Source organism: Barbus barbus (genome assembly GCF_936440315.1).
Source record: "Barbus barbus genome assembly, chromosome: 42".
Lineage (NCBI taxonomy): Eukaryota > Metazoa > Chordata > Actinopteri > Cypriniformes > Cyprinidae > Barbus > Barbus barbus.
In genome coordinates this window covers 22,433,923-22,506,011 of record NC_136720.1, presented here as the reverse complement: position 1 = coordinate 22,506,011, position 72,089 = coordinate 22,433,923, and positions in this window count along the sequence as shown.

Below are 72,089 nucleotides of genomic sequence, written 5' to 3'. Positions count from 1 at the left end.
TACAAAAAAGAAAGGCCTTGCAGCAACAGATTTGTTTTTGTGTAATTAGCAATAAAAATCCACTTGAATCAGTTAATTAGCCTTCGAGTGTTTATTGCTACAAGCCCGCTGTACTTCATAATGATTGGCTAAATTAATTAAACAGTTCTAATAAAATCAATGTTGCATTGCAGGTCATTAAATTGCACAATGCCGAATGATTCAACCAAAAGATGTAAAAGCTTATGAGAGGAAAGGGAGTGAACGAATGACTAGTTCATCTCTTTTACACATTAACTTACTGCTAAAACCGCAGGCAGAACAACCACATTTTCAACCCTAACGAAAGTTGATTTACCATATTATTGTTTCTACAGACCACACATAAGTGAAGATGTCAACATTCGACCACATACCACTTCACTGAGGGGCCGGTGCAAGCTATCTGATTCAATTTAGCACAGACGTATGTCTCGGCATGCGCTATGATCAATAAAAAGGGAAATGGCATAGATGGAAAATAAAACGATGGAATATAAGTCTGGTATGGCCGATGACAATGTAATAAAAACATGTTGTGGATCCATTATTGCTCAAACAAGACTTCCTATGAAACTTTAGCAAGTTTGCTAGCGCTCCATTATTAGCTTATTCACCGATTCTACAATGTTTCAGCATCATCTCACAATCAGGAGCGCATCTAAGAGGTATTTGATTCAACGTCCTTTATTCACCTCTTCCATCTAAAAAATCACAGGCCCGGGCCCACGGTCTCTAGCCAATCAGATGTGATTTTGAATAGATGGATAAACAATGCTGATGTCACAAAGCATTATTAGCTCAATTGCTCTGATTGCTTTCTCTCGCTGCTGAACACTGGCAGCGCTACGAGACACGGCAGCTATCGAGCGCTCAGTTACAGTCTGATAAAGTAAACATGCTCGCTTACACACTCCGTTTGCACCGTTCGGGGAGTTACTGCAAGGTGCTACTTACTGAACTACATTTTTTAAGTAGCGTGAAAGTAGCTCAGCTGACAAATTAGTAGACAAATTATGGTGTAGTAAACAAGCAGCAGTGTAGCATGAATATGTAGTGTAAATATAATTCATTTCAGCTAATTAGTTCATTTTGTTAATTCATTTCAATTAACTAGTTAAAAATAATACATTGATTCACTTGACATTTTACAAGAAATAAAAGTGAATAAAGTAAATTAATATAAAAATGCTTTACTATATATAAAATGTATATATACTGCATATATTATTTGTTTAGTATTTAATAGATAAACACAATATTTTATATATATTTGATAATAATTAAAAAAGCTAAAGCTAAAAAAAATGTACAATGTCAAGCATGTTTAAAAAAAAAATTGAGCATTACTTTATTGTTATTATTAAAATTATTTTGTTAAGTGTTTTCAATTCACCATATAATCATAATAATAAATTATTACGATTATAGAATTTATAATAGAATTTAATAATAGAATAATAATAACAATAATAATTTATTATTGTTGTTGTAATTATTAATATTAATAATCTAAATTAACCATCACAATGAATGTAAAACAATACTTACAATTCAAGTTAAGTTTGTGTAAAGTAAATGTACTGTTATAATAATTAAAATATTATAATATGTTTTGTAGTATGTAAATAATACAAAATAACACTACAAACAACCAGCTGGGTATTATATTATATTATAAATATTGCAAAATAATGTTTACTGATTTGAGCTAAAATTGTTTTATTTTACTTGTATATTAACTTAAAGTTTCTGGTAATGAAAACAGTTCATCACAACAATGCAGAAAACAGTCAATCCAGCAAAAACACAAACACTGCAACAACATCACAATATTAATTCATGTTATTCATCTGCAATCCAAGTTATTTATTTGCAAGATGCCACCAATTAGCTGATGTAACTTGTACTGACATAAAAAGAGAGAGACAGTGAGATAATATAAGACACTCAACTAGCCTACTTTAAATCTTTTGATAGAGTCTCCCTGATGATTTCCAGCTGTGTAGAATCAACAATCAATTAATGGCACAGCAACTTGTTTGCTTGTGTTATCAGGCCGGTTAGCAGACATAAATTAGCCTTATTTCTGGGCATGACACTGGCATGGCAGCTGGTTTTGTGCTCAGGGTCAAGCTGGTGAATAAAACAGCCTCATTAGGGTTCATACAACCTCATACAACACCTGCGATTAGAGCCGCAAGTTACTAATGTGCACAAGGTTTTTGTATTTTGAAAAGAGCTGGCCAACATTAACAGATACATAACCAAACCCGCAGATCAGTGTTAGCTACGCGCCTTGACTTGCTAATCTGGTGCTTAATTAGCCAGCGTAGCCTGCAGCGGTGGGCAGCCCTGGCACAACACATTTCCCTGACCGTCAGCCCTCAGGCTTTGAGCTGAAATACACGGCAGAGTTCAGAAAACACAAGACCGTGAGATCGCCTGATCCTGAAAAGAGGATATTCAGTGAGTATATTTTACTCACCGCAGTCTTTTGAATGTATCACTGTTTCCACAATAATATTACTTAAAAGCAGTACAACTGTTTTTAACATTGATATTAATAATAATAATTCAAATACATTCAGTAATATATTCAAATAGAAATCAGTTATTTTGTAATATTATTTCACGATATTATACATTTTTGATCAAGTAAATACAGCCTTCTTTCATAAACAATGAAAATCTTAATTTTAAAATCTTAAACGTGAACCAGTATTCAAAATGCAACAAAACATTGTTACGTAGCTTTTTTATTTATTTATTTATTTATTAACTTAGTTATCAGCATTCGATGCAACAAAAATGTTTTAAAGAGCGACATTTAAAGGCAATTTTTTTATTTAGCATTTTTATGTTTGCTTGCTTGCTTGTTTATTTATTTGTTTGTTTGTTTAAAAACTACATTATATTTACATTTATGCATTTATCCAAAGCGACTTACATTGCATTCAAGTTACAGTTTTTACATTTTATCAGCTCTTGCTTGACTCAGTATTCAGGATGCAACAAAAATGTTTTAAAGAACAACATTAAAAGATCCTTTTTTATTTAGCATTTATTTATTTATGAATGAAAAATGTGAACAAGAGTTCAAGACGCAACAAAAACATTTTCTGTATGTGTGTATGTATTTATTTATGAACTATCGAACTACATGAATCAGAATTCAGGATGAAACAAATGTTTTAAAGAGAAACATTTAAAGACCATTTTTTTTGTATTTGCCTTTTTGCTTGCTTGCTTATTTCATCATGATATTACTTTGGGTTCATTTGTCAAACGTAAAACAAAAGGTCACGTCATTGCATTGTGGGATGCGATATTCCAGTTTCAGTAGGTACTGCATGCAGGGAAAAAAAAAATATGGGATGCAATATACTGGAGAAACACTAAGAGTGGTATACTAGTATGCTATTCCAAACATAACCTGCCCTATTCCTAAAACATTCCATGTAAGAGAGGACGAAGACACAGAGAGAGAAGGGCATATTTGCATCGGATGCAAATATCTCCAGATTTATGAATGATGGTGATGGATTGTTTGAGGCAAACTCTGCAGTGTAATCACACACACGCAGCTCTACGGAGTGATACCTGAAGCCTCATATATCACAGCATAGACAAATAAACCCTCTCTGAACCTTCCTGCAAATGTTTTCCAACTCAGATATTTGACTATGATAAAAGTTGAATGTGATTTAATAGCTCTAAAAGCACTATTTTTAAAACTACGCACGTCGGTGTTGGTATTCAGTAAATAAGTCGCATAACACGCTTTCCTCCGAATGCTACATTTCCCCTTTGGCATTGTATTCACTTGGGGAATTTTATATTTAGATTTGTCAGACCCCTGCGAAAACACAAAAACACATAAACCACCAGAAAAGAAAAGCATCGAGAAGCTCTTTTCTGAAAAATTCCCAGCGTGACAGAAGTGAAAAACAACAGAGCTGTTGAAGCCTGCCACAAGGTCACGGTAAAACGAGTATTAATAATCATTCGCCGGCTTACAGCTCCATTTAACTGACTGATGCTTTTTGACAGCTCGCAGTGACAGATTCAGTTAGCTTCCCTGAAGTTCAATTAGAATGAAAGTTTAATGCCGTAACTTGGGAAGCCTTGACGCCGGGTAAAGCCTGACCCTGATCGATCTGGCAAAATGAGGACACCTACAGCAAACCTCCACAGAGACCTTTAGCAGCTGCAGGCCAATCGCAGCATTAATGTGGAGTTTACCAGCACACAGCGGCCCACTGCTCAATGCAGCTGCTAAAGGCACAGAAATTAGTCTTAACTCTTTCTTCACACATATACACATATATTAGTGCTTGCAAATCGATTAATTGCATCCAAAATAAAAATTTGTGTTTACATAATATGTGTTCTGCATGTGTATATTTATATTTATATATAAATACACCCACATACTTAAAATAATAATAATAAACTTAAATCAAATACGATGCCTAATCAGATATTAGTCATAAGTACACAAAAATAGTTTAAAATGTATTAATGTAAACCACAAATATAAAAAGGAGAGAATCAAATAAAAATAATACAACAAAATAAACCATTTTTAATGCATGTTACATTTTTAACACTTAAATTACATAAAATTTTACCCAAACCCTAACCTTACATCTACAGAAAAAAACAACCTACACTCTTAAGAAAAATGGTTCTAAACGGTACCAGAAAAGGGTTCTCCGGCTTGTAACAATAGCAGAATCCTTTTTAGTGCTAAATAGAACCTTTAGGGTTCCATACAGAACCATGCTTTGAAAATGCTATGAATAACCTTTTTAATGATAGTTTTTAATTAATATTAGTATGTTAATATAATTAATATTAGTATTATTTATTAATATTGTTTTTTTTACCCCTCTATCTGCCTGGCCTTATAATCTATCTTACCTGTCTTATATATTATAATACACTTGTAATATCTTATAATATAAGTGTCTATCAGGGTTTTACATAAAATCGTCTTTTTTTTTTTTTTTTTTTTTTTTTGTTCTAACAACAGTTATTAGTAGAATACATTAATGAATGACAATGGACACTTAACATAAATAAATGCTTAAAAAAGTCAAACAAAATAGAACATAGTGTATTGAAGACCAAGCTCCAGAAAAATATCTTCACATTCCTCTATGATGCCTTTAAGTGAATCATTATCTGTAATTTGGTGTGATTGAATGGCAGTTTCTCCCTGCAGATGATGAGGTTGTAGCATCTGAAATGTACAATTGAGTTTAGATATACAATGTGTCTCCTTTCATTTGTTTATGTGAAAACAATTGTTTATGAAGGCCAAAAGTAGTATGTGAGCATTTCACAATGTTAAAAGGAAAAAGTCATATAAAGTCATGGTATAGCTGGGTATGTTTATGCATAAACCCTAGTAATTTACATTTATGCATTTAGCAGACGCTTTTATCCAAAGCGACTTACATTGCATTTAAGTTACAGTTTTTACATTTTATCAGCTCTTGTAATAAAAATATTTAACAAAATGGATCATAAATTCAATATCTTTGTTACTTAGTGAAGAAGAGGAGAATATCCTTAACTGAATAGAGCTGGTCACACGTACATGTTCTCTTAAACTAAAAAGAGAAAAGACTCAGTGCTCATAACAACAGTTATTAGCTGAATACATCAATGAATGACAATGAACATGAATAAATACATAAAGATGTAAAACACAAAATAGATGTGATGAAGACCAAGTTTCAGTGAAACAATCACATTTCAATCAATATGATGCTTTTAAGTCCACTATTTTGGTGTGATTAAGTGGTGATTTTTCTCTGCAGATGATGAGGTTGTAGGATGTGATACATCTGAAATACACAATTGAGTTTAGAGTTACAGTGTGTTCATAAAAACAATTATGTTTATGAAGGCCAAAAGCAAGAAATGGACAGTATGTGAGCCCTTCACAATCTTAAAAGAAAAAAGTGAAGTAAAAAGTTTCGGTAACACTTTAGTATAGGGACCAATTCTGTCTATTAGTAAAGCACTTACAGTATTCTTAACATATTTCTTAACTACCTTATTAATAAGCAGCAAATTAGGAGTTTATTGGGGCAAAAGTCATAGTAAATGGTAAGAATTGGACCTTAAAATAAAGTGTGACCGTTTTTTTCTTCTTATATATATATATATTCTATTTTTGTCTCCAGATGTATATGCATTTGGGAAGTACATACATAGACATTGAAGCACAAAGAGTTACACACACAGGCACTCACTTAAGTGACAGGTAAGATGTGCAGCTGCATGCCTCTGTTTTCTTCATGCTATGACAATGAGAAGGAAGTTGAAGGCCGAGCTGTCACACAGTTTGATGACAGTGACAGGTTCATCCCCTCTCAATGCCTCGGCTCGGCTCAGGCCGCGGCACCCTCATCCAACCTATACCTGTACTTGATTTACACCCCAGACTCATGCAATTCCCTTCCCCTCCGGAGACCGAGCCTATTTGATTTAGTCTGGGGCAATTAAACTGAGCACTGCGGGCCTGAGAGAATGTAATATGATCAACGTCGCGATAACGCCGAGATCTGCCTCTCCAGCTGATTCACCCGGAACCAAAACCCATCACACACAGAGAATATTTGGAGGAGTTCATTTTGATTAATTAGTCATGAGCGAGATGACAATTTAATACAAGAATCTCAAAACTGAATTCATGTTTGTATTTCTGCAAATTGCAGCGAGAGATTGCTTTCTGAGAATATGTTTACTCTGTCCCGAAAAAATATTTACAGCAGTAACAAAAGATTAAATCAAAATACCACTACTGCTTTTAAACCAAGCAGTTAACCATAGAATGCATCGGTACATTTGCACGAGTCAAAATGCATGTTAAACACAATTAGATCCATATTCTACTTGTTTTGTAAACAAAATAACATTTTAATGGTTAGATAATTGAATTGAGTATCATTACGGATAAAAGTATCTTCTAAATTGCTGCATGCTTAATTATTACTTTACTAAAAACATGAAGATGATATTCAACATTGCCTTAAATTACCGATGCAATTTCAAATGTAAGCTATAAAACAGACTACATTTGTTTCCTAGTAATTAATTATTAATGCCATAATATATGTATATATAATGGCATTAATAAAACATTTTAGAGTCTAAAATGTTTATACACACAAAATGATATTGCAATACTAACTAACTAAATAATATATATTTATTCATATTGCAAATGTGTTTAGCCTACTGGCTCTTTTGAGCAATTAAATGCATCCTTGCTTTAAAAAAAAAAAAAAAAAACTTACTGATGTTCATTAACCATCCAATGCTATAAAATTCAGCTAATTTGTAACTGAAATCTAGATATATAGTTCTTTTCATATCCATTTTATGATCCATATTATGCACATGTTCTTCTGTTCAAAAGTTTGTAGTGTTTTTTTTAAGGTTTTTGAAGCCTTGTTTATGCATATTTGTGGTAAAAACATAATAAAATATAGTAAAATATTACTACTTACTACTAAAATATATTACATTTACATTTATTTATTTATTCATTTAGCTGACACTTTTATCCAAAGCGACTTACAATTGCTATATATGTCAGAGGTCGCACGCCTCTGGAGCAACTAGGGGTTAAGTGTCTTGCTCAGGGACACATTGGTGTCTCACAGTGGATTCGAACCCGGGTCTCTCACACCAAAGGCATGTGTCTTATCCACTGCGCCATCACCACCGCCATCACCACCAAATATTACTTTTTTTCTGTTTGAATATATGTTCAAATATAATTTATTCCTTTGATGTAGTAAAGCATCATTACTCCAGTCTTCAGTGTCATCCTTTAGAAACATTCTAAGATGCTGATTTGCTGCTCAAGAAATATTTTTCATTATTATCAACACTGCAAATAGTTGTGCTGCTAAATATTTTTGTGGATGCTGATTTTTTAGGATTATTTCATGAATAGAAAATTCACAAGAACAGCATTTATTTGAAACAGAAGACTCTGCTATCCTTCGACAGTTCATTCTTCACACTGCTGGAGCTTTACAGTTTCTGGCAGAAACTTATAGCTACCATACAGTTTTGTAATAGAAATAGCTTATATAACGTCAGAATAAAAACATACATCTCACATAATTCAAAGCACAGGCTAGAGAGGAGTGTGTGGTGAACATGTGACAGATGTTTGAGGCTTTGATTCGACTCAATAAGGGAGGAGAAACCATTAGATCCGAATCACAAACTAATGACATGAACATCTCACAGCCGCTGCTAACCAGACTCATTAATTACACTTCGCAAGAACATAACCTCCCTTAACTAGTCTGACACATTTAAATCCTGCGTTAACCAGAGCTGACACACAGAGAGAAGCACCTGAAAAATGATTCCTGTCCTTTTTGGGGGGCACGAGACATTTCTTAAAAAGAAACATGAGTAATTGAACGAATCCCAGCGGTCTTTACCGAGAGCAACACATATTCGCCCCGGACTGCCACGGGTTGCCTTGGAAACCCAGAAAACCTGGAAGTCACTAGAAACAGGCTGATGTTAAATCAAAAACATGTAGTTACTTGCATGCATTCCCATTTAAATTCAACCAAGCAATTTTTCCAAATTATAAGGCCCTTTTGTGTATTGAGGCGATGCAATGCTCTAATTAAAACAGAGCAAAATGTTTCAAATAAAACACACGTAGGAAGGAAAGAAACACGTCAGAGAGTGAATATAGTGTATAAAATGCCTAAGGCAATCAGTCCGAATCGGCTGCAGGTAAAAATGCGATGCCAGAACAGCAGCTCTGCTTAATTTGAGACTATCACACGTGCTAATTCGTTTTAAATGAAAACCTTCCTCGCCATCGTGTACGTCCAATTAGTGCGCCGCATCTTCAGGATGAAGCTCTTGCTAATGCATTTGCCAAAGCAGACAGCTGAACATTACTCACAAGCTGTCAATTATCTCCCTCTCATGTCTTTTTTAACGCTCCTTTCCTTGTGCCATTACATTCTGGGAATAGGTGAGAAATAAGCGACCTCTCTACATATTTTTTATGACTGCGTTCACAGACTAAAGCCAAGCTGACAAGTTGAAAGACAGAGAAAGTGATGCAAGAACATTACAACCCTGATCTGTCTTTAGCAGAAAGTGAAAACATTCGAAACACAGACAGATACTACATCTTTGCCGACTAAATGGTGATGGGGATTGAGAGTTGAGCTGATGTGTGACTGCCAATTATTAATCTTTGTTTATGAACATGCGCTAGTGTTCACGAGTTTGAGGGCATTTCTTTGGTTTGTTTTTGAAAGAAGTATTTTATGCTCACCAGGGCTGTATTAGTTTGACCAAAAAATACAGTAAAAACTGTAATATTGTGAAATATTATTTCAGTTTAAAATAACAGTTTTCAATCTGAATGTATTTTAAAAGATAATTTATTTCAGTGATGGTAAAGCTGTATTTTTAGCATCATTACTCCAGTCTTCATTGTCCCATGATCCTTCAGAAATCATTCTAATATGCTGATTTTGGTGCTGATTTAACATTTAGAAGTATTTTCTCTATATTATTACATAGTATAATAATAATAAAATATTATATTATTATTATATTATTTAATACTATTGTCTCTTTTGATCAATTACATTCATCATTGCTGAATAAAAGTATAATTTTTTTTTAAGTCATAATTATAAATGTTTTCGCTGCCACTTTGATCAATTGAATGCATCCATAGCTGAATAAAATCATTAATTTCTTTATAAAACTCTTACTGATCCCAAACTTTTGAAAGCTAATGTAAATCTGCCATCCAAAGCAATTCATTTTCTTGCCACTTTTGATCAGTTGAATGCATCCTTGAAGAATAAAAAAAAAAAAAAAGAAAATTTCCAGGACTGTAAAGTTACAGTCCAAAGCATTCAAATTCAGCTAATTTGAAATAGAAATCTATTTCATACTATAAATGTTTTAACTACTTCAGTTAATCAATTAAATGCATCCAAACTGAATAAAATCATTCTTTAAAAAAAAAAAAAAAAAATACTGATCTCAAACTTTTGAAAGCTAGTGTAAATTTGCCATCCAAAGCAATAAAATCCAGCTTTTCCTGCAATCATTACAGCTTCTTAGACTATAATGAGAACGATCTAGTTTTTGGAGGAATTTAGTGACAGAGATGAATGCATCTGAGAGTACAAATCTCTTTAGAGTGAAGTCTGGAAGATCAACATCATTTCACTTCAATTATATATTTCAGAGAGAAACAGGATATTGATTGTATAGTTTATCCAGCAGAAATCGACTTGGAGAGAGGGCGTTACATACCAAAATGGAGCCGATTGGTTGAAAAATGAGGTCTTTCTTGATGACATCACCTGAAAAGAGATTTACGTGCAATTTACAGCAATTTACAATTTCCGTTTACGTCAGTCTTCTATTTAAAGATTACAAAGACAATGAATCACATATAATAAAACCGGGAATGTGCATATAGTAAATTCATTCTGGATTTAATGCCGACTTTAAATGGTGAGAGGCTGCTTTTTGACAAACAACTGTCTATTTAGAGCACTTATAAGCTTGAGATTTTTGCATCATTTCTTCCAAACGGGGTCTGGAATGATGGATCGTAGAGGGAGAATCCAAAGTATTCATTTTCCAAAGCTGGCACATGTCATATAGCTCAAACAGCAGGAGAATTCAAGAAAATGTGTTTTATAGATGAGTGGGAACAATGCTAGAGAAAAATGAGCATGGATAAGCCGAGCTGTATTTTCTTCTTTTCGCTCTTCTTGACAGCAGCGAATTCCCCTTACACATGAAAGACCTCGTTTATGAGAGATCAGGATACAACCGGTGTGAGATATGTAAAGCTGAGAATACCTCAGCACTGAGTGGATTTCTGTCCCACTGATGGATGAGATGATCAGAGAGAGCTGTAGGTAAGAGAGAGAGCGACGGAGAAAAGCTAAATAATCAATGCAAACAGTGCAATCTGAACGCAAACGAAACCGGCTGGATGAACAGACTGCAAAAACAAGCTGAGCAAACTGCTTCAGAGCCATTTAATAAGTGCAACAAGTATTTTTCTTATATAAATAAAACATACAATCAAGCATATCTTATTTATTTTAATACTATTTATTTATTGTTTGCTTGTTTGTCTGTCATCCATTGTTACATCCAATCACAATGAGTGACATTTAAATGTCAATTACTAAATTATATCATTTCCTGATCATTATTTATATTTCACTTCAGAAATGTAATCAGAAGTATATGGGTTCAAAGATTTTTAGTGACAAATATTTATGATCAATAATGTTTTTTTTGCGCATTATTGTTTGTAAGCTGTGCATAAGAACAAGAAAACATCGGCCAATTTAATGATCAAATAAAAGCGCAGAATAAAGATTTGCTCTACTGCTTCAGATTATAACTCTTAATTATCCTGATCAACTGACAAAATATGCAAATGATCTCACACATCAACACAAAACAAGAGCTTTGTTTTTCTTAGACGAAGTCTGTCAGATCTTCATATTTATATATATATATAAAAGAGATCATTTTGACACTAAATTCTGATTAGATGAGACACGTTTGAAGCCAAATCGACGACTAAGCTGCTTGGCAATCATAAACAGTTATATTAATGGAAGATTTATTACCAATTACAGTGTTACTATTTATTAAACATTGCTGTCTTTTATCATACTGTATTACAGCTGCTGCTGTTTTATTAAAGCAATAAGCCACTTGAGTAACAGTAACCACAGTTACAGTTATTTTAACGCCGCATTTCTATAATAATCCATATGTATCAGACCACAGTGTTTTACTATTCTTTGACGTGAACAAATGGCCAGCGAAAAGCATCAATGAACTTCAAGGCTTGATTTTGCTGACTCGGCTCTCTGCATCAGTAATGATGCTGTTGATTAATGCAAAAAAGCTGGATGAAGCCACCTATGAGGTCTGCAATAAAGAGCGTAATTTTTCAGGACCATCCAGCATTGTTTAAGGAACATTAGGGTGAAGCAAAGCATTAAACTAATTTCCTCTAACACCCCCCGGTCCTCGGCAGCTGTACATCACGGGACATTTTAATCATCAAATGCTCCCACGAATCCACTTCGTCGTCAGGAGGAGGTGGAAAGCAAACACGTCAATTAAATTGTATTGCCGGAAAAAAACTAAAAGCGAGTAGGAGTCAGCAGTGTTCGGAGGCAGTGCATATAATCCATCATGGAAACATTAATTATGAAGGAGGTTCTCTCAGGACACAGATGGTAATGAAGCGCCTGTCTACGGGCCCCTGGAATCACACGGAGCCTGTTTACACCAGGGAAGCCCCAGCACTGAGGACCAACTGTCATCCGCCTGCATTTACTCCACAGATACTCTCATTATAGGAAGACGTTCTACCAAGAATAAAGTGCCTTCTGTGACTGAATACTGACACAATAACTGCATTCTCATGACAGGAAAAATAATGGAAAGGAGACATGGAGAAAAAACATGCCTGATATTGTCAATTTTCTCACCCATGTCGTTCCAAACCTGTGCGACTTATTTTCTTCTGTTTAAAAAAAGAAATAGGATAGGACAATTTATAATAAACTACACTGGTTAATCAAGTCAAGTAACCTTTATTTATATAGCGCTTTTAACAATACAGATGCAAAGCAACTTTCCAATATCAAAATAGGAAAATAGTGTGTCAATAATGTAAAATAACAAGATTAAACACTCAATTTTCAGATAAAGGCATTTCATTATTGAATTCAGTGATGACATCGTCCAGTTCAGTTCAGTTCGAAAGAAAGAAAGAAAGAAAGAAAGAAAGAAAGAAAGAAAGAAAGAAAGAAAGAAAGAAAGAAAGAAAGAAAGAAAGAAAGAAAGAAAGAAAGAAAGAAAGTATCTGTGCAATCAAGTCAACGATATCACTTGAAATGAAGTGTCCCCAACTAAGCAAGCCAGAGGCGACAGCGGCAAGGAACCAAAACTCCATCGGTGACAGAATGGAGAAAGAAAACCTTGGAAGAAACCAGGCTCAGTCGGGGGGCTAGTTCTCCTATGGCCAGACGAACCAGCAGTTCAATTCCAAAGTCAGATTGTGTAAAGGATTCATCTGGTTCCCGAGGTCTTGTCCCGATGGCCGTCTAGGTGATGAGGTCTTCACTGGGGATCTGTCTCTGGGGCTCATCCAGGTGTCCTGGTCTCCGCTGACATTCAGGGCTGTATAGGTCGTCTCTGGGTGCTGATCCACCATCTGATCTGGATACGGACTGGATCTGGTGACTGCAGTGACCATCTGATCTGGATACAGTCTGGATCAGGGTGGCTACAGTGATCTCAGTATAAGAAAGAAACAGACTAATATTAGCATAGATGCCATTCTTCTTACGATGTAACAAGTGCATCGGGTGTTATGGGAAGTGTTTTCACGGTTCTGGTTGAACTAATTAGTGCAGCCTAAAAATCCTTTAACAGATTTGAATATTAGAAGTGTAGCTATTAGTGTGTTATGTGTATGCCAAGTTAAAGAGATGGGTCTTTAATCTAGATTTAAACTGACAGAGTGTGTCTGCCTCCAGAACAGTGTTGGGTAGATTGTTCCAGAGTTTGGGCGCTAAACAGGAAAAGGATCTGCCGCCCGCAGTTGACTTTGATATTCTAGTTATTATCAAATGGCCAGAGTTTTGAGATCGCAGCGAGGAGCATGTGGAGTTTTTAGGTCCGATAATTCTCACCTCTGTTTTTTTCAGAATTTAGTAGTAAGAAATATCATAATGCATTAAATATCATAAAATATATAAAAATGCATTTTTTACATTTAAATCTACATTACAATAACAAAAAGAGACTGTTTTTGTAAAGACTAATGCTTTTGAAAGAAGTCTTTTATGCTCACCATGGCTGCATTTATGTGATCAAAAATACGGTAAAAGAAATATCGATAAATATTGTCTATACATCTTGATTCCTGTGATGTAAAGCTGGAATTTCAGCATCATTACTCCAGTCCTTCGGAAATTCAATTATGCTGATTTATTATCTGTGTTGGAAACAGTTGTGCTGCTTAATATTTTTGTGAAAACTGATTTTTCAGGATTGTTTCATAAATAGAACGTTCAAAAGAACAGCATTTATTTAAATAATAATCCTTTGTAATATTATAAATGTCTTTACTGTTACTTTTGACCAATTCAATGCATCCTTGTTGAATTAAAGAATGTATTTCTCAAAAAATGTATTACTGACACCAAACTTTTAGACAGTACTGTATATTTATAAATTAACACAAAATATACATTAATAAATGCTGTAAAAAAAAGTGTACATTGTTATAATAATTGTTTGATGCTGAATGCATTAATGCATGAATGCACTGAATTTCAGTGTAATGTGGAAACATAATTAGATTTTCTAAAGACTCAAACATGTATTTTCCAATCAACATTCAAAGAAACCACAGATATTAATTTCCAAAAAATGACAAAACAGAGCTATATTTTAGGTCTTCTGAAATTATACAATCGATTTTTGTTACAAATACTATCCTCTTCCCTTTGGTACTGGATTCAAAACACTTAACCTTACCGGTAAAGACCTTCATACCTCAGAAAACAAATAGTAAATGTAGTGATAAACAGTCATTTTCTATCTCAGCACAAAAGTCCCTTTCATATTATCGCTTCAAGGTTTCCTTAATTTGCTGAACTTGAGGCTTGTCACAATATCACAATATACAATAAATTTAATTAAAACAATGGAATGTGGCCTGCGAGTATTTGAAGCCAAATAAACACAGTTCTCCAAGGAATTATTCTAGCAAACAGTAATAAAGTACAAAGAAATAAATTAAAAGCAAAGAGGGCTTCCTTTTTTAGCAGCAGAATTTGCATTTGACATCCCTACATTAACTATATATATTATATATATTATCTCATAGAGCTTAAAATCATTTGACCACTTTGAAAGCATGAATATATATATATATATATATATATATATATATATATATATTATTATTATTTTATTTTTTAAGCTCTATAATGAGTCCCATTCGTCCCCAACAGGTCAAGACTTAGCTAATGTGGTTAAAGCAGGTTACTCTAGCTCTCAGGATCTCAGAGCAAGTCCCTGAAGACCCAGCTGAGCACGGGGAGCTTTGTTCTCCACAGGTCAGGCTGCTCTGAGGCACTGATGATGGCAGTGTGGGATATAAAGCTTTCACCTTTTCAACCCTCATCTCCATTTCGACTTCCCTTAAAGGAATAGTTCAGCCAAAAGTGAAAACTTGCTTAGAATGTATTCATCCTCAGGCCATCTAAGATGTAGATGAGTTTGGTTCTTCATCAGAATAGATTTGAAAAAACAACAACAACGTAGGATTACATGGATCACCAATGGATGCTCTGCAGTGAATGGGTGCCGTCAGAATGAGAGTCCAAACTGCTGATAGAAATAGTAGATATCACAATTATCCAAAAGTAATCCAAATCTCTCCAGTCCATCATTTAAGATCTTGTGAAGTGAAAAGCTGCATGTCTGTAAAAACAAATCCATCATTTAGACTGGATTCAACTGTTGCTTCGTGCTAAAATACAAGTCCTCTCAACATATTATTGCTTTTTCCAGTGGACAAAAGTCTCATCTGAATCAGGAGAGAAATATGCACAGATCAAGCACTGTTTACAAGCCAAAACAGTCTAAAAAAAAACAATTCTAAACATATATGTTTAGGATTTTAGGATTTTGGTCAGAGGACAATGGGAATTGACCTTTTCTCTGCAGGAAGCTTTATTATGGATTACGGACTGGTATTTTGGCCAGAAGCGACTTAGTTAAAATATGTTAATGATGGATTTATTTACAAACACATCATTGGCTTCACAATATGTTAATTGATGGACTTGAGTGGTGTGGATTATTGTGATGTATTTATCAGCTGTTTGGACTCTCATTCTGATGGCACCCATTCACTGCAGAGGATTCATTGGTGAACCAGAGATGCAAAATTTCTCTATTTGATGAAGAAACAAACTCATCTACATTTTGGAAGGCCTGAGAGTGAGTACATATTAAGCAAATTTTCATTTTTGTGTGAACTATTCCTTTAAACACAGGAAGCCACTACCCAAGACTCAGAAACAATCCATACTGTAGCACGTCCCACGGGATTTACCAGACGGCTCGTTTTAACCTTAAAACGCTGAGTGAAAAGCAAGTGTACCTGAGTGCAACACTTCAGCAATACATTTGTGAAAAGCGTCGCATGAAAAATGAGCTCGTGACACGTGGAAATAAACAACCTGCCTCCACGCTGGAAGTTTAACGAGTGTCTGGAATACTGTAATGCACCGTGAAATGTGACTGCGGCAATATGGAAGTGTCCTTAAAAGAGAAAAAAAGCCTGAGTGAAATTAATATTATGTGAATTAAGAGAGGTCTCACGTGGAATGGCATTTCATTAATTTTGGTGCTTTGACATAATTGCAAGCTCTAAATGTACGATCGCTCCACAAATGTGGGCCCATGGGGAGTCTGACATTTATTGAGTTTCACCTTTGTGGCGGCGGAGAATGAAAAATGGCTCATTCGCCGGCTAGAGAGGGAAGAACAGCCGAAAATAGTACACATAGGTGTCACGCCGTGAGGTTACGCCACCTGAATCAGGGGAGGAGACTGCGGATTGAGGGAAGGTTTAATTAGACGGCTGATGTTGATGAAGGAGGAGAGCGTGCGAGAGGCTTTTCTGGAAGTGTTTGATGTATCAGAGGAGATTTATTTTTCCTCTCGGTATTTGGCTTAGTTAGCGAGGGGAAAGTGGAGCACTTAAGCAGGGAAACTAAAGAGTGTTGAAGAGTTCTCGACGTTCATGACTCAGTTTTAGCTCTGGCTGTCTTCCTCTTCATCCCTGTCTTTAGAAGTCACAACAAGTCTCCCTTTATGCAAAAACATCTTGGAGATGGTTTAATTTAGTTTTAATTGCTAACGTGTTCGAATGAACTCTTTGAGCTCAATTTAACTAACTGACCAGCATCTGAATTCTGCAATGAGATATGAATTCCTTGTAAGGGGTGAAAGGGAGAGGGGGCCTATTCTTTCTTTCTTTCAAACTTTTGAATAGAATTTTACTTTACAGTAGTCAGGTAAGAATAAACACAGCATTTTCATATTTTTAAAAGAAGTCTCTTATGCTAACCAAGGCTGCATTTATTTGATTTAACTACACCAATATTTTGAAATATTTTTTACTATTTAAAATAACTGGTTTCTATGTTAATATATATTAAAATGTAATTTATTCCTGTGATGCAAAGGGGAATTTTCAACATCATTACTCTTCAGTCTTCAGGATGTCACATGATCCTTCATAGATCATTACAATATGCTAATTTGCTGCTCAAGAAACATTTAATATCTTATTAGTAGGCCTAGTAATAGTAGTGGTAGTAGTAGTAGTAGTAGTAGTAGTAATAGTTGTTGTAGTAGTACTATAAATGCTGAACACATTTATGCTGCTTAATATTGTTGTGGAAACCATGATTGATTGATTGATTTTCAGGATTCTTTGATTAATAGAAAATTCAAAAGACCAGTATTTAATTAAAATTTTATTGAATCAATTTTAATCCACCCTTGCTGAATAAAACTATAAATATTTTATTTATTTAAATAAAAATAATAAAATCTTATCAACCCCAAACTTTTGAATGATAGTGTACGGACATGCAATAATTTAAATTATACGAAATAAATAAATAAATAACCTGACACATTGTGACAGGAAAGTACAATATATTAGTAACCATATTTGTATTTTCTAATATTGGTAAAAAAAATAAATAATAATAAAATACTGGATACATTAACCTTATATACTAAGGACAGAATGAATGAATGAACAAACGAAAATAAATGCCCATTTCAGTTCTTAATTAATAATAATAATAATAATAAAAAACAATGAAATAAAATAAAGCTTGATACATTAACTGTATGAACTCTGGACGGTATAATAATACATTTAAAATGTATGTATCTTGTGAAGTTAACCTACAAGCAAGATTAATTTTTATGGATAGGGTCATATTTGTACATTTATTGTACCGTAACATTAGACACCATAATATTGGTGTTTTTAGTATTACATTTTTCTATTTATTATATTGTGTATTTCAAGTGCAACCTGACTTCAAGCTGAGTTTTTGTTTGGCTGCTCTTGAAGACTGAGTAACTAAGCGTTTCAGCAGCAGTTTTCTCCTGCAGTAACTCTGAGCACTTCTCTCTGGCTCTCTATACTTCTCACTGTCCATCTTGCCGGCTCTCTGGCCTTGATAACAGTCATTATCACCAGCGAGAGAAGCCCTGGCACCCCTGCGGAGGAAGACAGACGCTCGGCACTGGCTAAAGGTCACCCAGAGGGGCGGGGGTGCAGGGCGCCCAGGAGTATTCAGCGGTAGGAATATTGGCGCCTATGAAAACAAACCCACCCATTATGCATGAGGTCCAAAAACCAACAATAAAACACACCTGCCTCTTTTTTTACAGCCAGCATTGTAACTGTCAACTGTAAAAGCTGTTAAGTGCCTCATGGGTCAGACTCCTGCTGACTTACTAATGGAGGTCCCTTCCAATGAGAGAGAGTGAACCTCGGAGAAACAATAAACCTTAATGAACAACAAGCAGCAGCCATTTCCACACAGCTTTTAAGAGCAAAACACATATGTGGGCCAACATACTGTTCGGGGTTTTAAGAGTAAAACAAACAACTTTTTTAAAGCTAAACCAGGTGCCACAATTACAGAATATGTTGAGACTAGACCTGAAAAAAAAAAAATAGTTTCACACAAAATCATCTGGGAAAAGATGAAACTTGTGAAAGAAGTAGATGAGTTTGTTTCTTCCTCAGAACAGATTTGGATAAATTTAGTATTACATTACTTGCTCACAATGGATCCTCTGCAGTGAATGGGTGCCGTCAGAATGAGAGTCCAAACAGCTGATAAAAACATTATGATTATCCACAAATAATCCACATGATGCCAGTCGAACAATTATTGTCATGTGAAGCCAAAAGTTGAGTGTTTGTAGGAAACAAATCCATCATTAAGATGTTTTTAACGTTAAACTGTAGCTTCTGACTAAAATACGATATCTCTATCTATAATGTTGCTTTCTCCAGTGAAAAAGTAGTCTCATCTGAATCAGGAGAGAAATATGCACAGAACAAGCACTGTTTATGAGCCAAAACAGTTCTAAATAAATATGGTGGTGAATTTTGATGTGAGAGGTCAACAGGATATGGACTTTTTCAGTGGAGGAAGTGAAAATATTATGGATTACGGACATGTATTTTGGCTAGAAGTGACTGTTTCAGGTTTAAAAGCCTTAATGATGGATTTGTTTCTTACAAACATGCAGTTTTTTCACTTCACAAGTCATTAACTGATAGACTGGAGTGGTGTGGATTACTTGTGGATTATTGTGATGGTTTTATCAGCAGTTTGGATTCTCATTGTGACGGCACCCATTTACTGAAGAGGATCCATTGTTGAGCAAGTAATGCATTGCTACATTTCTCCAAATCTGTTCTGATGAACAAACAAAAAACTCCTCTACATCTTGGATGGCAAGGGTGAGCAAATGTCAAATTTAAATTTTTTGGGTGAACTATTTCTTTATTTTCTGCTAATTTGATCAAAATCAAGAGAGTATGTTAAAACAAGAATATGTTAAATATAAGAATATGCGGTAAGAAAAATAAACGTATTTTGAAAGGAAAACAAGTATTTTTTCCTCACCCCACATACTTTTTTTCTCAGTGTAAAGTAACTTATTTCGTTAACTTGTTATTTTGCTTCTCAATAACTGCATCTTGATTTAGCAATGTTAAGATATTTGTTCTGCAAAACGAGACAAAAATATTAAGAAAATATTTTTTTGCAGTGAATACGGGTGCCTGAACAACTAGTTTTAAGTGGATTCCTGGAATAAATAGGCCACTTTGATGTTCATCAGATGCATTTTTTAACATTCACAGGCAAGTTCTTGCATTCAAAAATAGCTTGATGGAGCGCAATGGACTGAAAAAAGGTGTCAAAACACAAAAAAGAGCTGCAACATAACGGTCAAAGATGTCTGAATGGCATCTCAACTCTCTGGCATCTCAAAACTATTTCAGGTTCAGTAAGAATACTTGCCTTCTTTGCTTCCTACATCACCGCTTGCCTCGAGATGGTCTGCGGGCATCTCAGTTCAGGAAAAGAGTCTCTGTGAGAGATCAGATCTCAGATCTTTACACACACTCTGTGTAAACTACACTTAAAGCCTGCAAAGTGAAATGTTTACAAATCATTCTCTAGCACTTCCCTTGTCCAGGATCTCTCCATCTCCTTTCCTGGTTCCTGTACTTCACTGCTGGATGGATGAGTTGATGAACAGAATTTGAAGTTCTCTTTACCACAAGGCTCTGTGCGAGATCAAACAGAAAGCCTTCAGCCAGTGTGTGGAGAGCTGTTTAGGGGATTTCTCTTCCTGAGGAAGCTGCAGTCCTCTTTAAGCATCCTGCTTGACTGACAGTCAAAAAGGCCTTTGTGGTATGCAGGTCTGTGTTTCCTGACTGCAGCATCCCAGTGCATGCCATATTATTAGTAGTAGTAGTATTAGAACATATGTTTCCAAAATGAACAAATGCATCAAACTTATTTACTAAGTAAAAACAACAACAACCCAAATAAAAACATATATCTAGCACTTTTTTAAATAGTTTAACATTATTATTATTATTATTATTATTAGTTGTAGTATAAATTATATATAATATATATAACTTCTATTGCATTTATATATTTAAGAAGAATAGAATTGTATTACTGAATTTTGAATTGCATTTTATTATTATTATTATTAAATGTATAACAACAATAAAATGAATGAATGAATGAATATTTTAAAACACTTGCATGTGAAAGCAACCAGTGTGAGACAAAGGTTTGGGATACCAAGGTAATTTTATGATGTGGCCATATGTCCCAGTACCAGCAAAGCATTCCAGTGTGTAGTACAAGTGCAAATTGGGATGCAGTCTAATACTGAGATCAGAGAGGCCTAGGAGAGAGCGTTAAGATGTGAACCGCCTCCATCATAAACATTTCTAGTGACTAATAAACTTTATGGACATCTGTCTCTCGTAAATGAGCTCATAAGATGCCTTAATTTCAGACTGGCATTTAAAAATGCCATTGTTTATGCAAACGACACCTCAGGTGAAATGCTGACATGCCAAAGTTGCTCTAGATGCAATAAATAATGTAACGGTGAGCAAAATTTGAAGTACTGACCGGATTTGCAAAGCAGTACTATTCACAAACGGCAAAATTGAAAAGAATAAGCAAACGCTGAAATTAATATCTAACTGTGTATGACTAAAATGTTGTTTCAAAGCCTATTCAATGAGTGAAAACAGTCGAATTTCATACAGTGGCTTACGTAAAAAGAAGGATTTATAGAAACGGAGGAGATCATTTATCAATAATGCATGCGGGTTTAATCCCACGTGTAGCATCAGACATTGCCAAAATGAGGCGTCACGGGCCTCTCAAATTGGAAACAGGTGTACTGAAAGACTCTTTTACCTATAATGGCATGTCAGATGAGCAGCTGCTTTGTATAATTCATCCTGATTCCATATTTAATGTGGAGTGGGAGCTGATTTCGCAGTTGAAGGCGTTTTTGGAGAGCATGGAGACCTGCCTCCTGTAGTGGCTCCCTAACAGGATTAAGTCAGGAGGAAGTGGATGTACCGCGGCACAATCCACAAACAGCAGCACTTCAAGGGAATATAGTAGTTCTGCTGCGGTTATAGGGCTGCAGTGTGCTTTTGTAATCAAGGAATCGTTTGCGATTTACTGTTAATTCAAGAACAGCCATGATAAGGAGGTCCAATTACTTTTTTATAGGTAATTGTACACCATGCTGAACAGTAGTTTTATAAAGCAGCAGTCAAAACCACATCCCGCAAAACCAAACCCACAAAGCAATTTTATCTACATGGCCTCAAGGCAATTTAAGACTTGTGGTTTGAAATCAATAAATAATCATTCATATTTACTTCCTTACAGCACTTTCCATGGATCTTTGGGGATGAATAAATGAATGAATGAATGAATGAACAAATACATTTTAAATACTAATTTTGTAAAAATTCTTTGTACAATATATTCGTACACAAATATACATTTTCTAATATTAGAATAAAATAAAAGAAATAACCATATTTGTATTTTCTATTATTAGCCAATATTAGTATAAATAAAATAAAAATAAAATAACCATATTTGTATTTTCTATTATTTGCCAATATGAGTTTATAAAATAAAATAAAAAAAATAAAATAAAAAATATTAGTTGTATAACTATTTAGAAACTATGGACAGAATAAATGAATGAATGATGAAGTTAAAATGTTGCAAAATTGTGTGCACAATAGTTTAATAACCATATTTGCATTTTTTATATATTAGCACAAATAAAACAAAAAAAATTAGATAAAATAAAATAAATAAATAAATAAAAATAAATAAATAAATAACCACATTTGTATTTTCTAGAATTAGCTAATATTAATTTTAAAATAAAATAAAATATTGGATGCATTAGCTTTATAAACTACAGACGTATAACTGATGGATGGATAAACTAATTTAAATAAATGCCCATAAATCAAATCAAGCCTAGCCTTAAACTTTTCTTACTGAAAATCCCATTTAATTCAGAAATTCTGCAGTCAGATGCTGTTTTACGTTGACTCTATGGCAGATTATGCTTCCCTGATATGAGCTAAAAACCACATAAAGCACCAGATTATTAGAGATGAGCCTTTAAATCCCTATGTTCTGCAAATTCCCGGTGATAAATACAGAACTGCTCCAATCTTCTCTCCAATGAGAGCATATGGGGAAGGAAAGCTTTGATTACTGAGATCGACTCAACGTCTGCCAGTGTCTTCACCGAACCCATGGTCTATGGCTAGAACTCGCCTTTTTGCTTCAAAAAGATTAACATTAAACTTAATCAGACCTACATTTGAACGCTCCACGTGCATCAGTGATAACAGAAGCAGACAGTCACACAAACAATGATTAAAAGCTTGTTTACATTTGCTCCTTATAATTACTACTGAGACTCCAAACCGCATGCAAATTTCAATCTCTGAAGTAAATCTCACCAGCATAATGTTTGTTAGTGCATATTAGCTGCACCTGTCCCTGATGCTCTTTATTAAACAAAAGTGTGCAGAGATATCAGTCAATAGTCTACTTACTTGGTTTCTCACATTTTATTATTTTATTTTATTTTTTTATATTTAATTTAATTTTATATTTAATTTTATTTTAAATGTGTGTTCTAAAAATGAGAACCGTTTGGTGCCATTTTACCCTCTTGCAATTTTTTAAGAACCATTTAGGTACCATTTAGTTTGCTAATAATAATAATAGATGAGAGATAATAATAGATTTTTTATAAAAACTAATTATAAAACACAGGCACCCAATGATAAGTATTCTATCACATATAAGGCAAAGAGTTTATCATGAAACTAAACTCTATAAATCTCTGTATCATGGGTCAGATTTCCAGATGAACACTCCTCATCCACCCGAGGGTCCTCAGAAGACTCTGTCATTTCCTGAGCAAACGGCACCAAGTGGCTTGAGCTCAGCCACCTGCTGACATCAGCAGATGTGTTCACAGCGGACTCACAGAGTTCTCGCTCACCAGCTTAGACTCGTATGTAGTGACTAGACGTACATTTGGGTAGTATTGAAGCTGTAGTTTTGATGTTACTTGTTTGGAAACTCATGCAGTGACCCAAGCATTCGCTCATCTTCTGCGTTGTATCATAATATGACCCAGAATGCCATGCAATGGGCGCTACTAAAAAGGAAGCTCATTAGGGGCTCTATTTACCTAACCTCCCCTGGCCACATAATGACCTCATTTAAGCAGCAGATTATCATTAAACCATCTCTTTTTTCTCTGCGTATGTCATAGTCTAACCGCAGTCAATTCAGAGTGGCCTATCGAGAGAATATAAGAAAAAAAAGCCATTGTTTCGCTCCTATCAATCGTGAAAAGCTTTTATAGATAATTACAGCTTGCATGCATTTGCTGCCGCCATACCTTTTTTTTTTTATAGTGCTTGTGGGTGTAAATGAGATTGAGGTAATTAAAAAAGCTTGCTGGTGATTCACACCCAGGCAAGAGCCAAAAAGCATTTCCCTTTTGTGAGGTCCAGTCTCGCACTCGAAATGTCAACGTGATGGATGTAAGTCAAGGTCACGTATGAAAAGCCTGTTTAAAAAGCAAGAGCGGCGATATGAATTATGGGAACTGCGGGGGGAGGGAAAGTGAAAGCACTTCGCCCAAAACCACCCGGTAGCATGTAATAAATGTCCACGGTCAGTGGTCTACAGAGCTGAACCCGAAAGAAACTGCCGGAGAGGCAGAAACTAGTCAGAAGGTGACACCTGTCTTTCCACGGGAGCAGAAATGCTGTGTGAAATTCACGTTATAGGCTTTGTAATGAAATGCCATGAAGCCAGTTCTTATTACTGCCGACATGTAACTCATCCTCTGCTGTAATAAGACTAGAGGGCTCAATGATGACAGTGCTTCAGCTGAAGTAATATGCTGTCATGTCAATCACCTAAAGCAGTGATGAGCCCTGTGTGAAGAATATACACAAATGGACAAAGCTATTGGGATACACCTCTTAATTATTGAATTCAGGTGTTTCAATCAGACCCATTGCCATAGGTGTATAAAATCAAGCACCTAGACAGTCTGCATTTACAAGTATTTGTGAACCTGGACCACAAAACCAGTCATGAGGGTCAATTTCTCAAAATTGAGATTTATACAAAATCTGAATAATTAAGCTTTCCATTGATGTATGGTTTGTTAGGAAACGACAATATTTGGCCGAGATACAACTATTTGAAAATCTGGAATCTGAGGATGCAAAAAAAATCCAAATATTGAGAAAATCACCTTTAAAGTTTTCCAAATTAAGTTCTTAGTAATGCATATTACTAATCAGAAATTAAGTTTTGATATATTTACGGTAGGAGATTTACCAAATATCTTGATGGAACATGATCTTTACTTACTATCCTAATAAAAAACTTGCCCCTTTTAGACTTGCACTCTCACTAGCTTCTCTAATCTTTTTTTAATTCTATTTGTTTTCTTTTTATTTATTATACAATTAACAAAAGCAAAAAAGACCTCTAACACTAGCTTCTCTAATATTTTTTTATTTGATCGGTTTTCTTTTTATTATATAATAAAAATATATATATTTTTTAAACTTGCTACATGTACTGCGTTAGGCTGAGACTTGTTATAGCACTTGCATATCATTACTCTTTTGTTGATTTTGATTGCTTCCATTGTCCTCATTTGTAAGTCAATTTGGATAAAAGCGTCTGCTAAATGACTAAATGGAAATGTAATTTGTCATTTCATGAAATGTAATGTAATTTTTGGCATAAAAGAAAAATCTATAATTTTGACCCATACAACGTATTGTTGGCTATTGCTACAAATATACCCGTGCTACTTATGACTGGTTTTGTGGTCCAGGGTCACATTCATGAAAAAAGGGTCGTTCTGAAAAGCTCAACGTGGTACTGTAATAGGATGCCAGCTTTGCAATAAATCCATTTGTGAAATTTCACCTCTGCTAGATCACGGAAGTGGTATTATTAGAAAGTGGAAGCATTTAGGAACAGCAGGAACTCAGCCGTGAATCGGAAGACCACAAAGTCAAAGAAAAGGGTCACAGAGTGCTGAGGCTGAGACTTTTAATGCGTAAAAGTCACCAACGCTCTGCTGACTCCATAGCTGAAGAGTTCCAAACTGTTTACAGGAGCTCCAACCTTCTGCTGATTCTATAGATGAAGATTTCCAAACTTCCACTGACAATATAGGCACAAAAACTGCAGCAGGAGCTTCATGGGAAGGGTTTCCATGGTCAAACAGCTCCATGCAAGCCTCACATTACCTAGTACAATACCAAGTTTCAGATGGAGCGATGTAAAGCATGCTACCACTGGACTCTGGAGCAGTGGAAACCTGCTCTCTAGAGTGGCGAAACGTCACTATTTTTGTCAGTCTGATGGGTGAGAATGGGTTCCAAGGTCAGCTACTGTACATGTGGTATTATTGGAAAGTGGAAGTGTTTAGGAACAGCAGTAACGAAGCAGAAGACTGCGTAAAGTCACAGAACGGGGTCACCGAGGTGCATAGTGCGTAAAAATAGTCAACGCTCTGACTCCATAGCTGAAGAGTTCCAAACTTCCAGTGACATTAATATCAGCACAAAACCTGTGCAGCAGGAGCTTCATGGAATGGGTTTCCATGCCAAAGCAGCTGCATGAAAACCTCACATCACCAAGTATAACACTAAGCGTTGGATGGAGTAATGTAAACCACAACACCACTGGACTCTAGAGCAGTGGAAACCTGTTCTGTGGAGTGATGAATCAAGCTTCTCTCTGTCAGTCTGATAGGTGAGTCTGCGTTCGACTGTAAGTGGTATTATTGGAAAGTGGACTATGACTATGTAATGTCAAAGAGTGCTGAGATGCATGGTGAGTAAAAGTGAACAGTTGCATTCCCTAGCTGAAGAGTTTAAAACTTACACTGACATTAAAATCAGCACAAATACTGCGACAGGAGATTCATGGGAAGGGTTTCCATGGTCGAACAGCTACATGCAAGCCTCACATTACCAAGTACAATACAAAGTGTCAGATGGAGTGATGTAAAGCATGCTACCACTAGATTCTGGAGTAGTAGAAATCTCCAGAGTCTAGTGGTCTCTAGAGTGGCGAATCATGTCACTCTTTTTGTCAGTCTGATAGGTGAGTCTGGGTTCAACGGTCAACTGTAAGTGGTATTATTAGAAAGTGGAAGCTTTTAGGAACAGCAGCAACTCATGAAGTGAAAGACCATGTAATGTCACAGAGCAGGGTCACCGAGTGCTGAAGCACATGGTGCGTAAAAATAGTCAACACTCTGCTGATTCCATCGCTGAAGAGTTCCAAACTTCCAATGGCATTAATATCAGCATACACACAAAAAAGCTGCATGCAAGCCTCACATCATCAAGTGCAATGCCAAGTGTTGAATGGAGTGGTGTAAAGGGGTGTAAACACTGGACTCTGGAGCAGTGGAAACCTGTTATGTGGAGTAATGAGTCTGATGGGAAAGTATGGCTTTGGCAGATTCCAGGAGAATGTTACCTGCCTGACTGCATTGTGCCAACTCTAAAGATTGGTTGAGGAAGGATAATGGCATGGGGCTGTTTTTCAGGGGTCGGGTCGGGCCGGGCCCCTTACTTCCAGTGAAGGGAAATCCAAATGTTTCAGCATACCAAGACATTTTAGAAAATGCTATGTCTCCAACTAAGCCAATTCATTTAACCACCGACACGTAACTCATCCTCTGCTGTAAAAAGACGAGACGACTCAATGATGACAGTGCTTCAGCTCAATTAATATGCTCTCATGTCAATCAACTAAAGCAGCAGTGAGCTCTGTGTGGGGAATATATAAACTAGCCTGTTGCAGAGCGAATCAGTGTTTTCCTCTTGATAATAATGAAAGACACTGTCAAGGTGTTTCATGAAGACTGTACAATCTTACCCCGCTAGCGTAAAATGATTTGGTACTTCTGCTTGTTGTGTTGGCCTGGAAATGTTGTGACAAACTTGAAAGGACTCTTTTGATTTGCAGGGAAGGCCTGAGGGAGAGTCGGAGATAAACTTGTTCCAGAAAACCATCAGCCGGCTTTTACTCTCCCTGAAAGATCACGGGTAAACGAAGAGCCTTAAAACCGACGAATATTACCGCCACACACCAAAGGAAGTGAGAATGTCAAAGAAAAAAAGAGTGAACACAGCATAACATCTGTCAGCTGAGAAATGTCACTTTCCAACAGAACAGAGAGAGAGAAGAAAACAGCAAACCTAAATCTCATCGCCGTGACCTCGTAGAAAGAAGACAGGATAACGGTTACATATCATACACTGCTGTTCAAAAGATTCGGATCAGTAAGACTTGTAGTACTTATTAATTATATTAATGAAATATTGTATTATTAATGATATCAAGGAAAAGGTTTTCTATTTTAATCATTTTGAAATGTAATTTAGTCCAGCGATAGCAAAACTGAATCAGTAACTGCATCATTACTCCAGTCTTCAGCATTAACAAACAGCACGATTTGAGGTATCATCAAAGTCAAAGAAAGGCTAATACACAGCTCACTTCTAACTGTAGGTTGATCTTGCAAACTGTCCTTGGCACATTTCAATCTAAACAATGAGCCGTGTACCGCCGCGGAAACCTGCTGCAACCCTAATATGATGTGCCCATCTCTCTTTAATGAATATGCTTTGCACCAGAGTGAAAGAAGCCTTCAGAGAGTGTTTTACAGCTCCCTCATGGCAACATGAAAAATAAGTAAGAATGCTATTCAATTATCTCCCTCTGTACTCACCGAGCCAAATAGCCTTTCTCAAATTGAAGACGTTGAGAGTTGATTCAGGCAAATGGACTGAATCGCACTCAAGTATTTAGGGCTTCGAATGGTCTAGTGTACTTCCTCTCGGTGATGTAAAACTGTTATTTAGCTTTGAATGAGGACACATTGCCACAGGCGCAAAATTGCTAGCTATAATAGCAAGAAGCCAAATAAAAAGGGCTGCGTTTTCTCACCTTGAACAAAGGAGATTTGGACGATGTCCTTTTCAGTGTTACTTTAGTACCACTGAGAGTTTTTGTTTAAATTTTAAATATTTTACTTTACAATAAGATTTATTAACATTTGTTAACTATAATAATAAAAAAAAACACTTATCTTAACGTTAATCTTAACATTAATTTCAAAATTTGCTAAATCATTATTAAAAACAAGTTATATCTTTTAATATTATTTAAGGGACCTGAGTTAACATGAACTAACAATGAACATTATTATTATTATTTTTTTATTTTAACAAAGATGAATAAGTACTGTTAACTAACAATATGTTAACTAACGTGAACCCTATTGTCAGGTGTTATCAATTTAATTTTTATAATATATATAATATATTTTAATTAAAAAAAAATTGTGATTTTTAATGTCCATATAGTTTTTGTTTTATAGTCCATATACAGTAGTTTTAGTTATACAATAGATTTTTGTTTGAGTTATTTTTAGTTCTTCGGTTAAAACTACACACACATAGATATATTTATCTTTTTACTTTGGTACCTTGTTTTTCTTTCTCTCTTCAAACACATTTTCAGTGATCTAATATGGCAATTTTGTCATATTCTAATAATGTTATTTATATTTTTACACAGTGACTTAACAGTGATAGAACAGCTTTTTCTGCTGACATTTGAGGTGGATTTGTGAATTTAATCCTTCAACATGATGTAGAAAAACCATCTATAAGAAAATCCCGGCCTTCTGTGCTTTCAAGTCTCCGATCCCCCTTCTTGCTGAATCGGGAACAACCGATTTTTCTTCATTCCTGCTTGGCTGAGTTTAACATGGCTGAAAATGTAGCGGTGAAAGAGGAAGCGGCTCCCCTCGTCTCTAACTGGCACATCTGTCATCTCCGGTCTCTGGCTCACCTCACCCTGCCCCAACCTGGCAACCATTAACAACCCTCCATTTAGGAGGCCAACAAATGATGGAGAACAGGAGGGAGCGAGATAGATGGATGCACGGGACGCCCCTCAACTGGAGGCCTTCACATTCTTCCTCACCATTCCAGATCATTACTCCTCCTCCTCATCCTCCTATTCTGGCTTTGCTCAAGTCTTCCATTTGTTCCTTTATTGGACTGGGACTGTACGGGCTGTAAAAGAACATAAATACGTGCAGTTGCCGCCAACATCGGATGAGAGGGATTGTGACGTCTCCCCATTTGAGGAGAGAGGGGGCAATTTATTTGTCGAGGGAGGTTGGTAAGTCATCCGTGCATTGCTATGGAACAACAGGAACATGATGGCCATAGATCACCAGCAGCCCACCTGCTTCCGAGGAAACGGCTGGGACATTACCGGCTCCCTCATACGCCCAATTGCTATTCTGTTGAAGAGAATTATGGATTATTACAGTATGTTTGTGACACATTGCAACAACCAAACAATGTAAATGGCCATAAAACATGGATAAATGGCTTGAAGTAGCGCTTTCCATAATGCAAAAACAACATTCTGGACTTCATTTCCTCTGGTGCATGTACAAATGTGCTTTAGATGACATTGCCTAATGCTTGCAAACAGAAGCAATGTCAGGCAAATAGCCAAAAACATACAGCTCATTTTAAAAGAACAATAATGTGCCAATGAAATGTTTATTTATTCACCTCACTCTACACTTTTACATACTACATTTTTGCAAAACTCCAATACAATTCACAACAGATTTCAACTCAAATGAACATTATTGGCAGTAAAACACCAACATTTATTCCTTTTCACACACACTATGATTGCAGGGTCAGATTATATAGTATTAACAGACTTATTTAAACTGTGCATTCAAAGGAAATGCCATAGATATTAATACATAGATGTGACTGGTTTGAATGCATCAACAGTGTTGAAATTTTGGAAGGGTCAACAAGTCAATGAAGATGTATAGTATAGTATAGTATAGTATAGTATAATATAGTATAATATAATATAATATAATATAATATAATATAATAGATAACATAAGATAAGATCAATTTATGTTAAGAGTATAAATATACTTGAAAATTATATATAATGCACTATAATTATATATTATATGCATTTATTCCAAGCTTAATTTATGGATTGCAGTGTATATTGACTAAAATAACAATGCAAATGATTCCTTCTAAAAACTATGATTTGAATAAACAAATATACTATTGATATTTCTATATCCATACATATTTTTCTATCAAACCCATTGCATTTATGATCACTAGTCCCACTGCTTTAATTAAGAGCTTACAGCATGCTAGCTGTGCTCAATGATGATCAATATCACTTACAAGACTGTTTTATCAATACTCCCTTTAATTTTGAATTTTATGTAATCTGCATTATGCAGAATCGTCTGATGTGTATGATAAACCAAATGTGAAAATCTGTTGGAAGAGGCTGTTGCTGCCTGTTGCAGATCACATCTGTTAACACATTTAACAGGCAAATTTCGACATTTCCATTATGGCGAATACATACTGTACTGTAGAAATCAGCAGCTGTTAACGTGGTAACTATGTATTTTTATCTATGGTTAATGCAGTGATGAAGATTCATGGTTGCATAACAGAAAGCTGACATAGCCAAATTGCTCATTATATATTTGGCTGTGTATTAGTACTAGTGTGTATTAAAAGTAGTACTCTATATCTTACAAATCTGGAAAAAAAAATCAGAATTGTGAAATATAAACTCAGAATTCAAAGAGAAAATGGTAAAATTGACAAAAAATGACAAAAAAAATGACAAAAGTCCCAATTCACACAAAAAAATTAATAAATAAATAAAAACTGTGAGATGTAAATTCAGAATTCAGAGGAAAAATGTCAGAACTGCAAGATGTAAACTCAAGATTACATTGCAAGAAAAAAAAGTCAGAATTGTGAGATTATAATTTTTTTTATCACATACGTAACAATATGGATAGTATGCAAATCGGGATGCAGCCTGAGTTAACTATCAGCTCTGCCGTCTGTTGGTTTCCTGTTGTTTTTATATCTCTGTTCTACAGCAAACCATCTGCGAACACTGAGTTTAAATTGCGTCACCACTGTTTACTGGTCACAATAGGTCACAGGTAGACTTACAGAGTATAAAAATCACACACTTCAAACGGATTGGAGACGGTTCATTGTGCAGGATGATTTGGTTTGGAATCGGCCACAGATGGTGGAAACAGACTCTCTGTGCGGTCACGTCGTCCACTAGCACACACTCCTCGCCATCACATCCACACAAACTCTAGTTTACTGTTGCTCTGTAATTAGAAAATATGACAACAGTGGCGTGTTACGCAAGGTGGCCTTTCCGCTGCTTGACACCAACTTTAACCAAATGAGGAAGACAGATAAAGGAAAAAGTTTAGAAAACAGTGTCCTGACTGACACACAAAAAAAGAGAACAACTCTGATAAAGCAGGGAAGAAACGCTTACACCGAAGGTGTGGTTGCACGCTCTTCACTGTCATGTACCTCAGCAGTGCTAATGGGAAGAGTCAGGTGGAAAATGTACGGAGCAGCACTGTTAATTGACCTGACACAGTCTCCTCACTAAAGCTGTTGAGACGAACAGGCGTATGCCGCTCACACGGGGAGAGGTGTGGAGAGAGGGAGACAGAAAGCCCTGATGGAAGCTTCTAAAAAAATATTACATTGTACTCATGCCGTTCTTTTTATTTGGTAAAACATGTATGTGTTGAAACTCTAACGCTAATAATTAAATGTGACATTCTGTAGTTTTATCTCATATTCATCTTTTAATCATATTTGCAAATGTCTTGACTCCACAGCCAACAGAGCAATTTTGTATTTACTGTTCCAATACTTATGGAGGGCACTGTATATATATATGTGTGTGTGTGTGTTTATGTGGTTTATGAGAACACAAATTTGTATAATGACATGGGTATGACAGAGGTATTACAATATGAAGGTGGTTTATGAGGACTCTGCCTATGTCCCCGTAATTCAAAAGGCTTAAAAAACATACTAAACATACTACTGGTGTTTTTTTGAAAATCTAAAAATGCACAAAGTTTCCTGTGAGGGCTAAGTTTAGGTGTAGGGTTGGTGTAGGGCAATAGAACACACAGTTTTTTCAGTATAAAAACCATTACGCCTATGGAGAGTCCCCATAAACCACAAAAAACAACATGCGTGTGTTGTGTGTGTGTATGTATGTATATATATGCATGTACAAACCAGATTCCAAAAAAGTTGGGACACTGTACAAATTGTGAATAAAAACAGAATGCAATGATGTGGAAGTTTCAAATTTCAATATTTTATTCAGAATACAACATAGATGACATATCAAATGTTTAAACTGAGAAAATGTATAATTTTAAGGGAAAAATAAGTTTATTTTAAATTTCATGGCATCAACACATCTCAAAAAAGTTGGGACAAGGCCATGTTTACCACTGTGTGGCATCCCCTCTTCTTTTTATAACAGTCTGCAAACGTCTGAGGACTGAGGAGACAAGTTGCTCAAGTTTAGGAATAGGAATGTTGTCCCATTCTTGTCTAATACAGGCTTCTAGTTGCTCAACTGTCTTAGGTCTTCTTTGTCGCATCTTCCTCTTTATGATGCGCCAAATGTTTTCTATGGGTGAAAGATCTGGACTGCAGGCTGGCCATTTCAGTACCCGGATCCTCCTTCTACGCAGCCATGATGTTGTTATTGATGCAGTATGTGGTCTGGCATTGTCATGTTGGAAAATGCAAGGTCTTCCCTGAAAGAGACAACGTCTGGATGGGAGCATATGTTGTAATGTCCAGATGTGTAAGCTGCCCATGCCACACGCACTCATGCAACCCCATACCATCAGAGATGCAGGCTTCTGAACTGAGCGCTGATAACAACTTGGGTTGTCCTTGTCCTCTTTAGTCCGGATGACATGGCGTCCCAATTTTCCAAAAAGAACTTCAAATTTTGATTCGTCTGACCACAGAACAGTTTTCCACTTTGCCACAGTCCATTTTAAATAAGCCTTGGCCCAGAGAAAACGCCTGTGCTTCTGGATCATGTTTAGATATGGCTTCTTTTTTGACCTATAGAGTTTTAGCCGGCAAAGGAAAATGGCACGGTGGATTGTGTTCACCGACAATGTTTTCTGGAAGTATTCCTGAGCCCATGTTGTGATTTCCATTACAGTAGCATTCCTGTATGTGATGCAGTGCCGTCTAAGGGCCCAAAGATCACGGGCATCCAGTATGGTTTTCCGGCCTTGAACCTTATGCACAGAGATTGTTACAGATTCTCTGACTCTTTGGATGATATTATGCACTGTAGATGATGATAACTTCAAACTCTTTGCAATTTTTCTCTGAGAAACTCCTTTCTGATATTGCGCCACTATTTTTCTCCGCAGCATTGGGGGAATTGGTGATCCTCTTGCCATCTTGACTTCTGAGAGACACTGTCACTCTGAGAGGCTCTTTTTATACCCAATCATGTTGCCAATTGACCTAATAAGTTGCAAATTGGTCCTCCAGTTGTTCCTTATATGTACATTTAACTTTTCCGGCCTCTTATTGCTACCTGTCCCAACTTTTTTGGAATGTGTAGCTCTCATGAAATCCAAAATGAGCCAATATTTGGCATGACATTTCAAAATGTCTCACTTTCAACATTTGATATGTTATCTATATTCTATTGTGAATAAAATATAAGTTTATGAGATTTGTAAATTATTGCATTCCTTTTTTATTCGTAATTTGTACAGTGTCCCAACTTTTTTGGAATCGGGTTTGTATGTGTATGTATACATGTATGTATATGATGCCATAAATATTTTCTTGGACAAAAACTGGTATACCCAACTATGTAAAAGGTGAGCCGTTAATATTTTTAGTCCGTTTTCCCGAAAGACAAATATTTGAATGTATACATCTACAAAAAGTCTGGCTACTATTAAGAGTACACTAGATGTCCTCAACAAGATAGACTAAGAGCCACAAAACTTAAAAGGGGTCTTTAAGGGTCCCTGGACTCATGCAATTTTTACAATGTGTGTTTTTGTGGATGCTTGATGCCCATGTACAACAGATTGAGCTGTACTTTCATCTCTCACAGCATCATTTCCATTAGCGTCAAATCTCATACAGCATCGACTTTGACTAAACAACAACTTCGACAACTGTTCTCACATATGAAGTGTTACTTTCAGCGTAGCCGCCATCTGGAGGATACTGTGTTTGCCTGTTTTTATTCATGCGACACTCATAGCTTTCTTCATAAGCCTTCTATCCTCCTGAGTACGGCTGATCCATTTGGATGTGGGAGAAAGCCGGCTAATCTGGTTAAAAGCTATCTGGAAGTTGAAGTCGACCACCTTGTCTGCTTGGATAACATCAGCCCGGCCATCTAAATGCATTAGAAATGACTCCTCCAATCTCTTCTTCCGAGCTCTGTTTAAGAATACATACGCCCATTGCAGTTATTATGAATAGATGAAATGTCCATGTTGACACACAGAGGCATGTGCACAGGTACACACATATCAGTCCTCTCACATGAGCACACATTTATACCACTCACGAACGTTATCCCATAACTGACCTTCTCACTTATATAATTTAATTTAGAAAGTGGTTTTTGCTTTTTACGTGTTAAATTTTGAGTGCACAAAATTGCAAACACAGTATTACATCTAACATGGAAATAATAACTGTATTGCATGTATTTATTCTTAAACATAGCTTTTCAGATGGACGAGTACACATTCATAAAGGTCTCGAACAAGACACTTACACAATCAATATCAATACATGCTAGTCAATGGAATATTTCCATTAACTATAACTTTTAATATATTCAAAAACTGTTTATCGTTATACCAGAGAGCTGTTAAGAAAGCCAAGTCTCTCTATTTTTCTAATTTGATCGAGAAACATCACCAAACTCCTAGAGTTCTTTTTTCTGTTATAAATTCGGAACTAAATCCTTCTGTACAGTCCATCGGCCTCTTGGACCACTTTTAATTCTATCTCCCTGCAATCTTTAAAGGAAGTAATCACAAAACTAAAACCCTCCCCAAGCCCCCATGATATTATACACCCTCGCTACTTGAAGCAAATAATTGATATTGTAGGATCAGGGCTTGTATCTCTACTCAATAAATGTCTGCAATCAGGGTTCATCCCTGATAGTTTAAAAATGGCCACAGTCACCCCTATGCTAAAGAAAACCCCACTGGATGCTTCTATTTTAGCAAATTTTCGCCCTGTTTCTGTTCTCCCTTTCATCTCTAAGGTGATGGAAAAAATTGTCTCTTTACACCTCCAGTCGTTTTTAACTAATAATCACATCTATGAGACTTTTCAATCAGGCTTTAAATCACTGCATAGTACTGAAACTGCCCTTGTAAGAGTTCTTAATGATATTCTAATGGCCACTGATTCTGGTGATTCTGTCATTTTATTATGCTGGACCTGTCTTCAGCCTTCGACACTGTTGATCATGCAATTCTCATCTTTCGCTTAGAGTCTTATGTGGGTCTGGGAGGGGCGGTTTTAAATTGGTTCAAATCTTTCCTAACAAATCTTTCTCAGTTAAAGTAGGAAATTTCACTTCCTCTTTACGCAAGCTAACCTGTGGTGTACCTCAGGGGTCTGTTCTTGCACCAACTCTCTTTTCTCTCTATCTACTTCCCTTGGGGTCCATCTTTAGGAAACACAGCGTTTCTTTCCATTGTTACGCTGATGATATGCAAATCTATCTGCCTTTGACCATGGAAAAAAAGCATGTTCTTAATAGTTTATCAGCGTGTCTGGATGACGTAAAATCATGGCTCTCAAAAAATTCCCTTTTTCTAAATTCAGATAAATCGGAAGTTATTGTTTTTGGCCCCTCTGAAACTAGAACACAAAATATACCTAATCTTGAGTTCTTAAATTTTGCTATTTCATCCCAAGTACGAAATCTGGGTGTGGAAATCGACAACTGCTTGAAATTTGACAGACAAATCAGCTCTGTAGTAGGCTCTAGTTTCTTTATCTTCGCTCTCTCTCTCTAAAATTAAATCCTTTCTTTCTAACGCCTCTTTAGAGGTTGCTATCCATGCCTTTATTACATCTCGGCTGGATTACTGCAACTCTCTATATTATGGTGTTTCAAAGACTCAAATTTCCCATTTACAAGTCGTTCAAAATGCAGCAGCTAGATTCCTGAAGGGTTGTAAAAAATGTGATCATGTTACACCCCTTCTGAGATCTCTACATTGGTTACCTGTTCAGTATAGAATTGAATATAAAATTCTATTACTTGTCTACAAATCTTTAAATAATCTTGCACCATCTTATCTGACGGACTTACTCCACCCGTACACTCCTAAAGCGAGGACTTAGATCGGGAAACAAATTCCTCCTGCAGATTCCCAGAACCCGCTTGAAAAAAAAGGGAAATAGAGCCTTTGAAGTGGCTGGCCCCACTCTCTGGAATAATCTCCCGACCCAAATTAAAATGGCTTCCACTTTATCTGAGTTTAAATCTGCTTTCAAAACTCATCTGTTTGTCTCGGCTTTTAACATGTAATTTATCCTGTTTTTATTGTTTCTAAGTGATTATTGATTGTGTTTCTTTCTTATGTATCTATATTGTAATTATTGTACAGCACTTTGGTCGGCTGGCGGCCGTTAGTAAATGTGCTTTAGAAATAACTTAAAAATAAAATATAAAAAATGTAACATTTTAATTCAGCTAATTCCCAAGAAAACAATTCTCATTTTCATTTAGTTTAACCTGATGTACTAAAATACAAACTGAAATACAACATAATATAAAAAAATTATAATAAAAATAAAGAAAGAAAAAAAAGGCAAAAACACAAAAAATGACAAACTTTAACAAAAAGTAGTAAAAACTAAAATTCTAAAAATAAAAACTAATTCAAATTAATAATAAAAACCACAATAGTCTCTCGTTGGTATTAAAATATCACTCTAACAATCACAAATTAACAGTGAACAATAATATATTTATATTTAATTAACATGCAGTAGAAATGACTCCTCCATTTAGAATCCCTTCCTCCAAGGAATACATTTGCCCAATGCAGTCATTATGAATGTGCACAGGTACATACGTTTCAATCCTCTCCCATGAACGCACATTTATGGGGCGGTTGTGGCCTAATGGATAGAGAGTTGGAACCTGAAGGTCGTGGGTTCGAGTCTCAGGTCCGGCAGGGATTGTAGTTGGGGGAGTGAATAACCAACACTCTCTCCACCCTCAATACCACGACTGAGGTGAGACCCTTGAGCAAGGCACCGAACCCCCAACTGCTCCCCGGGCGCCACAGGCTGCCCACTGCTCTGGGTGTATGTTCACTACTGTGTGTACACTTGGATGGGTTAAATGCAGAGCACAAATTCCAAGTATGGGTCACCATACTTGGGCACACACCCTTTCCCTTTCCCTTTATAGGCCTACTAATCAGGAGCGTTAACCCACGTTTGACCAACTCCCACTCTAGTAATTTAATTTTAAATTAAATTTTCAATCATTTTTGCTTTTACATGTTAAAGTTTGAGACGTCCAGTGCACAAAACTACAAGCGCAGTATCACATCTAACCCACAAAACAGGACGATAAATATTTCAGTGACCTTTTAAGCCTGGCCTAAGCAAAGGACACTGTTCCCAGCACCACTGGCAGCGGGGGAGATTAGACACAAGGCAAGATCGTCACCTTTTAGCCACACACACACACACACAATCAGTCATCCGCTGACGCACCAAGCGTTTAATCAAGAAAGTGGAGCTGTTTCTTTGAACATTTTCAATCAGTCGCCTGCTGTTCACACACACACACACACACTAATTCTTGCGATTACAGTGACATTCTCACACTCAAAGGTTTTGTACTTTTGATCAGCAGGTCATATGACTCAGCTTTGCCCGGATAACTGAGGGGGGTATAAATCATTATAGCACGTCTTTCCCGTGGAGGGCGCTGTAAATAGCGGTGCAAAATGTCATCAATCACGCCTGTGCAAACAACCTTGTGTCGTGTCGGTTTCATTGAATAGCCTACAAAGCGCTCGCTTTTGCGGCACATTAATCAATAAGCTCCGCTCATTATTGCCGTATAGATCTGTGCTGCTGATACATAATACATCACTCATTTGCAGCTCACATAAAACCGGATATGGAATAATCCTCCGGCGTGATTGAGGAAACCAAGATCAACCGGGAACATTAGTGAATATTCTGGCAAGACTGTGGACAACCGTTGTTCCAGTAACATTAACAGAACATTTGCTCAAAATTGTCTGATTCTTAATACTGTTCTCAAAATGTTAGCATAAAACTTTATTTACATCGTTCTTGGAATGTTTTCTCTTTTTTCTGAAAAGTTTTAGTTTGACTTTTTTGTCTAGCATTTTTTTTTACATTATTACGTACTAGCCAGCTATCACACTTTATCTACCATTCTGGCAATGTTCTCTCAAAGTTATGAACAAACGTTCTTCCAGGAACGTCAATAGAATGTTTGTGCAAATTATCTGGTCTTAATATTCTCAAAACATTAATAAATGTTAATATAATGTTAACATTAATTGAAAGTTGTCTGGTCCTTAATGTTCTCAAAACATTAGCATCATTCATTGAACATTTTGTCTTCTCTAAAATGTTTCATTTGGACATATGTCTAACACTTTTATTATTTACTACCCAGATACCAGGGAATGTTTTACCTTGATGTTCGTCTAACATTTTTTTAACCATACTATTTAGAATATTTAGAGAGCATTCAAAAGTAACTTGTTTGCAAAAAAAATCTAATGGAATGTTCCTTTAACATTCACATAACCAAGAAAAAACATGTTAAAGCGTTCGGAAATAAAAATTTTATAACTTAATGCATCACCTCACATAAGACATTACGCTCTTGACACATTGTGAACTAGCAAATTCTCACTTGTTTGAAGCATACATATTGTTTGATGATGGCCCATTTTTAAATGGCAGTCATAAAGGCATGTTGTTCCTCTATCAGTCATTGCATAAATAGCCTAAGACTCCTTGAGACAACCAAGCACAACAAAACAAGGCGGATGCAAATGAGGGTTATTTTTAACTAGTTAAAAAAGTTTGTCGAGACAAACTTTAAGAAGTTTAAAAAAGTTTTAAGTTTGATGGTTTTCAGTATGAAATAGTTTGAAGTTTAAAGTACTTTTACAAGGTTGAGGCAATACAGTCTGTCATAGATAGATAGATAGATAGATAGATAGATAGATAGATAGTCAGATTAGATAGTCAGATTAGATAGATAGATAGACAGATAGAGTCAGATAGAGAGATGCTAAGTAGGTACCCGGGGTTGGTTGCTAGGGTGTTGCTAAGTGGTTGCTAAGGTACCCAGGGTGGTTACTAGGGTGTTGCTAAGTGGGTGGTAAGGAACCCAGCTCAGTTTCTAGGGTACCCAGGTCGGTTGCTAAGGTGTTGCTATGCGGTTGAACATTCCGTCAATGTAAGTCTATGGGATTTTTATGATTTTTAATCTTCATTTTTCTGAAAACCATAAGTCCGATAAATTAGAAAAGATATAGCACTCTAAGTGAGATCAGTCTGAAGATCTGGGCTAAGTTTGGAGTCTGTAGAGTCATGTAGAGTTAGAGTCTCTAGGAGGAGTAGCAGTCAGAAATTTAGTCTCAGAAGAATAATAATAACTAGAACGTACACTTTGCTGAAGAAAATGTGAGTGGTGCTTGCCGTGGCAAAACTCGGCACTAGGCCGTCAGTAGAGCCTTCAGCATGATTGTAGAGAGCCAACTCCCATGTCTGTATGATGTTGTGGAGCTGAGATATGGCTTTTTTATGTTGCTATATGGTTGCTAGGGTGCTCTATATGGTTACTAGGGTGTAGCTGCACAGTCGCCATGGTGATACTTACAGACTGGTTTTTCAGCCCAAACAAAAGAGGCCACCATATCTATATCACTTTCTGGTGCTGAGAAATTGCTTATTGTGTTTTTTCAGTTGCTAAGGTACTCTAAATGGTTGCTATGGTGTGGCTATACAGTTTATGGGATGGTATTTAAAGACTATTTGACAGTCTGAATCAACAGATCCCAAGTATTTGTTTGTGTCTGGGCCGACTCATTTCACGCACACGCCACTGCAGCATTTGGATTTCCTGGTGTTGACAGGACGACTGAGGAGAGGAGAGAAGAGGAGGAGAGAGCAAAGTGGAGATAATTATTTGAATTATCCTTGAAAATTAATAGATTTACACTATTATACCGATTAAAGCCCAAATATCTCCGACAAGACAAACACAATACAACATCTATTAGTTTCTATCAGTTGTTTTTTTGTTTGCTTTGTTTTGTTTTTTTGAATCATTGAAATTTCAGTAAAACCTTATAATAACGTTTTATCTAACATGGGTTAACTGTATAGGATTAGCTGACTTGAATAATACTTATGTAGCATTTATTAATCTTAGTTAAGTTTACTAACACATTAAAATCAAAAGTTGTATCTGTTAACATTAGTTCATGCACTATGAACAATCATTTATATAAAATAAAATTAATAAAGCTTAATAAATGCTGTAAAAATATACTGTTCATTGTTGGTTCATGTTAGTTAATCTGTTTTTAAAAAAAGAGAGATTTTATTGTAATGTGTTACCAAAATTTCAATTTTGTTTTCGAAAGATTTAAATATTTTCAATAACTTATTCTGGCCTGAAATTCACCTGGTGAATTTCCTGATGTTTTCAGGTTTGTGGCAATCAGACTTCAACTTTATATCCGAAAACATTTCACAGTAAGGTTCAATTTGTTCAAATGTAAGAATTGTCCATCAAATTAAATACAGCATCTACTCTGACTAAGGTCTTTGCAACAGCTTCGTAATTCATATCCTCCAGCCATATTCTGTGTTAGACTTTCATATAATTCAGATTTTCCAAGCAATTCAGCCTCGGTTTTGGTAAGAAAACTACCCAATTCCTTCTCTTTCATTTTAAAGGTTGACTTCAGGAATGCATTTATTCAAAGATGTCTTTAGACAGATGAGCCATTCACAGGTGGCGCTAAAATAAGATGTATTCACCAGCCAAGCATTGTTATCATTTAGATGGCTGGTAAAATATCGCTAACACGGTGCAGCTCAATAGCAAAGGATGACTTTACAAGCTGCAAGACTGGGCTATAAAAGTTGTTGTATGTCATGTATCAGAGTGACCTTAAAGATGTTTGGTGGCAGATTGCCTATGCGCAGCATAATCGCGTTTCAAGCACTTCAACGGCAAGAAACGGCTTCATTCTCTGACATTTCCACCCACCTGCAAGTTTCCATCCATCAGTCCAAGAGCTCTCACACTGATGAGAGCAAAAGCAAGCACACTCGCTCTAGAAAACACAAACACAAGGCCAAAAACATCTGTGCATGCAACCAAAAATATCCTCGTGCTAAGCAAATGAAATGCTGAGCCATTGCAATATATCTCACTTTGAGTATCGTCTGCCAGGCACTGGCAGCTCGTCAGGGGAGGCAAGGGAGGAACAGCCTCCCCAAAATTTTGAGGTGAAAATGGGAGGAGGAGGACGATTTAATGTTAATAAAATTCACAATTCATTTCAGTTCATGTTTCAAAATGTGTATTTTTTTGTTCGTAATTTCACAGCTGTAATATAGCATGCTACTGAAGTTGGAAAGCACCGCTTTTCTGTCGCAAAACGCAAATGTGCCGAATCTGCTGATGTAATTACAACCGCTAAGTGATAGAGAAGGGGAGGGGGAGGCCAGGGGAGAGCTGAGCTCTCGTGCCTCCTTTAATAAAAACAAAAAAAACAATCAGCATCGAGTGTTCACTTGTAGCGCTGAGGAGTGTTGAGAAAAGAAACCTCGCAAGGTATATCAAACAATCATTATAGAGACGTAAATTACGTGATACAAGTTTGAACGTCTCCCACTAAGCTGATAATGTACAAAGTAAGTTACTTATGATGAGTAGGATATTGAATATTTGATCGCCAACAGATTTACCAAGCTGTCATTCAAACACAGTATATACAAATTAAAAATAAAGGGTAACACGCCTACACTGGATATAGGCTACAGCAGTCAGCTTAATTAAATGGCTCAACACAGACTTTTAAGAAGGGATGGATGTTGCTTCAAGTGATAAGCCAGGTAAGTGAAATTATATTATCTTGCTGTCTGAGTCCTTTTCTTTACGTTTTCTGACTAAAAGCAACCAAAAGCCATTTTAAAGTGGCTAAGCAAATACTAATATTAATCGGCAGGGTTCCCCAGACCAATTAGTGTGCCTCCCATATTTTAAAACCCAGGAGCTGCCACTGCTGGCAGGAGCTTTACAGTCTTATTGTCTTATTGCATAATCACCAGACAAAGAATGCAGACTGAGGCTTTCATGCTCCAAAAAGACACAAAAACACAACAAAAGTATGATAAAAGCAGCTCATGTGACTCATGCACTATATTGATTCTAGTCTTTCTTTAAGTCTTCTGAAGCCATATAATAGCTCTACAACACCAAATTTAAGCTATTCACTGAAAAACTTGTCAAGTACCTTAGCTCTCCATTGTGAGTTTAGGTCTGTAATATTAATCATGTTTATAAAATTAAATTAACTAAATAAGTAAATAAATAAATAAAACAAACCAATAGTCAGAATGTATTAGTCTACTGCTTTAGAATTTATTTATTTGTTAGTTAGTTAGTTAGTGTATGTGTGGATGCATTTATGCCACATCATAATCTTTAATGGCAAAAACTGGGTAAAAGCTGTTTTAATAAATGACAAATGGTGTATTAATCATATTTAAAAGGAGATCATTTACAAATAAAACAAAAGTTAATGTAGCCTACTGTCACGCCCCTGGACTGTTTATGTTGTGTTTTTGCTCCCCATGTGTCCTGTGACCCAGTCTTTATTGACGAAACACAGGGGAGAATCCCACAGGGAAACAGGAGCGAACACAACGAGTGGACCCGACAGGGGAGAAACACACAGACAGGAACTTAAATACATAGGATAATTACTTAAACGCAGGTGCAGGGAATGAACTAATCGGACTGGGGAACTCTTGACTCCTGCGCTCTCTCTGCAACGACCTAGTGTGACAGAAGACCCAAGCAAATACAGTAAAGTCCGTGTTTTCTCATTTTATTCAGTGTCTTTTTTTTTCAACTGTTTCCATGGACCCCCTCTCCCATCCGGAATACCTCCTCCTCCTGCTGGAGCAGGGGGAGAGATCGCTGGAGGGCCATACTAGACTGTTCCTGGTCCTCGCTGCTCTAACCAGCTACCTGGACAACACGCTCTGTGCTTTCTATGATGCCAGTTTAAACATCTCGTGCAGAGCGCTGTCGTCCAAAGATGGTCCTCAAGCCAGTTTCGCCACCTTTGTGGAGTAGACTCAGGCGAGAAACGGATCTCCGTTCCCCGCCTGTTCCCTGGAGAATCTCACCAGTTCCACTTCCGACCCAGTGCCCAGCCCACCATCTCCCCACTGCGTGGAGTGCAAGCCCGAGCCCACTAAGGACGGAGAGCCAGTTCCCAACGCGATCGACAAGCCAGCGCAATGTCGAATGTTTGAGCAGAGGATAGCCCTGGATGCAGAGTCCAACCCGTCCGATCAGGTGCGTGAGCTGGCTGCGATGAGCATCGTGGGGGAGAAAGCCGCGGACGGTGTGAGCGTGGAGAGGAGCTCCACACCGAGGCTGAGGGTGAGCTTATAATGGACCTGGACAGAGGAGAGGCGGAAAAGGATCTAAGTGACTGGGAGGCTGACCTGCTCCCTCTACCCCCTCCTTTTTCGGAGCCCTCTGTTACCCCTGTTCCCACGTCCAGCCCTGAGTGGGCTGCGGTTCCCACGTCCTGCCCGGAGAGGGCTCCGGTTCCCTTGTCTAGCCCAGAGGAGGCTCCCGATCCTGATTTTAGCCCTGAAAACCCAGAGGGTCATAAATGCCCGCCCTCCCACCCGCTCCTGCCTCCTCCTCCACTGTCGTCTGGCAGTCCCTCTGCTCGCCCTCAGCCCATCATCAATACGGTGCGAGCTCCGCAGGACTGCCATCTTCCAACGTCACCGCGCTCAGAGTATCCCTCACGAAGTCGCCTCCACCGTCACCCATCAATCCACCAGCTCCACCAGGCTCCCTCGTCCCTCTGGATCCGCCTTGGTCAGACGTCGACCCGCCATCACCTCAGGAATCCTCTCCTCCAGCTGCACCTCGTCACTCCATCTCACTGGCTCCGTTGGGCTCCTTCCTCCCACCTCTGCCTTGGTCGCCAGAGCCCTCGGGGCTCCACCCTGGCCCCCTGGATCCTCGGCATCCCCCTGACTCGTTGGCTCTCTGTCTTGGGCTCCTCCACCACCTGCTCCGCCGCCTTTGGTCGGCCCCCTGGAGTCGTCTGCCATTTCTCGTCCTGATCTCTGTCTGCCCGCTCCCCCCTCCCAGAAGGCGCGTCCCACACCGTGACAACTGCACCGGGGAGGGGGGAGCGGGCAGACAGAGACCAGGGAGGCGACGAAGGAGAGAGGAGTAATGTCACGCCCCTGGACAGTTTTTGCTCCCAATGTGTCCCATGACCCAGTTTCTCCCCAGTCTGATTAGTTCAATCCCTGCACCTGCGTTTAAGTAATTATCTTGTGTATTTAAGTTCCTGTCTGTGTGTTTCTCCCCTGTCGGGTCCACTAGTTGTGTTAGTGCGTTTTCTCCTGTTTCTATGTTGGATTCTCCCCTACGTTTCATCAATAAAGACGGTTTGTGATACTCGTGACTCCTGCATTCTCTCTGCAGCGACCGAGTGTGACACCTACTGTGAACTGACATGAACATTTTGTTTTATTAACTAACATTAACAAGGGTTAATGAATTCTGTAAAAACATATATTGTTCATTACTAGTTCATGTTAAAGCATTAACTAATGTTAATAAATGAGACCTTATTGTAAAGTGTTGCCTAATATAACAAGCATGGTATGTTCTCAATTAGAAGGCAAGGTTAACTTGTTTGTATATGAAGTGCAGACTTTCAGCCTCTCCTCTCAAGACTCGCTCACCTTTGTTAAAGACAGCGATAATAGATGGGTATCTCATCCCTTGCTAATGGTAAGCAGCCCTTCAGGCCAGAACGAAAGGTACAAAAGACGAAGCGATTTAGAGGAGATTCACGACATTGCCACCTAATGCCCCGATTTCAGAGGAATCCACTTTACAAAGAGGAAAATAGGTGGAGAGGGATACAAAAAAAAAATCATCTATTGATACTGTGCAAATGCATTTTTCACCTCCCTCAGCTGGGCTGTGACAGAAATGGATGATTTTTATTAAGAGCCCTGGCTTTCTATCTACAGTATCATATATCTCCTCTAACAGTGAAGGCCGGGAAGAGTGAAAGAAAGAGAGGGACACTTTTTGGGGAAGGCAGGCTGCTGCTTTAGATTCCTGTCAGGTGACAAATTCGGCGAGGCGTAGAGAGCAGCTTTTGTTTTTGCTGACGCTTTGTTTTGGGTTCTCCAGGGCTGAGTTGAAGACAAAAGTGCCATTTAGCCTCATCAGGTGTGTGGTGACATGCTCGCTCCGCTAATGGCAGGGCTTTCAGCTTCCAGAGTTTCCACAGAGCTTCAGGTAAGATGTAAAGAAGAGTGTTCAGTTAAAGGGACAGTTCACCCAAAAAAGAACATTCTGTCATAATTTATTCACCCTCAAGTTGTTCCAAAACTCTATGAGTTTCTTTCCTCTGTTGAACACAAAAGAAGGTACTTTGAAGAATGTTAATCATACAGCTGATGGTAGCCAATGACTTCCATATTATTTTCTATATTGTGGAAGTCAATGGCTACATTCTTCAAAATATCTTCTAAATCATCTAATAAATTCATAGTCAAGAAGAATATATTTGAAAAAATTTTGATAACCAAGCAGTTTACAGTAGCCATTGACTTTCATTGTATTTATTTTATTTTATATTATTGTATTTATTCATTTATTTTTGCATACCAAGGAAGTCAATGGCTACCATCAAATGTTTGGTCACTAACATTCTTCAAAATATTTGTATAGATAGTCAAAAAGAAGACATTTGGAACCGTTGGAGGTAGCCATTGGCCTTTATAGTATTTTTGCAGTACTATGGAAGTCAATGGCTACCGTCAACCGTTATCAACATTCTTCCAAATACTGTACCTTATAAATCATCTAATAAATCATTCATTGTCAAAAAGAAGATATTTTGAAGAATGTTTGGTAACAAAAAAAATGGCTACCGTCAACTGTTTGGTTACCAACATTCTTCAGAATTTCATCTAAATCATTTAATACATCATACGTAGTCAAAAAGAAGATATTTTGAACAATGTTGGTAACTAGTTGACGGTAGCCATTTACTTTGAAAGTAGTTTTTTCATACTATGTAAGTAAATGGCTATCAATGGTAACCAGCATTTCTTCTTCATTTTTGTGTGAACTGTCCCTTTAAAGTCACATGCTGTCTAGTCTACAAAACTCATTTCCAGCAAAAGCCTTTTTGTTTGAGTCAGATATGTTGTATGGCTATGCTAATGTAAGGGAACGTAAATGTTCAGGTTCAGAACTACCTGCGTAAAAGTAAGAAATAATAAATCATACACAGTCAAAATAGTCTCTATGAGATTTGCATACAATATATCATGAATTCAGTTTCATTCAGACTGGTTTGTGCAGCGCTTTTTACTAAAAATCATCCCACTGTGACTTTGCAGAGAATAAAATGGTGCAACAAACCCCCAGTGAGCAAACCAAAGGTGAAAAGGAAAACAAAGATTGAATAAGAAAAAGAAAAAATGTGTGTGTGTGTATATATATATAAAACACTACAAATATTTTTAATATTATATATGGCAATGAAACATGCTACTCTATTGATTTAATTAATTCACTCATGATCATTCATAAGAGTCAGTGAGTATGTTTGCATGCATCAGCTGCTGATTATGCTTAATGTCACAAATGCTTTTAACAATGTTGCATGTCAGCTGATAATATATGCATGTTTATGGTTTGACATCATGATGATGTTTTTTTTTTTGCATTATAATGCAAATGTCACTTGGAGTCATCAGCATTTTGTTGCACATGTAAACACAACCAGAAAATGTCACATCTTAGAATAGTGTTCAACAAAAACGACTGAAATGGCCTGGCAGCACCCTGTAATCGTTACACACAGCACACAGAGCCATTCTCACACAACAACAATTTACTATGATGCACATTTAGCTCCAACAGCCATTGTGTCGGTGTGTGTTTTAAAGCCGTGACAGCTGCAGGTACACACACCTCTGCTGCTGCACACAGCTGGACGCTGAACGCTTTCATCTAGCTGAAAGCTGCAATAAATTGCATGCCTGGACGAAGTCTAAACACTCAGCGAGATCTGTCTCTGTGAATCTCAAATCCTCTTTACAGACACACACAACAAACACACGCACACACACACACGCACACACACACAGTTGTGGCAAAATAAGACAGCAAACAGATAGGATGTGCAGTATCCATGCCCACTCCTTCAATTGTGTGAATAAAAATCTGTCTTACAAAAACTACAAAAATTTTTTAGAATTAAAATATACCAGTTTATTTTTTATTATTATAGTAAGTAGCACGTATAAAATCTTTTCAAATATATTCATTTATATATATATATATATATATATATATATATATATATATATATATATATATATATATATATATATATATATATATATATATATATATATAATATGAAATTATTTTTTTTAAATATTTAATTTAATGTTTATTTTAATTTCAAGAAGCTAAAATACTTTCAGTAGTTTTAGTGGTTGTTTTTAATTATGTTTTATGGTTTAATTGCTTAACTGGTGTAAGTAGATGTTTTCCTGTAAAGTTGTGGACGATAGTTGGCGTGGATCATCTCATTCATTTTCTTGTGGTTAGAAATTTTACAAGAGGCAGTTCAGTTCATAACATTGACATATTATTATCTAATGCATATTATTATTATTATTATTATTATTATTAAATAAATACCAATTTATTTTCTTTTTTAAATAATAATAATAAATAATAAATGTATAAAACATTTCAAAATATATTAATTTAAATATATAATAAAATACATTTATATTTATATATATATTGTTCTTGTAAAAATATAAAATACAATTTATAAATAAAAAAAACATTTGTTTTATATGTTACTGTATGTTTGGGGATTAAATAAATAAATAAAAAGATAATAATAATAAGAAGAAGAAGAAGAAGAAGAATCAATAAAAATGATAAAAAATCAACATTAACTTAAACAAATACATTTTAGTTATATTAATGGTTATGTGTGTGTGTGGATTTTTTCAAAATAATATTTATTTCAAATTTTCTAACATAAATATATATAAATTGGAACTAGTACTGAAACCCATGAGTCATGCCATCAGCCCACCTGTGTCCTCACGCACTCTGGGATTTCACATGTGGGCCGAACATGAGGCAGAGAGACTATGCTCTGTGTTAATCAATATCATGTCAAAGCATTTGTCGCTGCAGCTCAGAAAGAGGAAAACTAGCAGAGACATACAACAATGACAAACAAGCAGGCAATCACAAACAGATCAGCTGACGCAGGTTTTCTAGCCCCTGACTGTTTGCCCTGCAGAGAGAGCCAAACAGCCACTGGCTCTGGCAGATGAGCATTTCACTGCTTGTCAGTGCCAATATGTGGCAGATAACCCAGGCTTTTCTTCTCTAAATGTCAGGAACATGCACTCATTTCCTATGCAATGCTGCTCATTTTTCAGAAATCATGGAAAACAGAATTTTCTTGCCCTTTTCCACATAAAAGAGTTCAGTTCACTATAAACACCCTAAAGCAGCGGCTCTCAACTAGTTTTGCTACAGGGCACTAAGGATGGATGACACCATGTTTTTCTTTTCAATCTAAAGTTGAATATTAAGTATTCAATCAAAAGACTTTGATATCTATCTATAAATAAATCAATCAATAAATGCATGTATTATTTATTAAGAATGACAGAATATGTGCTTGCACCATTTTTACATTTAAATGCAAAATCAAGTCACTGATGCCAATATTAATAGAGATAATGCCAATAAAATGAGTAGCCATTTAAAATAATATTTGAAAGCCATTATTTTAATGTTAGCTCTAATGTTTTAGCTCCAAAACCTCAAATAAAATAAAGCATCAAGTGTCACTGATACCAGTATTTATAGTGATGGATTTTTTCGTCAATAAAATGAGTAATTACAGACATTTAAAATAATAACTGAAAGCATTTAACATTTAATAATTAGATTTACACTTATAAAAATCACTATAGCAAGCATTTACTTTAACCCTTTATTTTGTATGAAATAATTAAATATTGCAGCTTGTGTCTTTCAGCATTTCTGCTCAATATCTTTAGAATAATTCCTATAATATAATTATTAATCAGTTATTACCTTTTTTATTTCAAAGCTTTTACACATTTATTTTCCTGCTAAATTAATAATAAACTCACTAGTTAAACACCTATTATAATTTTTTTGCGTGAGGATCAATCATACTTTCAGAAGGATCAATCCTCACATTAAAAATAGGGTGATATACAGTATTTTAAAAATAGAGATTTATTATTTTCCTCCCAGATTTTACATTGTACTTCAATTATTCCATCACTTTTTTTTTTTTTACATTGTTTTTAGCTCTTGAAAATTACTATATTAAAAGTAGTATGGTAAGCTAGAAAAAGTACAATATGGCTCACTGGAATATTCTCAGTGTTAAACTTTAATAATACAACATCGTCAAGTCAGTCTGTGAGAATGTAAGAGTGATAATTATGGTTTACAGCTCACACGCTTACGATCCATTCGCAACAAACCTGAGCGAAAGGATGATGGGTTTGAGACATTGTTGCTGTTCACTGTGCGTGTCGCTTAAGCAAATGAAAACATCTTCTCCAGGGATAACATTATCCTAGCGTGCACACACTACACTAGGATTTCTGTCAAAATTAATTGTTTTAAACACGCGTTCTTTGAGCTTTCCAACCAAATGAAGCTCCCTCAGCTAATCTACTCTGGTTTGTGCGGAAAAACTTTCTTTTTAATTCGTGATATCAAATTAGCACTTTGAAGCAGGCCTGTTTTGAGCGGCTATTTGACTGGCCTCTCCTACAGTTGTGCTAATGAGGTGTAAATGTGTGTTTAGTTGTGCCAAGGTCAGACAAACAGCCACCAGACCAGGAGACGTCAGCCACAGGCCAGCTAATGAGGCAAACTGCCACGACGCACGCTAACACAGAGCCAGAGCAAGACCTGATCATCCTGCAAAAGTTTTCTAGAGATGAGCCCTTTGAAACGAGCCGATGGCTTTGAGTGTCTGGAGCTGACTGCGGCATTTTGTCTCATTAAACGAGAGCAGGTTTATCACAGATAATCAGTGTCAACGAGATGTTTGGTTTGCCTTGTCTTTATGGCCATTATGTTCCTTATGAACTCATTCGTCTAATGGAGGCACTTCACTTGAATGACGTATGTGTTCATATGATCTAATGTCAACATGAAGCCCAAATTGACTAAACTTTTGTTGTGGTTTTTACTTAAAGCTATCATGTGGTTTCAAGAGACTTTGAATAAGGAGTGGGCAGGATATTCTTTCAAATAAATAAATAACAATTAGGATAATAAATTACAATTACAAATAAAACAGAATATAGAAAATAGAAAACAAGTGATATTGCATACCATTTGTTTAATAGAGGGATCTGAATGAGGAAATTGTCCCTATGATTCAAAGTCAACTTTTTATGGGGTTTCAAAAGACTCTGAATAAGTAGTGACCAGGATATTAATAAAAATTTACTTAAAATAAAATATGGTCTTAAAATACTTTAAATTTGGAGGGACCAAGATATGCTTCTTAAATTATAAATTATATGAAATTAAATTAAATTTTAAAACAGATTTTATTTTTGATTTTTATATAATTATAATTTATAACTGTGTTTAACAGAGGAACTTTGTTTAATAGAGGGACTTTGTTTGAATGACAGCGTATGTTTTGAAATGTATGACATTATATTCAATGTCAACATGAAGTCAAAATTGACGCTTCGTGACTCTTATACTGTTATAAGTAACAATAATTATTATTACAATTATGATTTTTCACTTAAAGCTATCATATGGTTTCAAAACACTTTGAATAGGAGTCACCATTATATTAAATTAAATTACAATTGAATTTAATTAAATTATAAATGTAAATATATTAATATAAATATAAAAATATAGCTATAAATTACAATTACAAAACAAATAATAAAACTGATATTGAACATTACAGGTTTAAAAGATTGGATTGGGGCTTGATTGATGTAGCCTGTGTGTTCATATGATACAATGTCAACATGCAGTCAAAACTATTTTTGACTCTTATACTCTTAGCCATTTTTGTTTTTCATTTAAATCTATCATATGGTTTCAAAAACTATAAATCGTTTCAAGAAAATAGTTTAAAAAAATTTAACTTAAAAAATATAAATATAAATAAATAAAATAAAAATCCATTATAATTAGAAATTACAATTATAAATAAATGAGGGGGGAAACAAGTCCATACTTCACATCACATGGGTTGCAAATGCTTCAGAGTGAAATCCGTTTTGATTTTGTCCTCGCTTTTAAACGCATGCTTGAACACGCAAATGCCAGCAGTGTTTTCCATCTTCCTCTCAATATCGATTGCCGAACGGCGTCTTCAGATTAAATTTGATTTGATGAATATTAAACAGGCACATGCTAAAGGGGATAGACAGACAAACACTGGCGTGGGTGGAGGGTTATTCACATCGCAGGCTGTGATTTGATAACAGAGCATTTGAGCTAAGTTAGCCTAGTGTTCGCATCGGGAATCATAGTTCAATTTATTTTGTTGGCAAGCAGCTTTCCACCAAAGTGACCCACAAGAAAAATTACAGTTATTGTGAAAAGTTGAAAGGACAATGTCAAGAAATGTAGGGGTAGAGACAGAGATGTGGCACTTGGGCTTTAGAGATGAGAAATGATGCCTGCAGCTGTCAATCAAAGGGGCGTATGGTACAATAGCACATGAAATTAAAGGCCAGTACAGTCTTCATCTGCAGTCAAAGTTTCAGGCTCTTCCCAAAGACTCTGCGTATGTGTAGTATTTCAAGTCCAAGTAAGCATGAAGAGAAGTTACAATTCAAAGATTGATTGGCATCAGCAGTCAACAGCAAACACAGCCAGCATGCCACATGGTTGCACATATTCAACTGTTCTTCTACACCTTTTATAGGTACCAGCTTAGTAACCCATAGTGCCCTCTTCTGGTGAATCAATACTACAAGAACACAACATATTCCCCCATTACTTAGAAAATCATACATTCCTCCTGAATCCAAAATTTAAAGTTAACACAATAGTTCCATATTATTCACACTAAAGCAAATATTAATGAACAGCTTAGCTATGCAGCATAACTGATTCTAAATATACACCATGGAACAATACACTACTTTAATACTAGTTACTTTTTAAAACTAAGTAACATAATCCTGCAGCCAACGTGGAGGTCGTCTTACACATGCTGAACCTCTTCCAGGAGCAGTTGCAGGATCTTTAGGAAGAGGAACTTGAATAGGTGAGTTCGATTGTTCATTTATAAGCAACACTCCAGAGGTAGATGAGGGACCCGTATGAAGGAACAGGGCCACAAGTTAATTTTTAGTGGAACATTCTATAGGTGCCAAGGTAGAAGATAGATGAGACGCATGGCACTTTTTCATGGTAAGTACATGAACCAATCTGACAAATGGTTTGCAAAGGTTTTGAGAATTTTGGATGTCCTTTTGGAACATGAACTTCCTACCACAGAATAACTCAAATGGAGATAGTCCAGTAGCAGCATGTGGAGTAGCACGGTAAACTTGAAGAAACTGTGTTACTATTGGATTCCATGGCTTTCCAGACACAATAGCTGTCTGAATACAGCTCTTGAGCACACAATGAAATCTCTCAAGGGCACCATTTGCAGCTGGATGATAGACTGATGTACATATATGCTGAATATCTCTCTTTTTCAGAAACTCAGCAAACTCCACTGACCGGAATTGACATCCATTGTCAGACACAAGGTACTGAGGATTTCCAAATCGACTAAAAACCGATGTTAAGAACTTAATCACATTTTGAGTTGTGATCGAGGAAGTAAATGCCACTTCATGCCACTTACTATGGTAGTCAATCAGAGTTATCATATAACGACAATCCCAAGTAGCAGTTTCAAACGGGCCCACAATATCAACAGCTACTTTTTCCCATGGGCCAGAAGGATAAGGTACAGTTTGTAGAGGTGAAGCAGAAACAATAGCCGTCTTATCAGAAGAGACACAAACTTGACAGTTCTTGACCTTTTCCTTGACCAAAGAATCAATACCTGGCCACCAGTAGAGCTCCCGAAGGCGCTGCTTTGTACGTACAATTCCTTGATGGCCATCATGGGCCAGATTCACCAAGATGTGCCATAATGAAACAGGAACAAGAAGACGTGATCCTCTGAATACAAAGTTCTTTTGAACACTCAGTTCATCCCTTACTTGAAAATAGGGACGTAGATCTTTATTAACAGCCATTGATGAAGAAGGCCATCCACGATCAATTCGTGCACATAAATTCAGTTCTGGACATGATGCAGAGGCAGAAGCAAACTCAGTTGGAGTTACAGCAGATATTACAGAAGACAAAAATGCAACAAATTCAGGTTCTGCATCAGAAAGATCCTCTTCGGTGGCTGGCAAAGGCAATCGAGACAGACAGTCAGCAGTATGATTTTGTGAACCAGAACTGTAAACGACTTCATAGTTAAAACAAGAGTCGTGCTGCCCAGCGTGAAATTCTCATTCCTGCACGATCTGTTCCTTTGGGAGATAGAAGCACTGTTAAAGCTTGATGATCAGTACGCAAGAAAAATTTTCGACCCCATAGATAGATTCTCCATTTTTCAACAGCCCAGACACATGCTAAGGCTTCTTCTTCAACTGTTGAATACTTGCGTTCAGCAGTTGACAAAGTTCTGGAAGCAAATGCAACAATGCGTTCAGTTTTATCTTCATGAACTTGAGCCAGTACAGCACCTAGTCCATAATTTGATGCATCAGTTGAAACCACCATGGGCAAATTAGAATCAAATAACGCCAAAGCAGAACTTTTAAGCAGCAACTCTTTCACAGTGTTGAAACTTTTCTGAGCTTCTTCCGATCAACTGAAGTCAACTCCTTTCCTGATACAAGCACGCAATGGTTCTACCACAGTGGCAAAATTTGTAATAAACTTGCTGTACCATGATATTAACCCAAGAAAGGAACGAAGCTGATGTGCATCTGTAGGAACTGGTGCATGAAGCATTGCATTAAGATGATCCTCGTTTGGATGAACACCTTGTGCGGACACTGTATGGCCCAGAAAACATTTTCTCAATAACATCTAGGTCAAGAAGACGTTGAAGTTCTTCAGAAACAGCATTCCGAACAGACAATGGTAAACAAGTTTTTGACGTACAGGTGCAACATTAGAAGAGGTCTTTACCTTATGCAGGAAACCCTTTGCACATCCCAGTTTAGCCACAGGCACTGAAGCAGAAAGCCCCATCACATGTGCAGGAGGTTGAGCAGATTTCGTCGGAATAGAAGATCCTCCAAAGCGAAGATGCAGGCCATTAATTAAATCCATTCCTAGAAGAGCAGTGCCAGACTCAACTATAACAATTGAAGTCTCACAGTTAACATCATTCTTGGTGACAGTAACAGGTAAGCATCCAAGCACTGGTATTGGATCACGGGAATAAGCCACCAATTTAACAGGAGGAGGAAGCAAGGAGTCTTTCTTAACGTATATCTCGTACACAGATTTTGGCAGAATGGAAACAGGACCCAGAATCCACTATCAACTCCACAGGTACAGAAGCAGAAGCAGTCGTGATTGTAGCAGCACACTTAATCTTATCAGTTAGCACATTTTGCATGTATAAAATTTGAAGTTCAGGCAATTCAATTTCATGTACTGAGCGTGTTTGTTGTGAACGACATATTCTTGAAAAATGTCCAATCTTTTGACAATTATGGCATTTTTCTGAAGCAGCAGGGCATCTAGAATAATTTGCAAGATGTTTTGTTGATCCACAACGATAACATGCACAAACTGATGAAGTCATCTTCGAATATTTAGAAGTCTTAAAAATCTTAGAGGAACCAGAAGGCTTTGTAGACGCAGAGTATTTAGATTTATACTGACCAACAGCTGCCATAGACTTTCCTTGTATTGCTTGCACAAGCACCCACTTCTGGTCTGATATGGTTTTAACTTGTTCACCAGCAGCTTCAATTTGAGTAGCAATTGTGATGGCTTTACTGAGAGTCAAATCAGTCTCCAGCAACAGTTTGTCTCTAATACGATGACTGGACACATTTTCTACTAATTGATCACGTAACATTTCATCAAGATGTTAAAAAAAACTAAAGAGGCTAAAACAAACTCAGGACACCATCAAATTCTCTCTTAGTCACTCTCTCTCCTCTTTTTCTCTTTTGCCACCGCGTTTTGACGCTGCTCTTTGAGCGTGCTTTGGCCCACGTGCCAGCTGCTACCACAATGAGAAGAAAACCTACTTTCCTGTAGCTCAAATAGTAGAGCATGGCGCTAGCAACGCCAAGGTCGTGGGTTCGTTTCCCAGGGAAAGCAAGAGCTGATAAAATGTAAAAATTGTAACTTGAATGCAATGTAAGTCGCTTTGGATAAAAGCGTCTGCTAAATGCATAAATGTAAATGTAAAAGCACCTAGTCTCATTATCCTCCTTTTATTTTTATTCTTTTACATTAGTTTGTTTTCTTTCCGTGGAGTTTCGTGTTCTAATGTAAGTTTGCGGCAAAATTCAGCTCCGACTGCACTCACTTCAAACTTTAACCAGACCAACTCTGCATTTTCAGCCAACGCCCAAGACCTCACTTCAAAAAGACTATTGAACTTCCAGCCAATCAGCAACTTCGGGGAACCCCCTGTCTGCAATGACAACCACACAAAGGAAACCCCTTAACACAGGCAATGCAAGCAAGTAACACCTCCAGGTTCTAACTGAATTGGTGTATTTAATATAAATTTTAGCCTCATTGAGAAACTCAAAGCGAGGGTTAAATAAGTGATGGATGCTTGTTCAGGTCTATGCAATTGAACATATTACTGTTAACTTGGGATATCACATTTTCATTCTCTTAAAGTAATCCTTTCCTTACTTTCTCTCTTTCCGCAACGTGTGAATGCTTGTGTTCATGTGTTAGATTAGTTTATGTCTTAGGTTTATATAAATAAAATTGTATTTATATTGAAAAGAGAAGTATCTTGTGTTTTGTGCTCACAAGTTAATGTCTTAATCTGCTGATCTTGTTACTGTGCTATTAAATAGTGTTTTCACTATATTTTAGATTTTAATATCCAGTGCAGAGTTTGTTATACGGCTCGTTCAGTGATCAGCTGTAAAACAGTGATTCTGTTCAAATTCTCTATAAAATCATGAATGATTCCCTTTGAGCTAAATTAAACTATTTGCTTTAAATTACATATTTATATTACATTTTTATTACGTTACACCCATACTAGGAATTTGTGCTCTGCATTTAACCCATCCTAAGTGCACACACACAGCAGTGAACACACACCCGGAGAAGTGGGCAGCCATTTATGACTCGTTTCCACTGAGCGGTACGGTTCGGTACAGTACGGTATGCAAATTATGTCCCTTTCCATTGTCAGAAGTTGTGAATGGTACCAAAATTACGAACCCGTACTGTACCCCTTTTTTGGTACCCTTTAGTTGGGGTACCTAACACAGCAAATGATACCAAAAGGGTGGAGTTAAACTCACCGCAGAAGTTGATTGGTTTACTAGAATCATCACTTGTGCGTGATACAAGGGGATAATGCTTCTCCTTCACTCGTTCTGCTCTGCTGTGTTCTGCTTATTACATCAGAATGTGCAAACACACACACAAAAAAAATATATAACATTGTATTTTATACTTTTATATTTTCACACAGACAGTAACCGTTTCTCAATGTGTTCTGTGCACTTGTGAAACGAAACCCGCGTAATTTTCAAAATATTACTGTTATTCTGTCATGAAATGTAGTTTTAAGAGTTTTTCAGGTGAGAATGTAGTTGTTTAAAACTCAAATCTGCGGTTTATTTATAAAGAAATAGCGCCTATTTGAAAATTTGCTATGCCTATTTCGAAGCTCCAGGCGATCACCGGGCGCTCAGTGCTCATGTATCCGCCTCGAGCAGCCTTACGCTCGGCTAGTCCTTCTGACATTTGCCGCTGGCTCTGATGTCTCGGTAGTGATTAAACAAGAATCAATTTGTTTTGTGTATATTTAACAGGCATTCGTGGTCGTAGTCGTGGAAGAGAGCACTGTACATTCACTACAATTTCTGCCGGACCTGAGACTCAAACTCGCAACCTTTGGGTTATCTCTAACCATTAGGTTATTATTATGACCTAATGGTTAGATTATTATTATTATAATCTAAGACAAATAATAATACATAATAATAATACATTTTAAATTATTTTAATTATATTTTAATATTTTAAGTTGCAATAAATGAAAGTGCATTGATAATTGGCTGTTATAGTACCAATAAAGATACATTTATTTCTGGCAATTATTAATTATATTAATTATTAATTATACAATTTTTAATTATAGCCATTATTAACTATTAATTATAGCCATTTAATTTGAAAGCCATTATTTTTAATAGCTCAAAAACAGAAAAAAACTCTTATTTATTTATTTATTTATTTATTTATTTGTTTGTTTGCATCTCTATGGATAACTTTCAGTATTCAAATATAGTTGTACCATATATTAAAAAATTATACATGGACATATATAATATAATATAATATATAATATATAACTTTTGAAAGCCCCTATTTTAACATTTATTAGCTTTAAAACTGCATAAATAAATAAATAAATAAATAAATAAAAAGGATTGTATGATTATATAATTACAAAATAATGATCTTAGACCATTTTTACATTTAAATACACTTATTACAATTATCACTGAAAGCCTTATTAAATGTTGCATTTTAGCACCGAAAAAAATGACTAATTAAGAATTAACTTTTTAACTTTAAAGCTTTTACATTTATTTACATTCATTTTTCTGCAAAAAAATAAAATAAAAAACTTAATAAAATCAGTAGTTAAACACCTATTATGTATATTTTTTTTATCATTCATACAAAAAAAATATTGACCTAATTTTATAATGTGTGTGTGTGTATACATATATAAAGGCATAACGACAAGTTGCCCCTTGGTCCTAATACAGGAACAGTGTTATTATTTTCGGACCTAACCTAGAAAAATGACTGGTGAATCTCAGCATATATTCAGCAGTTTGCCTCATAAATCAAATTCACCTGCTATATTCTGATGAGCTTCTAATAAGTCCACAAGGAGCCTAGTCACTTCCTTAAATTAATCTTTTAATGGACTTTCCACCTTCTAAATTGGCCGGCTTCCTGTTGGCAAGCTCGCAACGATTGCAGGGGTCATTTTTTCACGTCCTCCAGACAGATAAAATCAGCCGCAGAAGAAATGAGACAGCTCTTCCTGTTGCTCATTTCCACACACACACACACACACACACAGATGTGTTTGATAAATTAGGCTGCTTTTCCAGGAAAGGAAAATGGAAGTCTTAATTTACAAGCACCTGCTGGATCAACGCTACGGAGAAATGCAAGTCGCCACACACACACGAGTCCCCCAAGGAGCTCGGCTGATTGGCACGCCGAATGAATTCAGTGACCTACAATAATGTGAAATTCATTTGCACAGGCAGAGCAGTTCCACATACTTCAGCTTTTCTATCCAAGATCAAGATCTATCGAACCACTGGTCCATCTAATATACAAATCACATTTGACACATAGGGCACCGATGATATAACAATCCAAACTGACATCAAAGACAATTGTCTCTCCAGTTTCCACAACCAACGACGTCCGAGATTGTGTATATGTGTGTGTGCGTGCATACATACTGGTATCAGTGTTACTTTAGTACCATTTTTTTTTTTTTGGGACTACACTGATAAAAATTATTCTGTTGTGAAGTAAATACTAAAAAAAAAAAATGTAAAACAAATGTAATTTCTACATTAAATAATTTAGTTCAGGTGAGAAAGAGTATATTCTAGAGCTCAATTCAAGCTTACAGAAGTTAAAGTTTGAACTTTTAAACATATTTTACTTAGAATTGTTTGCTATGTTTACGAGGATTCTTTGAGTAAATATCAAAGTTATGATCCTGTTGTTCCCATCATGCACTGGGGCATGAATATTTAAGGTCAAATATTTCACTTTTTTTTACTGTATTTACACTGTTTTATGGTTGCTTTTGTTGTTAGGTTTAGTAACTTGCTCTTTTGTGACATCTGGGGTTTATTGTTGTATGTTTTTTGTCATTCTGAATTGTTTAAAAAAAGCAAACAGTATCTATAAAGTACTTCTTAATTTTTATTTATTACTTTTAGTTTATTTAGTTTTAATTTTCACAGTTTTTGCAATTTTAGTTTAAGCACTTCAACAAACCAAACGACAATGAGAAATTAAGACTTGGCAACGTGGTAAAATAAGTTTAAATTTGTTTGCTTTTTATCATTTAATTTATTTCAGTTAAGTTAAATTTACTTAACTAGTAACAAAAATGCATTTTAATCTGCTAGTTATATAATAACCCTGACATATATACATTGTGTACATTATAATTATGTGTGTGTATAGGATACCCAAACAAATGTTCAAAATTCAACAACAATATACAGTATACTGCTGTCACGCACTCTAACTGGAGTGCCCATGAGCTTCACTAGAGGGCACTCCATTCTGGACTCTTGCCACTTTACCCCGGACTCCATTTCCCATGATCCTTTGCCCGGACTCATCAGCACTCACCAATTGCAGTCACCTGTCTCTCATCACCTCATCAGTCAGACACTATAAGAATGGCACACACACACATTCTTACACCGCTGATGTTTGATAGCCTGTAATGTTTCATAGTTTCCTTGTGTTCCTTGTTTTCTGAGTTTCATAGTTCTTCGAGTTTCCTAATTTCCGTGCCTTTGTGTTTTTGATCTTATACTGTTTCCTTGTTTTTGATTGTTTGGTGCCTGCCCTGACCATTGCCTGTTTTTGGATTACTCTTTTGGATTTGCCTTGGATATTACTGTTTTGCTGGTGTTTGGCCCTGCCTGTTTTTAACTACGTTTGGTAATAAAGCCTTGCATTTGGATCCTCAACTCTGTTGTCACACTCCACACATTACAACTGCTTTAAATTAAGACTTTATTATCTTAAAAAAGACATATATAAATGATACACATACAATGCTTAAAAAAAAGTATAACAACGACAATGTAACCGTGTTTTTTATTTTATTTTTCAGATTAGACAAATTCCGATAAACTTTTTTTTTTATGTCTATATAGTGAAAAATGAGATTTCCCTTGGCAACTAGCTATTTTATCTATCTATCTATCTATCTATCTATCTATCTATCTATCTATCTATACTTGTGATGTTAAAATGCTAAACAGATTTAGAATGACTAGAACAATGTAAACGTTTTCTTTGCTGAAGTTCTGATAAACATTTCCAATGACTTCCTACAAGTTTATTTTGCACAGGCCCAGGTGCTCATCTGGCCGTCTATTGATTTCTAGAGTACAAATAGGGTCAGCGCTAGCGCTCTTCAGCTAATGGCTCAAGCAGAGATGAAGGGAGCAGCTCAGACTTAAATTGGCCGTGTAAACAGTGTGCTGGGCTCTCAGGAGTGGAAGCTCGCTGTGGCCTTGACTCCTGTTGTTGTGCTTTCCTTTATTCCCTTCAACTTCTTCTCAATCCTGATAATGCCCTTAAATGCAACATTTTCAAGGTCGCGTCCTCTCTCTCTTTCTGAAACACACAATCACCATCAAACTAAAGCCTTGTGAGATTGGATACTCTGTATATGTTGCTCTTTTCTATGATGCTATTTTTGAAATGATCGTACATACAGTAAATGCCATGATAATTGTTTATTATTCATATTAATTTCTATGAACTATACAAACTGGATTTTTAAAAGTACATTTATAGCATATTCTAACTAGAAATGTGAGTGTGTGAGATTAACTGCTCAACTGAACAAACATTGTACGTAAAACAATGTTTTAGAAATTAATACTTTTATTCAGCAAGGAAACATTAAATTGATATATACACAAATACATAATTTTTTTTAATAATATTTCACAATATTGCTGAATTTATTATATTTTGGATCAAATAAATAAAGTCTTGGTAATTATTTTTATTTTTATTTTTTTTAAACCATGTAACTTTTTTTGCTATTAATTTGTCGTTCTAGAAAAAAATAATCCTGACTTAGTTGAAAAGTGAAATTTAAAGTTTAAATTTAAATAAAAAAATATTCATATAGAAAACATTTATTTTATATTTTAATAATATTTCACAATATTAGAGTTATTGATCAAATAAATGCAGCCTTTGTGAGCATATGAAACTATATATAAAGCACTTAATTTGTTGTTGCTCTAAAAACCGTTCTGTCTCAGTAGAGAAGTGAAAAATGGTCCATTTTTGTCCACTACTTGAATGCATAATTACGGCTTTCAAACTCTCCGGAAGCATCAGACTTGAGAGGAATCCTCACACATCCTCATACTCCTGCTCATTCAGCTGCTTATTCTTACACAACCAAGCTGCACTTCCCATCAGAACAGAACAAGAACAACAAAAAGCATCACTTGAACACACATCACCACTCTTACAGCCTCTAAACGCGTATATAGGGCAGCATTAGATTCAAGCATCTTCACAGAGACAGCATCAAAGGCCCCTCGTGCACTAATTGTGATAAAAGGAGAATCTTGGAACGTTTTCAAGGTCTCTCCGTGGAAATGAACAGATGCGGATGATCTCAGTGCATGAGGAACCTGTAACAGACCCCAGTGTGGGGAAAAATTCTCACTCCAGTCGCCCTCGATCTTTCATCAAGCCCCTGCATTGGACGCTTGGAAGCAAATTAGGGGTGTGAGTGCACCACTCAGCTGGCACAGTTCAAGCATAGAGAGAGGTCAATGAAAACCTGGGATTTGTGCAGTGAAAGGTCTATCTGCGGGTCGGCGGGACACTTTGACACCACCGCAGGGAGATTCTCACCTCTACCAGATCCTGAGCAGTGACTCAACCGTCTCGCCAGATCTGACCTTCCAGAGAGTTTTTTTGCATTCACAAGCCATCCCGCCACATCACGCACTCTCTCAGCGCATCTGCTCCCCTCCATGTGTCACGTTCACAGGCGTCCCGACACGCCTGTGTCATTTACCCACGCTGTCTCTCTTGCTACCCCCATGTCACACTAACAAGTGATGTAACGTCTCTAAAAACACCAGCTTGCATGGCAAACGTCCCCCATTTGGCAAAAGTTTCCACAGCAAGATTGCATTTAAAAAGTTTAACTGGGCACCTGAAATCTCAAATCAGATTCATCCCTGCAAATATTGACTCAAATTTCCATCTGTATGGCTTTAGAGGGCTTGAAATGTATACTGTAAAAATGTTTTTTTTTTTTTGGGGGGGGGGGGGGGGGGGGGATACTGGACATTATTGGAGTATGTTTTAAAATAAAATATAGTTTCAATGTGCTACTTGCCATTTATTTGCAATTTTTGTTAATTTTGCTGAGTAGACATTGTATATAAGTAAATTATACATGATTTTTTTCAGTGTAGTGCACAGGTCTCATGGACTGCTTTCATAACGCATGATAATTTTGTGCATTTTTAAAACTTGCCAGTCAGAAAGAGCAGCATGGACATTCTTCAAAATTTCTCCAATTGTTTTCCACAGAAGAAAGTAAGTCATATGGATTTGTAATAACATGATAAATGATGGCAAAGTTTTACTTTTTGAGCAAACCATTGCTTCAAAAGGCAGCATGAAAAAAGGTTTTCACAACCTATATTACTTCCATGTTACATGTTTTCAGACAATATTGGTTGCTGAAAATCTAAGCGAAATCTAAAACTTCTTATTAAAACACTATGCTTTTGCTGTCTTGCAAACACTAGCGTAATCTCAAATGCAGAGTGATTTTAATGTCCATTTTAATACATTTTAAATTTGTAAGATTAAATGTAATTGGAAACAAAATAAAAATGTATTTTTTTAAAACAATCATTCATAAAAAAATATAAATTTATTGTAAAATAAATTCTTAAAATAATAAACAGTAATAATTTAATACAAATGCAATATATATTTTTATGAATTGACAGCCATAATATATACATACATTGATAAATAAAATAAAATATAAAAAATATAATAAAGATCTTAGTGATTATTTAGAAATATTTGAGAGAAAAATTATTGAATTCTTTTCCAAATAGCTATACAAAACAAAAACAAAATCTATCTATCGTATTACAATCTACTTTATTTTATTTTATAATATTAATTTCACTTCATTTTAAACTTGTTTCTAGGCCAGATTGCTAATATAATATATGTTGATCTGTTCTATAAATGTCTATCTTGCTCTGTAGCTTGTTACCATATTTCCAACTATATTGGTTGCTGAAAACCTAAGCTAAATCTAAAACATCTCATCAAAAACTAACACTATGCTTTTGCTGCCTTGCAAGCACTTGCATTTCCTTCTGGAAATGCAAATCTAGTTTAAAGACTGTCATTTTAATGTCCATTTTTAGCATCATAGCCGAAAGTACCATTTAATAGCACTGCAGCACAAATAGCGCCATAAAAGCGGCTCCTAATAATGGAAGGCTCGTGTCGAAAGGTGCTTGGTTGCGTGCGAGTTATGCGTTTATAACGTTACCTGTCAGCCAGCCATAACAGCAGCGCTCAGGTTGGAATTTAATTAGCCAGAAACGACAGCAAGACAGAGAGACCTTGCAGTAGCAACAGATTTTGATCTTTTATTTCTTCATCTGAACCCATAAAGCATCTTGGAGCTCTGACAGAAATGTCAAAACCTGGCACAATACAATATGCAAATAATGCGTGCATATGGCTCACCTATCTCATAACATTTCTGTCTTATCTATTGTTTATCATCATTTACATGAAATATATTTGCGATGGCCAAAAAAAAATTCCCCTCGCTGTCAGTTATTAAGCCTTTTTGTTGACGCTCCTCAAAGACATTCCCTCAGTGGAACTTAGCATAATTAGATGATCATGAATTCCCAGATCCAATCAGCGCAAGTGTTTCCTGTTTCTTCGGCAATAATAACACAAGAGCTCACTAACAAGCTAAGCGCTAACAGCCCGCTCGCTGTATTTTTATTACAGATTAAAGTTGAAATCACTCAGGCTAAATTGCTGCATTGGTAGAGTGTGAAAGTAACTGTGGCACAATCACGGCCCGAATGATTATTTGTTTGTCCGCAAATTGGTCTGAATCACAGGATTGCTCTTTGCTAAAGGTTGAGTACGCGCTTAGCAATGATTTTCGAACGCGTTTTTATTCGGTGACCTTAATCATCCCCATTTTGCAGACTCGATTAAGCGTTTCACCTTTTGAAAAACTGATAGGTGCTGGGAAACCAGCTGGTTAATGATGCGTCAACTCATTTCTCTCTGCTTCTCCCCCATCATTTTAAAGCCACAAGCAATTTATCTCTTTAAAAAATCCTCTCTATACAGTAGATTACATGTTTTGCTGATCTTGACTCATTATTTAACATCAATGTATAAATACAGAGCATTTTTAGTTTAGCATTTCCTCTTTGGCATCATAGTGCGCTTGTGTTTGTATAGGCTATATATGCATTTGTTTGTTACATTATAAATGTCACTTGTTGACCTATTTATTTTAATTTTTATACATTTTTATTTAAATATTTTAGTTTTTATTAATTTTTAATTTTATTTTTAAATAATTATTTTTAATTTACTGTTTTAATCTTATGCCTAACTTTCAGTAGTCAATCACAGTTTCAACAAAAATATTAAGCAGTGAACATTGATAACAATAATTAGTATATTTGAATGATAACAAATTTCAACATTTTACAATTAAAAGCAGTATATGTATATAGTGCATCCAAAACAACAACAACAACAACAAAACTGTATGGTTTTCCCAGCAAATGATTTATGGAAATGAATTAATCTGCATATTTTTACATTTTAAATGTATTAATTTTATAATTTTTACGTGCATTTATTTTATTGTTAAAATTAAAAATATATATATTTTCTGAATGATTGAAGTAATTGGTTAAATTTGAGTATATTTAGCTTGTTTTAATTTAAGTATTTACAACTAATATATACAATTTCAATTTTAACAAGAAAATAAATGCACTTAAAAATAATAAAATGATCAAATTAATACATTTAAAATGTCAAAATATGCAGATTAACAAGTTTAAATGTTTAAGCATTGTGTTATCATTTTCCTAGCATGGTTAGCATGTTGTTAGCATGTTGCTAACATGTTCTAGCATGATTAACATTTTTTAGCATGTTACCTGCATGTTTTTAACATGATTAGCATGTTGTTAGCAGGATTAGCATATTGCTAACATGTTTTAGTACGTTGATAGCATGATTTAACATGTTGTCTAGTCATTAAGCTTTGCTTGTGATAAATACTCTAAGTCTTACTGTACAAAAGTTTTGTCCCCTCAATGAAAGTCTATGGCATTTTTAGTGGTTTTAGTTATTTTAAGTATTTGATATACAAGACAACGCACATATAATTAACAAAATAATTATTTAAAAAAATTGCCTTTACAAATTGCCCTTAAATATTGCCCCATAATGGGAAAAGCTTATTTCTGGCCCTGATTTACATACACATTATGTATAAACTTAAAGTGTTTGTTTGTGTTTGTGTGTGTGTGTGTGACATGTGATCTCTAAAAAGGTCCCATAAAAACAAGGTAGCAATTCTCTTTGGTGTCCTATGTCTCTGAATGCTCTTTTCCATTCCAGACAGGCAGGAACCTCCACACCACCATACCCTCAACCCGGCTCAACCGCATCCAATAATCATACAACTCCCACGGAGAGCACTGCTGCTACCATTTGTGGTGAGAAACATGCCTCCATACACAAGCACACGATATTTACACACAGCCTGCATAGCAGAGTCCAAAAGTAAAAGACAAACACACACAGGACTGAACCACCGGCAGGTCACTGTAAGCGATACAGCAGCAGCCACAACATCATTTCCAACAGTGTGTGCATGTGCGTGCTTCGAATACAAACAGTGACGTTTTCCCTTCTACTGTAACTGTAATGATTGCTAATCCATTTAAGCCTTTTATCTTTGCCGCTCTTGTTGGAATATATATGGAACAGTGAACTAAAGCCTTACGAGAAGCATTTAATTCAGAAAACTGTTGTGGTCAGCCAGTCAACCCTTGCTAAATACACCCCGGTCTTACATGCTAACTGTGTTAAAAAGACACCTTAATATCAAGAAAGCCTTTAATACAAAAAAAAAAAAAAAAACACTGAGGTGCCAGCTATGTATTTGATGCTTAGTGTTCATAAATATAGAGTGGGGTTGTACAATTATAACTGTAGTGGAGCCAAAGCATTATGTGTAACTAGATAAGTAAAGTTTGTGAACAAACTTTGAAGTTGGCGTGAAAAATCCTTGACTGAAAATTTGAAGCAGTTGTAAAAAGTTTAGATAAATTAGTGATAGCATGATTAGCATGTTGCTAGCATGTTTTAACATTATTAACATGTTGTTAGTATGTTGATAGCATATTTTTTATATATGACTAGCATGTTGCTGACATGTTTTACCATGATTAGCATGTTACTAGCATGTTTTACCATGATTAGCATGTCGTTAGGATGCTACTAACATGTTTTGACATAATTAGCATGTTGTTATCATATTGCTAGTATGTTTCTGGCATGAGTATCATGTTGCTAGCATGGTTTTAGCATGTTATTAGCATGTTTTAACATTATTAGTAATGTTGATAGCATGTTAACATGTTGCATGCATGTTTTAACATGATTAGCATGTTTGTAGCATGATTAGCATGTTTTAGAATTGTTATCATGTTAGCATTATTCTAACATGTTTCTAACATGATTCGCATGTTGTTAACATGTTTTAGTAAGTTGCTTGCATGAATAAACATGTTGTCTAGGATAGCCATTAAGCTTTGCTAGATAGACAGCTTAATGCTATAAGTCTTACTGTACAAACGTTTTGACCTCCTCAATGAATGCCTATGGGATTTTTAGTGTTTTGTCTGGTTTTCAAAATTAGCAACTAATTTCAGAAAAGTCTGAAGGTCTGACGCAAGTTTGGTGGTTGTAGCTTTAAAGCTCAGGGATACTGCCTAAATTTTGGCCCAGAAGAAGCAGCTTAAATAGCAAATCAATAACTTGGCTGTTTCAAGCCAACTTTACTATAATAATATTTTATAACTTCTAACTTTCTAAGAGGCAAAGTGGCTTAGGCTCAAGCCACTTTGCCTCACCCATAGCCTCCTCTTTGAAGCTGATCGATACAAAGCCACCGGCATTGAATCCATCAACAAATAGCTATGCAAATAAAAGTCAATGACCCACCAACAGGAAATCTCTAGCTTTCCAATTAAAGCACAAGCTGGAACAAGAGCAACGCTGGAAGGACTGCACTCAACTACATTAATACAGTGACAAGAATAAGTGCTACATTATCAAGCACTGCTCTCCATGCTGGAAACAGAAACATTATGCTTATTAGAGGTGATGAATTCTTTATGAATTTGTTAAATAACACCAACTGATTTCTTCCAAGCGTTATTCACCTGAGAGCCGGGGATGATTCATGTTTGTCGATGTCTGACCTTACACACCACTGCTTAAAAAAGGGAAAATGTGCAGTTGTTGAATGTTTACTAAAATGTAGATATCTGACCATATGAACATTTAAAATTAAAATAAATAAAATATAAGTATTAACAAATGTGACAGCAATTAATGAGAATTTATTTTACTTACATTTTAAATGTATTAATTTAATTGTATAAAAATGAAAAATAAAAAACAAGAATTAAAATAATTATGATGTAAAATAATAATAATAATATTAAAAGTGCTATAAATTTTTATATTGATTGGCATTTGTAATATAAACACATTTAATGGCATTGAGGTCCATTATTAAAACAGGGTAACAGTATTAACATATGCCATAGCAATTAATTAATTAATGAGCATATAATTACATTTTAAATGTATTATTTTAGTAGTTAAAAAACGTACTAGAGGTCCACTATCACAAAAACAAAGTAGCAGTCCTCTTTGAGATGTATTAAAATAAAATAAAATAATAAAATAAAAAAATAAAATAAAATAAAATAAAATAAAAATTACAATTACAATTAAATTAAATGAGTGATATATTTGACAGGTAAATTGCATGACTGAATCTACTTTTCCAGAGAGCTGGGCTGAAAAAAAAAAAAAAAAAAAAAGCAAAACAGATCAAAACAAAACAGAACTAAACAGAACAAAACTAAAACTAAACTAAAAAACAGCAGAGCAAAACAAAAAAACTGTGCAAAACAAAAAACTAAACAGAACAACAAAACGGCACAAAACAAAATAAAACTAAGCAGAACAAAACAAAACAAAAAACAGCAGAGCAAAAAAACAAACAAACAAAAACAGTGCAAAACAAAAAAACAAAATAGCGCAAAACAAATAGCAGAGCAAAACAAAAAGAAAACAAAAAAGACAATGAAATGCAGTAAAAACAAAACTGCATGAAATTACATCCCAAAAACACTTTTTTTAAAGCAGAAGTCAAACTGATTAATTGCTAATATATGATCAATGGATCTTCATTTTACTCTGTTCTAGAAATGCCCGTCTTGGGTGCAAATGTGGGGGTTAATATCGGTTTCATGCAAACCATAAAAAAATATATTTTTCTATACATTACTGGATTCAATTTGTTTCCTTAGCAGCTACACGTCAAAAGTATTCCAAACACTCGCGCGCAAACTAAAAGCTTTTCTCCACAGCGGGAGCCAGCAGACATTCAGTGTGGTTTGATTAGTGGAGGCGTTGATGTGTTGTGGAGAGTGTGTGTGTGTGTGTGTGTGTGTGTTTTCCAGCTGCACAGGCGAGATGTGGATGTAATTGCTGTAAGTGTTGGGCAGCTGGTGTGGAGGAGGCGTCTGCGATCTGCTCTCCGACATCTCTCTCTCTCTCACCCGTTTTCTTTTTCCCGTTTGCACTCTTTAACATTGCACACAAACAGCAATTTAGGAGGCACACAGACACACAAACCTTGACAGCATGCTTGTCAGCTTGTCAGCATGTGAATTTCACTCTCCTCATCTCATTTTTAGCCTCCTGAGATGTTCGCGGCTATGCAAATGAAACCCTGGAACACCTGCAAACTTGCTTGGCGTCGTAAAGAGCTGTTGCACGCTACTTATATAATTCATAAGCGCACTTTGTCAGACATTTAAAGGAGGGAGCTCAGCTAGCCTCACACCTCAGGAGCTTCATCACAGGGCCAGGAGGAGCCAAAGCCTTTCTCCTCTCTTCATTAATCATCATTAATACCGGGCGGCTCGGGCTCCACAGGCTTTGCCTGCCACGCTACCACTTTTAGCATCTGGCCCAGAGATGGAGAAGGACACAGAGGGGTTAGCGAATGGAAAGATGAAGATGAAGAGAGAGCTGTGAACCATAGCTTTTAGCTGCAGTTCATATAAACTCATTACAGTCAACATGAAATGTCATTCACAACCCATTTTATGCCCATAATTAAGCAATATTTGAGCAAGAGTGATATCCAAATAGAAGTGTCAGCATTAAATTACTGTATTAACTATTAACTTAAAGAGTAAAGTACGGCATTGGCAAACGACAAGGTCATGCATTTGATTTTGCAGGGAGTACATGAAATAATCAAATGTATACTGAATTCAGCAAAAGCTTCTTTGGATGAAATGTGTAAATGTAGCCTAAAACAGAGGTTTTCAAACCAGGGAGCTGTATAAAAGTTATACAATTCAGAGAAAACAGTTTAACAAATGTTAAAAGATTAAAATAAATGCAAAAACAGACTAAAATAATATAAATACATTAAATACAATAAATACATTTGATTTAAATAAATATTGCGTATCTTGTCAGAGTCTGCGTTTGCTTGGCCATTTGTTGTGGAAAAATAAGGAAAGTGTGCCCAGCTAAATTCAATTAGTATTTTGTTAGTCGGGTATAAAAAAAAAGCGTAGTTTACCGCGGCAGCATGGCGTGAAGGCCTCCTCATGTGATGACCGAAGAGTGTAAAGACTATCGACTCCACCGGGCTGGGACACCGGCAAAGGATATAAGTATCACTTTTTATTTCTCCTCTTTTCTGCTACTTGTTTCACTTCTGTTTCAGTTTGTATAAATATTTCTTACTATGTGTAAGTAAGTTGTTGTTTTTAGCATGTGTGTTTGGCAGTGTTATTTCTTAGGATTACTGATAAATTATACTGTTGTGATTTGTATTTGTTATTTTAAATTTTAGTTAAATAATGTCTGAATTTATTATGTATGTATAGGTCTTTTATTAAGTTTTAGTTTTCATTTGAATACTTCAACAAACTAAATAGAAATGAAATGATATATATATATATAAAATTTATAAATGTGTATGTATATATATATATATATATGTGTGTGTGTGTGTGTGTGTGTGTGTGTGTGTGTTTGTACATATACATATATATAGTTTTTTTTTTGGGTGTTTGGCTTAGTGTTATGTTAGAATCATTATTATAGTGTTAAGTTTTTTAATTTTGTTGTATGCATTTGTCATTTTTATTTAATTTCTTTATTTTTAAAATGTGTATAGGTAGTATTTATAAAGTTTTAGCTTTGGATCTGTTTTTAGTTGTTTTAATACTACAATTGATTGCTTCTGTTGTCCTCATTTGTAAGTCACTTTGGATAAAAGCGTCAGCTAAATGACTAAATAATAATAATAATATATTTTAATAAACATAAATGATTATATGAAATATAGTAAAATTATTTAAATATATACAT